This window comes from Cryptotermes secundus, unplaced genomic scaffold, assembly GCF_002891405.2.
Source record: "Cryptotermes secundus unplaced genomic scaffold, Csec_1.0 scaffold685, whole genome shotgun sequence".
Taxonomy (NCBI): domain Eukaryota; kingdom Metazoa; phylum Arthropoda; class Insecta; order Blattodea; family Kalotermitidae; genus Cryptotermes; species Cryptotermes secundus.
In genome coordinates, this window is record NW_019734365.1 from 727,934 (window position 1) to 781,879 (window position 53,946).

Genomic DNA, 53,946 nt, shown 5'->3' on the forward strand with positions numbered 1-53,946 from the left:
TTATCACCACAACGTTTGTATGATTAAGAGAGCTAACAAACTCTTTTAACGCACGAATTCCCAATTTTGTCTCATTTCGGCCAACGTCCATTGAACCTCCCCACACAACACATACATCACTCACTGTTAAATTCTTCATGTCCGTATCAGAAATATTTACTAATTGTTCTAATGAAGATCCAGGTTTCACTACTCCCTGAGAGTTAAATTCAAGAGTAAGGTTATACTTTAACTCATTAGCCAAACCTCTTGCATGGCTGTCTCCTACTATTCTAATTTTATGTTTTACCTTATCCACAGTATTACTAGTACGGTTGTCTTTTGTAGTCTTCTTCATCTTCGAAAACCGTACATCATCTGGTTTCCTATTAGTTGCATTTGAAAGGTTCACTTGGTTTTTGAGGTTATTCTGTTCTACTCTTTCATCATGCAAGATCCTAATTATTTGTTGAGCAGATTTCAGTTCCGTGAGTGCAACTTTCAAATAATCGGTCAACATTTGGCATTTCACACAGCTAATTTCCTTACTATCACAAAAATCTTGTTCAGAAAGGCGTGAGGCAAAATCGAGAACTACATCAACCGCTGCCATCTTCCAAGTTCACCTTCACGAATTACTTCATATATTTACTGACTTTTTATTGGATTTCACATTTTAAGTATTTAAGCCAAGTGATGATTCTTGTAACAGCTGTTTACTAATTTCATTTAGTTTCTTTCAAACCTACATCTTCTTGTCTTATTTCCAAAACAAACTGAATATCAAAATATGTAAAATTAATATTTCTGCAAGTATTCATGGTCACCATGTTTCTTCTCTTTTAATCAAATTTACCTCAACAAAAGCTACAGTACAGCACTGATTATAAGAATCCTGATTATCTGAACTGCCAATTAACTGAATCACCAGAACCAAGAAATGTGTCTGCTAAACAAACATCACTGTTGGACTTTTTCAAATGTAAGTGTTTGAAAATGTTAATTTATAATTACATTTATTCATTTTCCACGTTTCACCTGTTTTAAAAGTTTTTTTTTTTTCGTTTTTATTATTATAATAGTAAATACATTATTACAGTGTTATAATACTGCTTTTCCAAATATAACAATTTAAACCAATTACCCAAATTTTTGATTATCCAAACCACCTTTGTCACTAATTCAGATAATCGGCTTTCTACTGTACTTATTTTTTTTAAATATCTAATAAACTTATTTTCATTGTCATACATTAAAGCACTGTGTACCCACATCAAAAGATCACATAACCAAATTGCTGGAATTTCTGAAGGAAGAAATTTAAAAACATGACACTTGGGGGCTCTCCAGTCGCACACTGGAACCAAGTATATACATTAGCACATAAGCTTGATTTTTCTTTTGGAAACAGGCTAAAAACCTATAAAACAGAGATTGACATTCTTGAATATGATGTTAACATTCCAGTGTTGAAACTGATGCTTTGTTGTGCCATTTAAATTCACTATAATCCCAGGACTCTCACACTATTTACATTAAATATCTTTTATATTCACCAAGTTTTATTACATTAAGTAAACATGACAAGGGAAAACTAATTTTACTTTTTTCTAATATGTAAGATGCAGCACAGGTTTAAGCCACATATATCCACTTATATGGTCATCGTCATGACTTCTGATGCTACATAATCTGCAGTTGATACAGCAATTTTAAACAGAATAAATAAATAACACCTACCTGGTGTCACAGCTACTAGTTTAGTGAGATTATCCTCTGCCTTCATTCCAAGAGGCATACAGGAATCTGGCAGTGATGGGGCACCTATCTTGTAGATTTTTGCATCAGAAAAACGGACATCAAATGAATGAGGATATAATGGTGTACGCAAACCATAGAAATATTCACGTACCCTAGCATCTCTTGCTTCTGCCCGTGCACTCTGACTGCGTACAACAACCTATAAAATATACAGGAAGGCTTAATATTATTCAGTTGACACAATACCATGAGTTTAGTTATCATGTTGGTAGAACCCATGGGTATGAAAAGTGGAAATTAGATAGTGCTTCTTTTACTTAAATTTTGAGTCTGCAAAGGGCATTAGCAGTGCTGAACCTCTCCCAACAGGGTTTTCAGTTATATACTTCATACAAAGAAGACTGAGATACTTACACCTCCATTTTTTGGTAGGTAAACAACCTTCACAAATGTTGGCATATCACGCACAAGCTCATTGTACAGTCGTTCCTGATCCAAGACTAGGATGATGTCCACCTCAAATGCTTGAGCAACATGGGTGAGTTGCTTGTATCCGTCACCCTTCACCCACCCACAGGTATTGATAATCACACCTGAAGCATTTGCTAGAATAAAAATGGTAAGAATGTTAATGGCAGAAAATATAAAACATTTAATTTATTTAGTCAACATATCCCAGGGCAATATTCAGAAATTCTTCAATAATCAATTCATTTTTACAAAATGTTATCCTTTTGTCTTTATAGGTATTCATTACCGACATAAAGACCATTGAAATTTAAACACATAATTGTTAAAAATAAACTTCATCAAAAATACCCAGCCTCAACAACTTACAAATTCTGAAAAGACAGCTATGTTTAAACTAACATACTAAACAATGCAGAATAACAACATGCATTATGTGGTGCTGCTATCTAGAGGATTTTTAACAAAGGTCAACACTGTACTACCAACTACAGCATATCTTCAACTGCTACCATCTTCTGTCCTCATTGTAACTATTTACTAACATAAGAAGCAATAGAGAAACAAGCTTTAGCGATATATATATATATNTTTCGGCATCAATGTGCCATCTTCAGGTGCTGATCCAATCCACGACAAACTAATTCATTGCATGCCTTGTCTTTACATACTAAAATAACTAAAATATATATTTATCATATATACTGACAAATGTCAAGTGTTAAAATACTAAAATTGTACAGCATATTTCTTTCCTACGTCGTGTTTCATTACGCGAGTCACGTCTATCATCCTCTGTTGGAGCACTCTCTCTTTCACTATTGTGTATTGTGCTCTGTGTTGCGTCTCACTCCTGTGACTGCGTGTGTTATACACATGCAGTCACAGGAGCGAGACAAGGCATGCAATGAATTAGTTTGTCGTGGATTGGATCAGCACCTGAAGATGGCACATTGATGCCGAAACATGTAGTGAGCGTGAAAAGAGGGGATAAATAAATGTATGCACTAGAAGACGGATAAAATAAATCATGGACTTAAATCAGTGCAACAGGACGCTAAAATATAACATTATATATCTATATATTAAGTTTAATATGTATCTCTGTATTTATGATGTAATTAACAATAATGTCAGTAGCTTGAACAGCGTATTATTCAACGGTAATATGATCAGTGAATGAAAAACTGGAAAGGATGTGGCAAAAAGTGACACAACCTATTTCAAAGCACAACCCTGGCATTCATATGGAGAGGCTGAGGAAAACCACAAACAACCAGTCATGACAGTCAACGTACACAGCAAGATTTGAACTGGGCACATCACAAATACAATTCAAAGGCACTGCTTCTCAATCCAACTTCCTCAGTAAAATTGTCATGTTTTAGTGACTAGACACAAGGTTTTGATTCATAATTGGATTTACTGAACACCTGTACCTCACAATTACAAATAATTCTATATACTACTCTGTCCAAAAAGTATCCGACCTTGGGCCAGGAAAAAAAAGTTCTGTATCTGGGTGGTTACAATACCTAATCGCCTTCAAAGTAGGCCCCTTGTGACTCCACACACTTAGCCCAGTGGTCCTTCGATCACTGGAAGCAATTCTGGAAGGCTTCTTTTGCAATGGCGCGCAGCTGCTCCGTCGCTTTCTGTATAATGTCCTCACAGCTGTCAAAATGGCAGCCTTCTAGCGGTGTCTTCAATCTCAGGAACAGCCACAAATCACAAGGAGCCATGTCAGGAGAGTAGGGAGCCTGGCAAACCTGCAGAATGCCATGCTTGGCCAGGAAACCCTGGATCAGGTGCGATGAATGAGCTGGGGCATTGTCATGATGCAGCTGCCAGTTGCGTACATCCCACAGCTCCGGTCTCTTGCACCAAACTACACCACGAAGATGTGGGAGGACTTCTTGGTAGTATTCCTTATTGAGAGTGGCCTAGTGGTGCGTACTCATGATGCACAACACCCGGTAATCGAAAAAAACAGTCAGTATCACCTTCAGAGTTCCAAACCTGTCGTGCTCTTTTGGGCCTCGGGGAGGTTGGATGCTTCCATTGTGACGCCTGGACCTTGGTTTCCAGGTCATATCCATACAACCATGACTCTGTCACCAGTGATCACAGTTTTCAGGAACTCAGGATCCCTGTTGGCGCACTCCAGCATCAGCATGTCCTGCGCGACCTCAAGGTGGAGATGTTGCTGCTCCGGCGAAAGCAGCTTGGGCACAAATTCTGCCACCACTCTTCGCATACCCAAATCCTCAGATAAAATTGTGTCTGCGGAACCTCTGCTGATCCCAACCTCATCAGCAACTTCACGGATGGCCAAACAACGGACCTCCATGATCAGTGTCTACACTTTTTCAATAACATCAGCATTTCAGCTCGTTGGCAGTCTCCCAGAACGCTGCTCACTGTCCGCCGACATACAGCCATGTTTAAAGCAGCTGACCCACTCTTTTAATTTGAGGGACCGCCATTGCATCATCATCGAAAGCCTGCTGAATTTTGCGAATTCTTTCCGCTTGGGTATCGCCTAGTTTCTGACAAAACTTAATGCAGTATCACTGCTCCAAGCATTCTGTCATCTTGAGCGAAACGAGAATGCGTCGAACACGTATTACACCACTTCGCAATCTGGCAGCCAAAGATGCATCCGGCAGTGTTGCGAATCAGCAAAAAATCATACATGCGCATGAAAGTCCCTTCTACCACTAAGCTCAGTTTCCCCACCTCTTTGGCCAATTTACAGCGGAAAAAAATAAAGTTGGATACTTTTTGAACATATGGTATATATATATATATATACACACACACACANCTACTGCACTTCTCTGGGTTTAGGCAGGAACACTATAGGGTAAGTAGACAATGTGAGGTCCTGTTAGACGAGATTCTAGGAAAGGAATGCAGTTAACAACCTGCCGCGTCCTCTTGCACTATTCACGCAGTCCCACCCCACACCCTTGTTTTCGCATAAAACCCACGCTCCTCTTGCAGCCCGCGGTCGTATTCTTCCAGGACAGTCACGTCAGCAAGTAGAGAAAGTGAGGGTGGGCAGACACATCAAACTTTCCCACGATATCAGAGAAATTCAGGAATGAAAAGGACGTTACATACGAGGTTGATGCATTTGTGCATGTCGTACTAAGCAAGGTATAAAAACAGTTGCTTTATGAGGAATTAGTTCGTACCATTGAATATTTGACGCAAAAGACAAGGTGTCGCAGAAACCGATGTTGCTATAACCAAGTTTTACTGTATATATATGTGTGTGTGTGTGTGTGTGTACTCATTGAGCTGAGCCCTTCTTGAGGAACAGCCAATTCTACAGTTACTCAAGAATTTCCCAGCATTTTATGGAACCCATAGGTTCATCACTGTGTACGTAAGAGCCCTCCACTGGACCCAATCCTGAGTCAGATTAATCCAACCCAATCTCATCCTATCTAAGATCCCTTTTAATACTGTCCACACACCGATGCCTTGGTCTTCCCATTGGTCTCTTTCCTTCTGGCATTCCCACCAATATCCTATATGCATTCCTATTCTCCCGCATTCGTACATGCCCTGCCCATCTCATCCTCCTTCACTTGGAGAAGGGTACAAGTTATGAAGCTCCTCATTATGCAATTTTCTCCAACCTCCTGTCACTTCATCTCTCTTCAGTCCAAATATTCTCCTAACACCCCATTCTCAAACACACTCAGTCTATGTTCCTCCCTTAATGTACGAGTACAAAACCTAGTACAAAGCTGTAAATATATTGAATAAGCAGTCATGGACAGCCGACAAGCGGTGGTCCTTCAGCTTGGGGGTTTGACATGGGGCTAACAACTCCTCACCATAAAAAATAAGCTTGTTATGAAAATGTACACAAAGCCTCCAACTTGGATGAATCCTCTAGATAAATAATTAATTATATTAATTATAACACTGTCAATAATCTACACACTTAACAAATCACTAATGCAAACACTAAGTCTTCTCCGTCTTCCATGTCTTCACTAGTCACTGCTTGGCAGTGGCTCTCAACAATGTCCTTTTCAACTTCTGTGCTCACTTTGCTGCCAGCTGTGTACCATCTCATAGCTGTCAGATGATCCTAGTTATACAGGACATGGACTGCACAGAAAATATAATTTCCATGGTTTCTCTGTTGTGTTTACTCTTCAGCAATTTGTCTATTGTGTGTGTATCCATTGTCATGATGCATGTTTACTGAGCAATTACCTAGCAGTAGATGGCTTCTCTTGTTGAACTATTCTGTCATCATGTCACATTCATCCCTCCTTAAAGCTCCTAGTCTCAAGTAGCCTCTAGATGTACGTGTATTTGCCATTTCTTCATTTCTTAGGAAAAATGCTTGTAATGTCTGTGATCAGTCTCACAAATATAATTATATAAGTAAGTATATATTTACAAATGGCACCTTCCGCCATGCTGCTTCATACACGTTTGGTGTTACCATAGCCATAGCGTCCCTTATCCTTTAAGAGACGGCCCTTTAAATTCCGGTAATGGCTACGGGACTGATTTAATTTAAATGCCCGCGATTATAAAGCGATAAAAATTGTAATCATTTACTAAAATTGCTGTGATTTCTACAATTTTTGTGATAAACGAACCAAATAAACGCTGCTTTTTTCTAGAAAGAATATAGAATCAGATATTGTAATTTACAGACTTTATAAAATGTGTAAAAATTTTTAGACTGATTTCAACAAAAAAAAATCCCCAATTTGTCGTCTCTCTATAAGAATTCATACAGTTCTTGCAAGTATGAATGCAGCAGATGTGGCAACACAGCAGACCCTAATGTAGAAGTTGTTTAGTCTTGCATTTCCTTGTCTGGTCACGTACGGTCTTTCAGCATGGAGAGATGTGAGCGAGTATCTATTCGTATATAAGAACCCTGATTGTTTATTATCGCTTGTAACTACACAACAAGCTCTCTGTTCTCACTCTGCTGGAAGTAGATTATAAGAACTTCAAGGTTAGCATACCACAGCCAAGCAGTGTCAAAGTTAGCATTCTGCGAAGTTGTGAACCAACCATTGCGCCGTCTCGTTTGGTAGACTCGGACATATTTCAGCTCATAAATGACTCCGAATCAGATTGTTGTACCGACAATTCTGAGAGTGGCGTTGAGGAAAGTGAATCAGAAATTGATTTCAACGAAGAACCATCATCTTGGTCGGCAACCTGGGGACCACCACACCAGCATGGCAAGAGGAGTGTGAATAATTATTCAGGTGGAGCTGTGGGCAAACTGTGGCAAACAGTTATAGCATCTGTCGTTGAACCTGGAAATGGACAAATAAACTATTTTCCCATCTCCTGGATCTGAACAGTTACATCCTGTTGTCACACAGAGAATTTCGTCTTGCTCTTGTGCGGAACATGCTGGAAGGGGTCCACTTCGCCCTCAACGGCCCAGGGGTCGAACCCCTGCCGTTTCATTGGAGATATTTCGATTAGAGGAGGCCAAACCACATCACTGGTGGTTGATTTCGACGAAGAACCATCATCTTGGTCGGCAACCTGGGGACCACCACACCAGCATGGCAAGAGAAGTGTGAATAATTATTCAGGTGGAGCTGTGGGCAAACTGTGGCAAACAGTTATAGCATCTGTCGTCAAACCTGGAAATGGACAAATAGACTATTTTTCCATCTCCTGGATCTGAACAGTTACATCCTGTTGTCACACAGAGAATTTCATCTCGCTCTTGTGCGGAACATGCTGGAAGGGGTCCACCTCGCCATCAACAGCCCAGGGGTCGAACCCCTGCCGTTTCATCGGAGATATCTCAATTAGAGGAGGCCAAACCACATCACTGGCCGACTTCCTCTACTTCGCAATTGAGGTGTCGTGTGTGCTTTTCGCGTGGGAAATGAAGAACCGTCCGGACAAAGTGCGTGAAGTGCGACGTCGGACTCTGCATTTCCGGATGTTTCCAAGATTTCCACACGAAGCCAACATTCTGTTAGATGACGCAGTTGGGAAGAGAGACAACTTATAAAGCTCGTGTCCAAAAATCATGTAAGTAGAAAAAGAATTTATAACTTAAAATTAGATTTTATAAAGCCGGCCACACGCATGGACTGCGCGATGACATATGGAGTCATTCGTCCCCTTGACTTTATTTTTGTGACTCCATATGTCGCCTTTAGGCTTTAAAAGGTTAAGCTGGTATTCAGGTGTCGAAGGTTGTTGATCTTAACCTGGTAGACAATGTTCTTCACATAACCCCAGAAGAGAAACTCCAGTAGGGTTAAATCTGGCGACCTAGAAGGCCCAACTACTGGTCCACCTCTGCTGATCCATCTCCCAGCCATATCTCTATCCTGGTGTTTCCTAACATAGTGGTAGGAATGTGGCAGTGCCACATCTTGTTGTAGGATAGTTTGAGTTGGTAACTGGTGCAGCACATACAGCTCCAGCATGTCCAAATACGAACATCCAGTCACAGACTTTTCAGAAGAGAAAAACGGTCCAATCAATTTGTCGTGCATTAAGCCTGCCCACACGTTCACTTCGGGGTGGCCTCTCTCAAACTCACATGTAACACGTAGATTTTCAATTACCCAAATCCTGCAGTAGTACCTGTTTACAACTCCACTGACATGGTACGCTGCCTCATCCGAAATGCACATTTGGTGGAAGAAATTGGGTGACACATCAATTCTTTCTAGCATGTCCACAGCAAAGTTTGTGTGTGCTACTTGGTCACTCAGTTTTGCTGCATGAATCATTTGCATCTTGTATGCTCTTAGGAAAGCCTTTCGTGTAGCACATCGTGCACTGCTGAATGTGGAATTTCTAAGTGCAAGAAACGATTTGCGCAGACTTTGCTGGAATGCCTCTCTAATGACACTGACATTTTCTTCAGAGATCCATGACTTGCCAGGAGATTTTACACACAACAGACTACCTGCAGTCCTCAGTTTGTTGTCCTAGAACTGAATGCCTTGCCATGTAGGAGGTTGACATCCACATTGCATTCTAAAGCGACACTGAACAGCCGTAAGTGATTGCAAATCTGCTAGCCACATGCATTGAACCTGTTCCTGTGGTTTCGACATCATTACTGAGCTCACTGAAGGTCACCAGCTGACACATGTGCATAAGTCAGGCATGGAAAAGAAAACTTTCAGAGTTTTCCTTTCCAATGACAAAACTGGATACGTGTAAAACAATTCATTTCCAAGATATAATTTTTTTTTTATTTTTGACACCTTTCATCCAGTCCCATGTACTTAAGAAAATATATGAGTTTTCAGAGAAGTATAGACATATATTTTTGAAATTAAAACATTACTAAATGCAACACATGAACAAAAATGCTTACAAATTGCATGCATGACTTCAGAAAAAATAAAACTCACTGCACTTCAGTGACAAGAAAACTGCTACAAAGAACTGCAAGAGCTGTATCACAGAGTCACTTCTTTCTTTAAGTAGGTTATTTCTTTCAATTCATAGGTAATGTGTGACCAAGTCCATCTGGTATCAAGACCACTATTGGGCATAATTGTATCACCTCCAGATGGTGATGCTAAGTGAGTGCAAAGCAGCTTGTGGAATGAGAAATGGCAGGGCGAAAAGGAGTACAGGGAGTAAACACACACACAGAGCTCACCCAATTATGAACACATAAACAGCCACAGAGATAACTAGGCAACAGGTCATGCCAAAGAAGGGGTTTTTGTTTGTATTGTCACTTGTTGCCTATGTAACATGACAAATAAATTCAAGCAGGTCTTGGATTTGAGTGAATATTTATTTGACTCACTCTTTTCCACTAGTGAGTACAATTATTATCATTTATAACCTCTGCAGACATTTCTTCTTTACTGTTATAATGACTTGCACTGCTATCCTCAGTCAACTGTCTTGGTCCCTTGTCGTGGAACACTTTTTGCTGAAGTCGAATACAAGTTCAATACAATCTGTCAACTCAATTCACCTCAACTCTACTCAAATGTCAAAAACTGTCTGGACTTATGACCTGGTCTTGGATGGAATAGAGGGCACCTTCTCCCAGGGTTCGATTTCACATGTTCTATGCTGGTTACTGTGGGAATTCATTAATCCCGCTGTTTCAAACAATTTATTGCGTTCCCATTACAGCCGTTACACAGCAATAGACGTCATATAGCACATCACAGTATTCTGACGCATTAAAAGAATTCTGGAATTTTGACAACTTTGATACTACGGAGGACAGGAGGCAAAAAAAATGCACAAACAAAACATGATTTGCAGAATTACAGCCGAGAACATGCACGCAACTGTTAATGGTCTTGACGTACACATGGTTATAAAGTCTAGTGTTTACAAAGCTAATCAACAGCAGACAATACAATGTACAGAGCAATTATTGTTTATCTAATTTCAATACATATAAATCACAGTGAAAAAAATATTTCACATAAATATTATAGATCTTAATGAGATCTATAGGTATTTATTCTGTGCACCATTTATTTGTGTGATGAGAGAGTTTTGAGAATTCTGATAACTTCTAGCTCTACTTCAAGTAAGATTACAGCTATGAGGTGAAAAATGAATCACAATAAAATCTGACCAATGCTGACTTTGTTTTAGAGATGGAACATGTGAATCAACAGTACCTACCCATTGTGCTTTACTTCATGCACTCTGCACAAGGAATACATGATTTATGCAGAATACCAAACTATACTGTCATGAGTGTGCCTGCTATGCACACAGAAGCAGCAGTATCAGGACAACCGGCAATTCTGCCTTCTTTCATTAGCTTACCTCTCCTATTAGCCTGCATTCTTTCTGAAATTACTTCAGCTAGTCGTGACACCAACATGTTATAAAGAGCCAGGTTGGTGCTTGCTGCCTTATGTCCATAATGATAAACTAGTGGAGCTTGCTGAGAGAAACCTTCTTCAACGGCAGCAGGTCTCTCTACCAGAAGTGCACCTGTTGAAGAAAAGGAAACCTAAATGAATTCAAACCAACCCCAGCCATCAATTTCACTAATCTACTATTCATCATAAGAGCATATCAATTCACCTTCCACATGTGTCTACTAAAAACCCAACCTTCAAAAATTAATTGAAGGATATTAACCCTAACTCTCGAGAGCTTGGGTAACATAAATTTCTTGATTTAGAGCATCTGTTACATGGTGAACCCTCCAAAAGGGTGATTTTGGCAATTACTTCAATCACAGGCTTCTAGGATATCAGGTGTAATATTGCACTGTTGCAAGCTACAGGCCATAACATACTGCAAACTGGAATATACAATCTGCAATATAATGAACCTGAACTTCAAGTCATAAAACTAGGCATGTTCAAGAACGTTTTCAGTTCAAGGTGGTACTAAGACAAGAATTTATAAAATGTAATTAATTTAGTAAAGAATAAAGATTTTCACCACAAACCCAATTTTTTTTCGTTACAATTAAAATTCATAAGACCAATAACTTTTTCACAATACACTGAAGTGTACTCTTTTATCTTTTAAAATCACATTTCTTTGCAATGAAAAATGTTCATGTACCATTCAATTAAAAAATGGTCATCCTCTTTTTCACCATGAACAGAAACAGATATTGTCAACAAGTTCATATATTGCAGTGCTGCCAACCATCATGATGCTAACTATTCAGTTACTTTGAAAACTACTGTTCAAAGTAAAAGCACTTATATGCAAATTATCAAATTTCACAACAAAAAATCAGTGTTCAAATCAAGATAGTTTTCTTTCTTGAGCCATCTCGAAAATTCAAGACATGCATAAAATATTTTATTTTAATAGTTTAAATACTAGACTGAAAACTGTATGGGTGGCTCCCACATCATGCCCTACAGGGGATTTTTCAAATAATTTGCTGTATGTAGCTGGACAGCACAAGTGCACAGATACAGTAGTTACATAACGGTTTCAAGTTGGACAGCTCTGTTTTATATCATTAATAATGCCTGTGAGTGCCCTTTTAATATAAAACAATTACAACATGAAGAGCTGAAAGATATTCTTTCATTTTTATAACTAGAATACTTCAGTAGTTAAATTCTGTTAAGGCTGCATTTCTATATTCAGTGATATGTTCCTCACTACATAAACATTTCACACTGATTATTTTTACAGCATGAAGCTGCACACATGTAAATAATAAAATCTTATCCTTACCAATTGTGCCAGGGATTGAAATTTGACCCTGTCCAACATCCAGATCAACAAATATTGGCCTTCGGCTCATTCGAACTGCATAATTCAGAAGCAACCTACATAATGTTGATTTCCCAACATCCACTGGGCCCACAATCATTGTTACAGGCCCTCGACCGTTGGCTTGTTCTGCCTTTCTTCTTAACAGTTCCAATGCTGCATGTGAATTGAGATACATAACCTGGGAAGACAAATGGGTGAAAATAGAAGAAACAGAATTACAGCAACAAATGTTTGTGTATGTATAGCTTGTGTCACTTACCATGGGTGTTTCTTTCGCAACGTAACTAACATCCGTCTTCCCTCTCAATTCTATAACACATCCTTGCCATGTAAACACGGCTATCTTTGCTCCCGTTGTGAACACATAAGTTTTTCCTTTCACAAGTTCTGTACCAAACACCTCTGCCATTCCGCTCTTTAACTGAAAGAAAAGTGTTAACAGCAATTACATACAGTGAAAAATGGTCAAGACTATGGGTGGTAAATAAATATATCTCCAAACACTAAGGTTAGGCAAACATAATACAACTCACTTCTAATATCACTTTTTCATTTTTACTTTCAACTTCGAATCTCAATTCACAGTCAGGTTCAAGCTTAAATTCTTGAACCTTTGGAACCTTTTCTTCTATCATTATTAGTTGTATTCGATTACGACAAACCAGTCAGATCCGCCTACAACTCCAACAATACTCAAAACACTCAAAACCGTCAAAACGGTCTTTGTAACTAGGTTCGGTTGTTAACGTTTCATCGTCATTGTTGTTGTTTGGCAAAATAGCGTCGTGACCGGTCACGAGCGCCAACGGTCGTTACGCGTACGAGTGCAATACTGTTGTCCTCCTGTCGCTCCTGTCTTCCTACACTAAATACACAATGGCCACCACCTCCGAGAGCACGATCGGTAAAACGGCATACTATCATACCACCATCCTTTGCATCCTGCCCGACTGAACGTGAACATATATTCTCAACAATAATAATACATAATTTTGCAATTCTGACCGTTTCTGCTCCGAAAGTGAAGTGATATTGAACCCGGTTCCGAAAAAAAGAAAACTATGGAATAAGAGACTCTGGAGTACAAAAGGTCAGAGTTGCAAAATTTATTTATTTGGAGAAAGTTTCTTACCAGTCTGTGTAAAGTCATAACATTTCATTTACATCAATCCAACACCGCCTTACCCAAATGAACTGGACACTGTGTGAACTATAACATACATAGAATACTTGTGTCTAGGAAAGCTAAATGTGGGGAAACTTGAAAGAAAATTCTGTTTCCATCAGAGATACTTGTATTTAACCACATAAGTTTGGTCATAAATTACACTTGAAAGCCAGACAGAACAGAGTTTTCCGGTTATATTAATGTACTATAAATCATGTAAAGCAAGCAATAATACTGATGAATCCAGTTATTATTAATTTCATTAGAATGACTGAACTCCAGAATTTGAAATTTGAAATTTGCCACTCTTGTCAACAAGTATGCATTTAATGATATATAAAAAGCTGATATATTCATCTTCACTAGTTCAGTACTGGACAGGATTATATGGCAAAAATAACAACATATCTTACAGAATTATTATGAAATCTATATGACAATATTAATAATATATCTCACAGAATAGTCAAAATCTGATATTCATCTTCAACTACAGTTCTGAACAAGACTAAATGACAAATATAACAACATACCTTACAAAATACTGGAAATCTGATATTCAACTTCCAAAACAGCAAAAAAGAATACCCAAAGTCAGTTACAGAGCTTTTAAAGCTAGAAGAAAAAACATTTCTGCAAGGCTTCTGTTACTTCATAAACAACATTCTTATATTTATATAAAATAGATAAGTAAGAAAATTAAAACAGTAAGTGTACAGATTAGTAACAGTATATTCTCAGATTTAAGCTAAGATCTATATTCAGAATCGCAGGGAGACCACTGTAATAGAATATAATGTTTATAAGAATGTGCTACAGAAGGCCAGATGGGCATTTCCTAGGCCTTTTGTGTATTTACAAAGATTTTTTCCCACAACAATAAAAAAACCTTCCCCCATGATACTTTTCACCCCCTGGTTGTTATCATTGTAATCATTATAATGTTCAAATGCTGGTGGAATTGGCACACAGATTTAATTGGTTGAATATTATTCCACTAGATGGCAATGGGTTGCAATTAGACATCGATTTGTACAGGCAGATCATAATTTAATGATCTGTCCTATCAGCACTCAGTTTTGTCCATCATGTTGTGTATGCGCGGTGACAATTGTGTGGTTTATATGTGATCTCTGCTTTGTTGCTGTTGTCATGTTCTTCAGTGTATTTGCATGTGTAGGCAATTAGAGTTAGAGGTAAAAGGAAGAGCGTAGAACAGTATTTCATCCTTTGCCATGGAACTGAAGATCGCTATGTGAGACTCAGATGGGGTCAGGATCATTAAGATCGTTAAATCACTGCTCTTGTACAGCGGTTAGGTTACAGATTGTGTATTTTGGCTGCCCATCCACCAGATGCTCAGAACTCCGAAGATTCCAGATTTTCTCTTATTACTTTATTGCATGATCATAGGTAATACCAGAAATACTTCTATTTATTCTAGCCGTAAAGCAGTTAAAGAATTCCAGACTTTTCATTGACAAGCAAAGATAAATGCATAGCTGAAAATATTAAACAAGCCAATGAGTCAACGTCAATGTGACTAACTCCAACCAGCAAAATCCTTGAAATTTTGAGAATGTAGCCCACTCTGACCACTAGACTACAGAGGCAGTCCAGATGTTACTATTTCTGGTGCAAATCAGACCGTCCGCTTTTCACTGCTTCGGATATCACAAGAATAATTTTTTACATATAAAATTCGTCAGCTTTGCATACAATCCCAAACCTAGAAGACCAGGTCATTGTATTTATGTTTTCCAATAACAGGGTGGCTCAGTTATAGCCCCAGCCACTGGTTTACCTTTTTGTTGCCTTCTATGATTCTGTACAGTGGATACATTCTAAACCACCTCTCATACAAGAAACAAGTATCTAATACCTGAACTATTATATGAAAAATTCATATTTCTTTCCATGCGCATGATTCAACCACAAACCAATTGAAGGATTGTGGGTCTATTTAGTATTGCAGATATACATGGAAGGACCACCTCTGTGGTCTAGTGGTCAGAGTTCCTGGCTACAGATCTAGATCTCCGGGTTCGATTCCTGGCGCTACCAAAATTTGTGAGAAGTAGAGGGTCTGGAACGAGGTGCACTCAGCCTCGTGAGGATAAACGAGGAGCTATTTCAAGGAAATAGCTGCTCCAGTCTAGAAAACCGAGATTAACGGCAGTGCGCTGACCATGCGACACCCTCTATCCGCAAAAATTGGCACTAAATTCATCGAGAAGCGGCGGTCTGTTGGTCAGTACAGTTTGCTTGCGGACTACAGGCCGCGGAGTTTGTTTTTTGTCATTTGTTTAATATACACGGAATATTGTTTTTTCTCCCCCTTTCCCCAAAAGAATTTCATTATTAAAGTTAAGACTTTTCACATGGGAATAAGTGAACATTTTCTTGATACCGTAAAGCACACTCTAACAAGGAAGTGTTTGAATTTAAAATTGTCAGTTTTACAGACAGTAACATTTGCATAATTTAGATATTTATCAAGCGGTGAATGATTATTGTTAAACTTTGATTTAGTCAAACAGAGGATCAGTGAACAATGTAAGTGTGAGTTCTTACATACAAGCATGATGTTATGGATATGTATTGAGTCCAACGTAATTTTTCACCCGGATTTTCAGATGTGTTTGCAGTTATAATTTATCTTTCAGAACTAAATATGTATTTATATAACAAACTTGATTATAACAATTGAATTCCTCATCTCACTTAGTTAAGCCTCTAACTAATTATCTCCATGCAGTTGAATCATTCTTGAGAAGCCGTCAGTTGTGCAGCTACTCAACAACTTCACAACATTTTATGGAACTCAACAGTTCATTACCATATTCACAAGAGCCCTCCACTGGTCCCTATCCTAAGTCAGATCAATCCAGTCCATACAACCAAATCCCACCTTTCTATAATCCATTCTAATATTTTCCGTTCATCTATGTCTAGGTCTTCCTAGTGGTTTATTTCTTTCTGCTTTTCCAACCCATCAATGCCAAAGTAGAAGGAAAGACATTTTCAAGGCAACAATTGGGAATGAGAGGTTGCACGAAATTAGTAATGATACTGGAATTAGAGTAATAAATTTTGCCACATCCAAAAATCTGACTGTCAAAAGTACAATGTTCCCACATCTTAACATTCATACATATATTTGCTTGGATTTCTCCTGATGGAAAGACACAACCAAATTTACCATATATTGGTATACAGGAGAAGGCATCCAAGCATACTTGATGTCCGATCTTTCAGGGCAAGAGATTGTGATACTGACCACTATCTGGTGGTGGAAAAATTTAGGGAGAGACTGGTAGCGAGTAAACAAACAATCCACAGAGTTCATATGGAGAGGTTCAATCTCAAAAATTTAAAAAAGATAGAGGATAAAGAGCAGTATTGTGTTTAAATCACAAATAGGTTCGCAGTTTTTGGAAAACTTAGACAATGAGGTGGATATTAATAGAGCAATATGATATCTGTTGTGACAGCTTTGCAACAACTGATTTTTGTGTGGAAAAAATGTGAACCTGCAAAATGTGAATATCAGGACCAATAAATTGTGCAGATTCTCAAGGAATTGAATGGAAAATGTATGGACATCAAATGTGAGGTCACCTTTCTTCTTCCTTGTTACACGGTACAAGATCATGTACCAGTAAGCTCTTCATTTTCTGAAAAAAAAAAAAAAAAAATTTTGCATGAAATGCTTATGAAAANAATGCATTCACACCTGTAGCTTGGTGAACACTGACCTCATTACATAATAAGATGGAATACTGACTTAAAGCTTTATCACAAAGTATTGCATCAATTGAACAGATAGCAAGACTGATTAGCAACTGCTGAATTATTTTGATGGTTGCCTGGCGCTGACACAAGGCAACAACAGACGTCTGCACTAAGAACAGAAGTTGTGAATTTGAGTCAGTAACACTGGGACATTCCCGTTAGACATAGGTGGATGACTTGCCAAATAAAATCAGAGCAAAAAGAAGCTATAGTCTAATTTATGATTATGTCTTTTGCACTATAATTTTTAGTGCAAATTTTCTGTTGTTATCTGAACAGTACCTTTCTTGTTCCTTCGATGCAAGCAAATATTCAGACCATCCTTCAGCTGCGTTGAAGTTGTGAGACATAAAATGTGATAAGGTAGAGTTACCCCTGTACATAATTATATGACTAAGCATAATGCGATGAAGGCATATTTGGGAATGGAGGTATAACTCCACCATTCATAACCTTGCCACTAGATGGGTTTAATTGGCTAGCCTCACTCTCCTACCATTTTATACTCGAGGATAGTACCCCATATCCAATGGATAGGACGCTAGGCTGGACCTTCAAACAATGTGGCTGCTGTGGACAAGAGAAAAAACTTTTCTTCTGCCAGGAATCTAACCCGGGTCATTCAGTCCATAGCCTAGACCCTGTACTGCCGGACTTATCCCTGCTCAGTAAAAAGATATACCACAGAGAGACTTAAGCCTGGAAGTTGATCCTCCAAGTCAAGACCTTCACTCACAACACATGGCCTCTATAAACTCTTTATCATCGTAGGTCCTCCTTTCACATCTGTAATTAAACCAGTAATAGGAACAGAAATTAACAAAGAAGATAGCTAGAAAGACGGATTCAAAAGAAGTAACAAATACAAAATTAAAGAGAGAAGGAAAAATAAGTAAAAGATTATGAAAATATTATGAAAGAACGGACGAAAGAAGAAAAAGAAGGGAAAAAGGAGAAATGAAAGTTTGGATGTGGGAGGTAGAAATATTTCTGTGACATAAAATCTAATTGTTTCTTCTCTTTTTCTAAGAAGTAAATCACATGTATTTATAATACACGACACTTATCAGTCAGTGGTTTAAAAATTAAATGTAATTTCTTATTTCTCTTTTAAAATTTTAATTAATGTTCAAGCCCTTTGAGTAAGTTACTAATAACGCTAGTCTGATTATTGGCACAGAAGTCAAATATGAAGTGACTGTCAGAAACTCTTGAAGAAAGTTTAGAATCGCCATTCCACTTAATGAATGTGGGAAAATATTTCATATTCAAATTGGTCCTTATGAAAAACTGCTGAACCTTATACTGTGGCTATCAGTTAACGGACGTCGTGTAATGGATATTTATATTCATCAAGCATGACGACAGCACTCTGGCATAGGGAAATTAAGCGTATATTTTCTCGCAAATAACGAACCTGGTAATTTTCTTGTGGAAGGGTGTGTTCACTTTCCTCCCTGGTTTTACTGTATTTTCACCAAAACTTCCCTTCAACAATTCCCTGCTTGTCTTGAAACTGATAAGAGACGAGAGTAGTTTCTGTTGTACTGGATATCTCACTCGCAGGCATGGGCCCCGAGGGAGGACAATCTAGTCGTCTGTTCCCCTTGTATTTTTGGAAAGAAATTAAGATTGAAGAAAAAAGGATTTGTACTAAATACTAATAATAAACATTAGAAGTATTTAAGCAACATATTCATCCCCTTGAATGCGCTAGGGCGATCATTAAAAATAGCCTTAATCGGCTTAAATGTGAAAGAAAATTTTCCAGTTGCTTCTCCTTGAAAAATTGGCTTCCGTCGGGGGAAAAAAATATTCTGGCGCCTCCTATGTTCGTGAGATATAAATTCGCGTATTTTTTTTTCAGAGTTCGAACCCTCAATGCTTGTGAAAGGCTTCGACAATCGCTCTTCATATGTATAATGCATGTTTAAGGTGACCTACCCATATTAAGTGGGTTACGCGGTAGCGTAGTAGTTTGAGGCTCTATGCTGCAAATCTGGAAGGTTGCGGGTTCTAGTCCCGATGAGGTGGATTTTCTTTTTTTCAATTTACCTAATCCTTCCACTTGCTCTATGGCCCTGGAGTCGACTCGGCCTTTAACAGAATTGACTACCAGCGAATCTTCCTAGCGGGTAAAATGAGGCCGGCGCGTAATGCTGACAACCTTACCGCCATCTGTGAGCCGATTGTCTAGAAGATGTGGGAACCTCAACCTCTCACAACCCTATGGGCCTTCGCGGGCTCTAATAGGAATAACTTTACCCTTTACCCATATTAAGTACTCTCTCAATCTATTCAGTTTGTGACTGCTGTTTATCTAGACCAGAAGAATATTTATAGACATATCTTATGATAGTATTTTAAGTAGCTATTATAAAAATATCAGTTAGTAGTCTGTTATTTCATATTTACTCCAACTGATGTTAAACGCCGAAAAACATAAGTACTTACGGCTATATGATACATCTTTCTTAAAGAAAGGCGATTGACTTAAATAACTGACTTGCTAATCGGAAGATATTCAATGTTCAACTAGTTCCTCGTTTTTGTGCGTTCTTTGCATGAATAACTTAAAATGAATATATTCTTCGTTACCCCATTTTTCCGGCGAATATTTAACTTTCGGAACAAACGAACAAATGTAAACGACAGTCTATATTGGGAGTCTACGTCAGCATTCGATGAACGAATTCGAGCCCAATCTGGGGCTTATGGCTAGATATTTATTAATGTTTGACAGTTTCTGTCTTGCTTTTGTCGGGCGCCCTCTCTGACGAGAGGACGGATCTGTCTTTTGTCAGAGTCACTGTCTGCAGTATTAAGTCATTTGTCATAATGTAAAGGATATTTACATTTTATATGTTAAATATGTTAATAGATGTATATAATGTGCTTATATACTCGTACCTCAAGGCTCCTTGGAGCAGAGTTCTTCTTAGGAAGCTGATGGTCGAACAGATGATAAAAGAATTTCCACAGCTTTTATGGAACTGAAAGGTCCACGCGGAAATATGTGCCCCCCCCCCCTCTCGCACTCTCTATGACAGCTGAAGTTCACAACTTATGAACCGTCTCGTTACATATTCTCTTCATGCCCCTGTTACTAGTCTACGTATCTCTTTCTGCATGTTTTAAACTTTCGCTTCAGCTATTTTCCTACTCTAGAGTGAGAAGCCAAATTTCACCACCACGTACAAAAGAAGATATATTACCATTATATGATACTGTGATACCTAGGCCATTGGAAGACCTAGACGTAGATTAAATAATAATATTAAAATGGATTTTTAAGATATAGTATGGGAGGGTGTGGACTGGATTCAACTGGCTCAGAGTAGGATCAATGACAATATCTTGTGAATATAGAAATGGACGTTCGATTTCCATAAAATGATGGGAATTTCTTGTCTAACTGATTAACTATTAGCTCTCCAAGAAAGGATCTGTTCCATTTAGTTACTTGGTCAGTCAGTTAACACCCACGTCACGACAGTTTCATAACGCTATATCAGTTCCAAGCAAAAATATGCAATCGTATTCTTGTTTTGTTAAATAAAATCTTATGCTAATTCAGCAAGAGTAAGAAGTTGTAAAGTACAGTGTTCTTTGCTACTTTATATCAATCATTGGTTTTTATCTTGTTTATTTCCTATAAACACAAATTTATTTTAGGCACCTTGGTAACAGCTAATCAACGGCGCAGATGACATACTGCGTAATTATATTCCGTGAATTTTACAAGTATTATATGAAACAAGAAAGTATTATTGCCACGTATAAATTATACATACCAGTGAGTTTCATTATTCCCTCATGTACCTCTGAATTTTTACACATTGGGTTTCTTTTGTTAAAAAATGGAAGAGATTAATCTAAAATACATGAAATATAAGCGATAAATCGGACTGACGTGGACAGAGTTTAAAACCATTACACAACGTTTAGTTTGGGTATCAATGCCAAATTTAATAGAAGTCCGCTGAAGAGTTTTGGAGATGAAACGTACGAATGTTATAACCTCCCAATTGCATGTTTCTTAAATTAATTTTATTTCAAGCACGCAGTGTAAAAGATATACATACGCTATGAAATACTGTAAGTAGTACAAAATTCACCCTACAAACATTGCAAAATATCCATTGTTACACACGAAAGTAAACTGGAAGCAATAAAGATCTATTTGCTTCCGATATTTATCACATAAAAGACAGGGATTATGTTATCATTGATTCTGTTGCTATGTCATTAACAAATCATACTTCTTATCGATTCGAAAGTCCTATATTATCATCGCTAATTGAACAAATTGGTCTGCCTTGTTTAGCGATAAGTAAATCTGATTAATTTGATTTCGTTAAGAAGGCAGAATGAAGTTAATTATACCTATTTCTGTATCAAAGAAAGCAAATGCGGTAAACATATGCGATTAATTAGATTAGGTTGAATGATTAATAATACTAGTATTATGAAAGAAGCTTCCGATAAACTGACGAAGAAGTTTCAATCCCTGTAACAGAATTAGACCAATAATTTAACCTTTAATGTTCTTGATTGTGATGATGTGATGATGATGATGACGAAGACGTTAGGTTATTTTAAAGACTAGTATTATAATGATTCACATTTGGCATGGTACATTTTAGGGTTCCAACTTACTGAACACTATGGGTTTCAAAGGCACTTGTACAAGTAGTTAGCGTAGCCTCTATCTTGATACTTTCCGTTTTCATAAAACGTTTCTTAAATAGATTGGTACCTTTAAAATGTCTTATATCCACAAAAGGCTTGCATATTCTGTGTTCAGTGGGGCTAATGTTGCTACCATCTCAAAATTTCGCACGATGGCCATGTTGATATTATTAGCCACAAAAATTTAAAACCTAATATGAAGATAGGAGGTTTCAGGTGCCATGATGTTCATACAGAGTATAAAGAAAAGTGGTTAATTTGTAGAAAGCAGTCTTCTGGGATTTGGCACCGTGTATATGTGATGTTAATCGACGTTTCGGAGGAACGTATCGCCTCCATCTTCAGGGTANCTGACTGACAGATACACGCAGCACTCAAGCTTGGGCTTATGGAAGTTGGTGTGAGGTAGAGGGTGGTGATGGTTGTAATGGGTGCTAAAGAGTGCATTATTGTAATAAATTGTTACATGCGTAATGCATCTGAGCTGGTGTGTCTACAGAGCAATAACATCGAAAATGAAAATATCTGTCTATAAATGAAAGCCAGTCATCTCAAAACGGGTGTTTATGCAACTCCATAGCCGTTGTGTGTACGAAATGTAGTACTTCACGCAACATAATCTTACTGTAATGAATCGAATATTCTCAGGGTGTTTGAGAACAGGGTGTTGAGGAGAACATTTGGACCGACGAGGGATGAAGTGACAGGAGGTTATAGAAAACTGCATAATGAAGAGCTTCATAACTTGTACGCTTCTCCAAGTATAATTTGAACGATCAAGTCAAAGAGGATGAGATTGGCAGGACATGTAGCACACTTGGGGAGAGGAGAAATACATATAGGATATTGGTGGGAAAGCCGGAAGGAAGGAGACCACTGGAAAGACCAAGACGTAGGTAGGTGGACAATATTAAAATGGATTTCAGGGAGATAGAACGGGATGGTATGGAATGCATTGATCTGGCTCAGGATATGGACTGCTGGAGGGCTCTTGTGAACACAGTAATGAACCTTCGGGTTCCATAAAATCCTGGGAAGTTCTTGAGTAGCTGCACAATTGGCAGCTTCTCAAGAAGGGCTCAGCTCCATGAGTGAGTCAAGAAGCTACAAAGCAATGTTTGCCAACCTATGGTCCGCTAACTGTTTTTGGTTTCCAAATACCTTAGTGTCGGTTCGTGGACATCTATTGTAAGTATGTAGTTTTTTACAGCATCTGGTATATATATATTGTATTTCGGCTTTAGTTCTTTTCATTGTGGGGTTTATTTTAAATGTTTTTCATATTTAAAAAATCTGTCATATGCAGGCATTCACAGTGAATCTAAGAATAAAACTTTTAAAATGTTCAGGTATCTCAGAAAAGACAAAAATCACGTTTAATACATAACATGACTAGACAAAATATGTAACCAAAAATTACTTTTAAACTTAATTTTTGAAAGAATACTGTCACGTATATGGGGGTACGGGTGAAGAAAATAAAGGGTTCTAGTTCGGATGACTGTATTTATTAACACCTCTTTTATTGCTAGTGGGGTGGGATCAAGTCCCTTGTACTGTGGCCACTTCTGGCCTATTGTACCAGCCCCAGATGATAGGTGAGGGTGATTGTGGAGCCATTGGTGGAATGAAGATTGGCAGGGGAAACCGAAGTACTCGGAGAAAACCTATCTCAGCGTCACATTGTCCACCACAAATCACACTTGACCAGACCTGGGATCGAACCCGGGCCGCCGCGGTGGAAAGCCAGCAACTAACCGCTTCAGTTATGGCGTGGCCTATTAACACCCTCCTTTACAAACACTCTAAACTACAGACAATATACAGATATCTCTATCACTGATTTACACAATTTAAAGTTCACCGTAGCATAAGCATTAGGATTCTCAATTTCCACTAGTCGTCTCCTAGCAACGGATCTCAATACAGAAACTATCACTTCAAATCACTTTGAAGTCTTCTTGACTTCAATCACTTAGTACTCCCTCGTCCTAATCTGTACTCAACTAATCTACACAATTCACTAAGGACATGCTCCATTCTTGTCCTTTTACTCTCAAGTGCTCTGCACTCTACAATAATCTAAGCTACAACAGATCTTCGTTACATAGGCTCCTCACGGATAACACAGAAAGCACAGTTCTATTGTTGCGCAGCGCAGGCCACACAGGAAACACAAATCACCTGATAGCTAAGCACTGATGGTTTGTGACGTGTTTACCTAACCGTTGCTTAGAAGCAGGTTGCAAACCCCGTTGTTCCATTGTTGCGTGCGTGTATTACTTTGAAACGGCTGTTTTTGTGACTCAACCATTCTTGCATGGAGCAAATACACCATAATATGCATCAGCGTAATAAATTTGATAGACCATAGGGCCAAGAAGTGTTACTCGAGTGGTCCAGATTTCATAATGTTGGAATACTGCCATAGAGAATAATTAGAGTATCAACACGAATCTTAAGTTATTTCATTGTGCTTGAAGTTTGTATTAACATTAGTGAAAATATTCTACTATTCTTATAATGACCCTAAGGAGAGATTTCGCCGTGAATATTGGGTCAGGTATTCTATCTGCAAGCGGAGATTACTTTCTGCTCAATTTGGGCGTTCACTTGTATTAGTGGCCCAATAACATGTCGCTATAACGACACTATGTAAATTACACGTCCGGTAACATACTAACACTGTTCTCCTGACAATCAGTGCTGTCACTTTCTATGAATTCCTTTCTGCAACCGAGCAGTCAATCAACTCTAGCAATATTACCAGAATATTCACAGCCACTAACACCAATGCCCTCTTTTGAACCCTATCGTGAGTTAGAACCAGGTAATTCCAGTATGTGTTTTCTACTTGTTTATACATATCCTCCTAATATTAACCTTTCATTTCCATTTCGGTCTTCCGCGTGGGTGCCTAAATAGAACGAACAATATATGGACATATTTTGGAGAAAAAATTCTTTGAAAGAAGCCATATTGAAAACCAAGATAGAGATGACGAACAATACTAAAATTGACCTTACATAATGTGATACGAGGTTTGAATTAGGTCTGCTTCTTCAATTCCGTCTCTGATGGCGGGATAGATCAATGTGAAACGACCTAGACATATTGTTAAGAATAAGCTGTCTTCTGTTATGACACCGTGTAGTGTAGTGTGGCTACCGAAATTTCGAAGGAACATACTGCCTCCAACTTCGAGAAATATGGAGTCGGTATGTTCCTCCGAAACGTCTGTATCCATCCAACAGGATAAGCTGTGATATAACACAGAAGTGCACAGTATGAAACTTTTTCGTACCGGGAGCAACAAATCTCATACAAGAATAAAATTAGCTTACGAAAGGGTCCAGTACCCGACTTGGAGTTTTCCATTGTTGATACTTCTGTGTCTATTGCCGAGGAAGATGTCAACTAATTAGTCAACTGACTAATTAATTGCAACTACATTGCCAGACTATCTTGTGCAGGAATTTCTCCTCCCCATTAACATACAGTGACTGGCTCTTAGTTATTTACTGAAACATACACTTCTGTTTCAGTAAATAAGCATGTAAATTCGGCGACTTCTTCGGCAAGAGCCTGTAGAGGATGCCTGTTAGTTCACAGAAATATAAGTCACTTGAACGGTCACGTACCGAAATCTGACCAAAGTGTTTGCATCTACTCAATATCTCTGTCTCCTTTCATGTTAATAATCAACGCTCAACACCGACGCACACTGCTGCTTTATTTCGTCATGTAGAGGCGCTTTCAATTACTACTTCATGCGTTTTACAGAATGGTAGCCGCCGCCTTCCAGGACGACTGCGAAGCATTTTCCGGTGGTCACTGAGATCAATAACAAAGATGCTGATTTAACTTTATCCATGGCAGCGCCATAGCTCAAGCGGTTAGTCGCTGGCTTCCCACCGCGGCGGCCCGGTTTCGATCACGGGTCTGGTCAAGTGGGACTTGTGGTGGACAAAGTGGCGCTGAGGTAGGTTTTCTTCGAGTACTTCGGCTTCCCCTGCCAATCTTTATTCCACCAACTGCTCCACAATCACCCTCACCTATCATCTGGGGATTGTACAATAGGCCAGAAGTGGCCGCAGTACAAGGGACTTAGTCCCACCCCACTAGCAATAAAAAAAACTTTATCCTGAAAGGACGCATTAAAACGCAGACACGTAACATAAATAGTCTTCGTAGTTATAGGTATGGCTCGCTCCTAATTATTTTTTAATTTCTAATCAAGTTTTAAATAATTTTCATAGATTTGGGAGCCTCAAACATTTTTATTCACGACAAGCGAGCTTCATACTAAAATAATTTGCGGGAACCACTAGCTTGGATTTTATGGGTTCCAGTAATAAGATGACCAGGGAAATTAAATCGAAAGAATGGGAAACGAACCAGGTTTCGCCTAACACAAAGCACTGTTCCAACATCTGCTTGGGACTCACTGAAAGCAGGAAAACCATCAGACAGGATAGAAGATCTCCGAATCGAGATTCGAACACGGGACCCTCCAGGTATGAAGTAGGAATGCTAACCACTCCACAGCGACGTTCAGTATAATCCGCTTACGCTAAGTAACAAATGAAAGGGTTACTACGAAAACAGAACAAACTTTGTACAGTCTCTTAGACTTCGTATCAGAAATTCATTATATCAACTATTCATCTGTCACATCTTATGTCTTCAATTAACTTCAGCATTGTTCTTGATTACCCAATACATATAAAACTTCTAATTACAAAAGGTTGACACAGAACAGGATAACGTCAAGTGCCTTGATGTCCTCTAACTACAAGCCTATCTGCCACAGAGAACGTTTGCTGATAACATTCAATTTCAATTATCTGCGTATCAGATTGCGCCCGCAGTTCTACAAGTGCACCTCAAATTTATTTCGAAATATCTCATTTTGGACACTTGTAAATTCCCTTAAGTGGCATATACGTGGACTTTTAGACTTGCGTAATGGTGACAGCTTGATAAAAATTGCAAGGCCAGAAATATTTCGTTCATAAGGTTTTGTATGTGTGGTTGAGCAAGACCTGTCGCTGTAACCAAGACCAGAGGGTGGGAAACTGAAACTAATTAACTTATCACCTACTACTGGTATCCAAAGGTTCAACAATATTGATACAAACGACCACCGATGGGCATGTAGACATATCACTCACTCTCACAACCTCTTTCTTTAGACTGATGTTCTCTCTCTTCCAAAATAGACGCTTAACAAGCAGATTCTTTTGGAAGGTCAGCAGGTAGGCAAGGCATTTCCTGTCCCTCCAATCGGCGCTATATGTGCGGTCTATAGAAACGTCCTTCACTTCACTTCTCTAACAATACTACATGACCCATAGCTGCTGTTCCCCAATATCCTCTTTCGTAAAATCCAACATTGCACACTTAGGACGAAACTTGTTTTCAGACATTTGTGAGTTATGTAAAACTAGACTTTGTTGTTTGATTTGAAGATACCTTTTCATTTCGTACGTTTTTATATCATTACATATGTTAGTATTATTTCGGATATACGCATTGTGTGACTATTTCCGAATGTCATTTCGGGCGTTAAACCGAATTACGGGAAAGACTTCGTAGTTGTTATTCCATCCCGAATTGTGGTGAAGAAGGGACATTCGCCTACAGTTCCTGTGTCAACTTCGAAGATGTCCTTACTTATGCTGCCAAATTATCCTACTTCACTTGTCGGAGGGAGTTGCACGTTAAGGGACTGCTCGAAATTCTCTGTATATGCAAGTATAGTTACAAACCACTAAAGATGTTGGCACTGGAGCTTCGAGTCGAACAGAGGTAGACACTGTCTTTATTTCCGGCTGTATTTATTTTCATGATTTATTTAATCCGTCTTGCAGTGCATACACTCATTTTTCTCCTTCTCTCCCTCGCACTAAAATATAACATTAGTAATGTATTTATTTTATTCATTTATAATAAGATTAGAGAAGCTGTCAGCAATTCACTGTAAGGGTGACCAGCGAAAAATAATCTGGAAAGGATGCAGAAGAAAATTATCGTGGCCCAATTTGAGGACCTATTCCGAAATTTTCTGGAGAAACTGAGAAAACCAAGACAAATCTAACTCAGCACAGCCGGTCTCCAAGTCGAGATTTGAGCTCCGCACCACCCGAATACGAAGCAGAATTGCTAAACACTTGAATGTGATATGTGGTATATGCTGGCAATGTATTTTTTTAAGTTAACAATAAGAATTCTATAACGAGATGAATTTGTGTAACATGGATTTGGGGATCTAACATTAAAAATGACTGCGAAGATAAAGTGATTTATGAAAGGAACAAACAACCAAAAATTAATTGTGAAGGCTGCTGCTCGTAGTTCTAAATCTAACAACGGTATGAAGGAAATTTTGTTAATTTTTGGTATTATCATCTGCGACAATTGACGTACGGCTATATCTTTCTGCGCGTAGTATAATTAATTCTCCGGTAACAATGCATGAAGTGATACTTTCAAATTCGTAGATTCTCAAGAAACTGCAACGTCCGAAAGTGGTCATTTTAGTCCATCGCAAGAATTGGAACTCCTTAAATGGCACTAAACCGATTTTACTCATTGCGTATTGTTGCCAGAATCGATATTCATTATTATTTCACCATCTAACATCACGTTTATCCATCCATCTCATTGTGGGCTGAGCAAGAACCAAATATTATCCGAATAAATGTACAGTTAAATTATGAAATTGTGCTTTATAAAGACTGATACTCAGTAGTTTATAGTAGTACCAAATCGTGAGGCTCCAAAACCATTTTAAGAACACACCAATTCGACTGCTTACAGTTCGGGAACTTGAAAAATTAATAATATCACATTGCCGTGAAAATGACATCTTTAAGATCTGAGGCTCTTACAGAGGCGATTATGAAGAGTTCTTCTTCTCTATGACTTTACGGCCCTTTCGACCTTGGCTGCTTTTTTAGTTTTTTAATCCTATACACAGTCGGTAGGACTCCCTGGACAGGGGATCAGCCCTTCGAAACGCCACTACCTACACACACAAAAACGAAAACAGAATAAACGCACACAGACATGCATGCCTCGAGTGGGATTCGAACACACGAGCCAGTGCTCTAGCGGGAGAAGACATATCGTGCCTTAGACCGCGCTGCCACTATGATCGGCTGAGGAGTTCTATCTTCTGGAAAATAATGCCGCGTAGTTCGTAGGAAGTCAATCAATTTTTCGGAGGAATATGTTGCCTCCATCTTCAGGGCCGAAGAATAAGCCAAGAAAGAAATCAACAAGAAGCAGAGCTATGCTTGCTACCTACTTCAGATTGGTTTCTTATTCGGTTTCTTCTTCTAGCCTGAAGATGGAGGCAACATATATTTCGAAACTTAAATTGACATTCACCGGCCCCCACGGCGCTATGTCCCAGAAGAGGCCATTCTTCTTGTAATAATAATAATAATAATAATCCGTGGGTCTTCGCAATCCATGATGAACCTTGGCCACTGTTTTACACTTTCTTAATCATATAAACAGTCGCTTGGACTCCTGGGGTGGGAGATCAGCCCGCAGCAAGGCCGCTACCTACGCAGGACACCACAAACAGAATACACGCAGCCAAACATCCATGCTTCGAGTGGGTTTCGAATTCACGATCCCACTGTTTGAGCAGACGAAAACAGTTCGTGACTCAAATCGCGCGGCAACTGTGACCGGTTCATGTCGTCATTACTTCACCGATTTTATTCATTAGGACTCTCAGCCCGATATATTTCTCAGCCTCATGTTTCCAAGGGCAGCTAATAATAGCTTTAAAATAATTCTGATCTTGTATTCCCCATACTAAGACAATAATGCTAGACATGCTCTACAGGGAATAGTAATCCGTCCGTGTCTATAAATAGACCTTCACGTCACAGCATTCTCCCCTTGTGAGGATCAGTTTCTAGCACAATTTATTGTTCCATATTCTTGCGCGTTTCTAGCAAGAACAAAAACAAAAAATCCGTGGTTTTAGTCCTCAAGCGAATTATACCGACCGAGCGACCGCCGATTGTCGGCGAAGTTAGTGCCAACTTAGCGGATAAAGAGTGTCGCGTGATCAGTGCAACGAATCCCCACGGCCGTTAATTTCGGTTTTCTAGACCGGAGACGCTATTTCCTTGAAATAGCTCCTCAGTTATCCTCACGAGGCTGAGTGGTCCTCATTCCAGATCCACTACTTCTCAGAAAATCTGATAGCGCCTGGAATCGAACCCGGACCTTTAGATCTGTAACCAGGAGCTCTGACCACTAGACCACAGAGACGGTCGCGAGTTTCTAACATTCACGCAAATATACACTGAAGAAAATATATTACTGTAAAACACGGTAGAATGACGTTCAAAATTCCAAGACAAATACAATGAATTTTACAGTACTGAAGACATTTAACATTAACAAAAGACAATGCGTCAGAGCAGTAACAAAAGAGGAAAGGTGTATTCCTGTCTACAGTGGTATGTAGTTACATAATCTGTTCTGCACTGCACTTCCGTTTCTCTCCGCTCCCCACAGAATGCGCCGTTCTTGCGCAACTCACTTGACACGTTACTTCTGACACCATTTGCCTAACGTTGCACAGTTCGGATATTGCATAAAGCATATGAAGAGTAAGCACAATGGAGAGGTTATGTGCATCATTTCCACCCTCATATTGCATCTCCAGAACAAATCACGGGATGTCCATGAAATCGGACATAAGATCTATACACAGAACGTTATCCGGCAATATTCATTGGCCCACAGTAATCATCCCTCTTAAATGAAGTTAAAAATCATACTTCGCAGAATTTATCAGAAACGTAAAACTAATGGATAGTAGATGCAACATATAGATTTAGTATATTTTAACAATTATCGATGTGATGTACATTCATAGGCCGTTATTCTCTATTCCCTACTTCCGATAAGGCCTGGTTCGACAACCTTGGTTTAAATCAAGAAAGTAACAACACAGTTGATGAGGTACTACAGCAGTCACATAATTATTTTGTAAGACACAATCCTCATTCGTCGGCTCTGTTCAAGACCGCCTGCATTCTTCCATCTTTTAGTTACAATTTTACTGCTGTTCTGCCACTCCCAAACATCCGGGATCTATGGTTAATTATGAATTTTTTCAATACCTAATCATAGCGCACAAGGTTACTGCCTTTGAAAAAACCCCTCCGCTTTACGGCCGTCAAAATTACAATGGAAACAGCAGACACAATGTCTTAATCTTTTAAAACTCATAACCGACAAATGAAACGAAGTGAGAAATCAAAACGCTCGTATAAATAGTGAGCTTTGTTATACACATAGCATCAGTGAATATATTGTCGTGGCCTGAACAGCACGTGTAGACGAGATGGCTTTCCGTTACATTGGTCGAGTTGCGATTGTTTCATTATCACTGTTCATGAACACAGCGTTAGGTTCCGAAGAAAGTCCCCAGCTACCACACATGTATTACCTGCGACAGTCGTGGCCGCAAGTTGATCAAAAAACATCATCAAGTTTTCCAATAGGATATGGGATTGGTGGTGTAGGATTCTTGCCCAAAGGAGGTCTTTTAGGAGTTGGTGGTCTGGGATATTATGGTGGTGGACCTATTGGGAGCTACGGTGGTGATTTTCTAGGAGGCTATGGAGGTGGACTTTATGGTGGCTATGGGGGATTCGGAGGAGGTCTTCAGAAGAGCCAAGGAGGTAGCAGTTACAGCAAAGGGCAGTCCGGCATTGGAGAGCAAAATCAAGCAGCAGGATTTGCAGCTGGAGGAGGCCACAAGGGACAAACTGCAGCCCAGAACTCCCAGGGATATTCAGGGGCTCAAGACGCCCAGAGACAGAATCAACAATCTTCTGGTTTCTTTGGTAACGAGGCTGGAGAAAAGAAGAAATATGAGAAAGGGGGAGCCTACGAAGGTGGTTCGAACTACGGGCAATCTGGTAAGAACAATTCCGGGGTCTAATGTTTGTTAGTGAGACATAAGTGAAAACTTGATCTGTGGCATTGAAGGGAGAACACAGATTGGGAGTATTTGAGAACAGGGTGCTGAGGAGAATATTTGAACCGAAGAGGGATGTAGTAATACGAGGTTGGAGAAAAATGCATAATGAGTAACTTCATAACTTATATTATTCGTCAAATATAATTAGAGTGACCAAGGCAAGGAGGACGAGATGGGCAGGACATGTAGGTTTCATGGGGAGAAGAGGAATGCATACAGGGGTTGGGTAAGAAAGCCAGAAGGAAAAACGTCATTAATAAGACCTAGAAGTAGGTGGGGGTTTAACAGTAAAATTGATGTTAGAGAAATAGAATAGGGTGTTATGAACTGGATTCATATGCACAGGATAGGGACCAGTGGCGGGCTCTTGTGTACACGGTAATCAGCCTTCAGGTTCCATACAAATGTGGGAAATTCTTGAGCAGCTGAGCGACTGACAGTTTCTCAAGAAGAAGAGCTCAACTCATGGAGTTAATTAGTTAGCTAGTTACTTAGAGACATGAGGCCGCGTCATAGCTCAAGAGGATAGTCGTTGACGGCGGCCCGGTTTCGATCCCGAGTCTGGTCAAGTGGGATTTGTGGTGGACAAAGTGGCGCTGGAGCAGGTTTTCTCTGAGTACTTCGGTTTCTCCTGCCAATCCTCATTCCACCAATTGCTCCACAATCACCCTCACCTATCATCTGGGGCTTGTACAATAGGCCAGAAGTGGCCGCAGTACAAGGGACTTAATCCCACCCCACTAGCAATAAGAAAATGCTTAGAGAAATAAGTATGTGTATATACACCGATTTGTGCGTCTTTGTTTTCCTATTAATGTGCCAATGAACACAGTGATGTACACATTAGCATTTCTGCCTCGCATGAGGACTGTAAAATATCCACGGCGACCTGCTATTATGGCTGAAGATTTTAGTTATTTTCCTTAGGCCTTCCAGCCAAATGCCGGGATAAGCCCTCAACACTAATTCCACTATCATTAGATACTGTATAGACTGGACTACTGATAGCGTTGTTAAATAAAACAACTAAATAAAGGATCTATATGTCACCTCGCTATACATGAGTTACTCGTTAATTTCGCGTCTCATTCTGACTCAATTCGGAGGTCGGACTTGTCCGTTTTTAAATAAACAAAAATATCACAATTGCCATGTTATCATTAAACAATGTCTGCCCTGGAATGCAAAACCAGTTTTTCATATTGAGTCAGTGAAAGTATGCTTTTTCGTGTTTCCCACTTAATTCCTGAACTGTCTAGAGGACTGTCTATAATTCAAACATGTTTCACACTAGAACGCCTTTGAGACTCGCTGTTTATGCATATCTGCCTATTTCGGCATCAAATAAACTCAATATACATGCAGAAAATTTTACGAAGTCTTACATTTTGGAGTGCTTTTAAAATTGATAGGGCGATATTACCTTGAACAAAACTGTGTAACAAGAACTATTAATTTACTCGATAATCTAAGGATATCCTAATATTTCACTATAAAAGCTTCAGACAAAGTATAACATACTATATTATATTTCAGCATCCTGTTACACTCACACAATACATATGGATAAATACCGTCTTAAGTGCAACAAATTTTATTGTAGTTTTTTACGCGTGTAGATTAACAAAGATTTTATACAATTAGAAAGACTGGTAATTTTAAATTTTAACAAGCAGTGTAACAGCTACGTGAGTGATACACACCTGATGATGGCCATTTAGGGCCGAAACATGTAGTGTGGAGGAGGAAAAGAAGTAAAAACTTACAATAAAATTTGTTGCACTTAAGACGGTATTTATCCATATATATAACATACTATTTTGATAAATGAATACGAGTAGTAATTATTAAAATGCAGTTCATTAGTAGTGTCTGCATAAAAACCAAATTGAATTATTTGCAATACAGACTATGCACGTTGCAATACTTATTTGTTTTCAAATACAGTTTTCAAACACAACAATTAAATCAACAATTTAATACAAAATCTCATTTCGGGAGGTTGAAGTTTCATACAAAACAACAAGAAATTATAAATCTTAATACAATGAAACGGAGGGAAGCTGCGAATATATTGAACAAGTAGTCGCGAACAGCTAACAAGGAGTGGTCCTCCGGCTTGGGGGTTGGACGTGGGGCTAACAACTCCTCATCGTAAAAAAAATACGAAATTTTACGAAAATGAACACAAAGCATCGGACCTGGAAGGATTCCTTGGACAAACGACCTAAGCGAGATTTGGTACTTGGAATGTTAGAAGTCTATATAGGGTAGGTTCGCTCAGGGCAGTGGCAGAAGAAATCTTAAAATATGTTAGATTTAGCGGGAGTTCAGGAGGTCAGATGGGGCGGAGGGGGCATCGCACCAGCAGGAGACTACACATTTTTCTATGGAAAGGAGAATGAAAATCATGAATTAGGTATAGGATTTTACGTACATAAAAGAATTGTATCAGCAGTTAAGAGGGTAGAGTTCGTTAGTGATACTATATCATATATAATAACAAAAGGTCACTGGTGTGATATCATTGTTATGAATGTTCACGCCCCAACAGAAGATAAAATTGATGACATAAAGGACAGGTACTATGAAGAACTAGAATATGTATTTGATAGATTCCCTTAATACCCTATCAAAATTTTGTTAAGAGATGTCGATGTCAAAGTAGGGAGGGAAGACATTTTCAAACCAACAATTGGGAATGAGAGTTTGCATGAAATTAGAAGTGATAATGGAGTTAGAGTAGTAAACTTTGCCACATCCAAAAACCTTATTGTCAGAAGTACATTGTTACCACATTGTAATATTCATGCATTTACTTGGACATCTCCTGATGGGAAGATACACAATCAAATCGACCATATATTGATAGATATGAGGCGACATTCAATTATACTTGATGTCCGATCATTCAGGGCAGCAGATTGTGATACTGACCACTACCTGGTGGTGGCAAAAGTTAGGGATAGACTGGCAGTGAGTAAAAAAACAGCGCACAGAGTTCTTATGAAGAGGTTCAATCTCAAGAAATTAAATGAGGTAGAGGGTAAAGAGCAGTATCGTGTTGAAATCTCAAATAGGTTTGCGGCTTTGGAAAACTTGGACACTGAGGTGGATGTTAATAAAACTTGGGAAACTATTAGAGAGACTATAAAAATGTCTGCCAAAGAGAGTCTAGGTTATTATGAACCGAAGAAGCATAAGCCATTATTCGATGAAGGATGCTCAGAATTACTAGACCAATGAAAACAAGCCAAATTGCAATGGTTACAGAATCAAAGTGAAATAAATAAGGATAATCTGAACAATAAAAGACTCAAAACCAGGAGGCATTTCAGGAACAAGAAGAGGGAATATCTGAAAGACAAAATTGATGACCTTGCAGTGAACAGTAAGAACAAGAACATTAGAGACCTGTATAGAGGAATTACTTACCTAATCATGGAGCTGAGCCCTTCTTGAGGAGCCGTCAATTCTGCAGCTACTCAAGAATTTCCCAACATTTTACGGAACCCGAAGGTTCATTACCGTGTTCACAAGAGGCCTCAAGCGGTCCCTATCCTGAGCCAGATCAATCCAATCCATCCCATCCTATCTTTCTGAGATCCATTTTAATATTGTCCACCCACCTACGCCTTGGTCTTCGCAGTAGTCTCTTTCCTTCCGGCTTTCCCACCAATATCCTATACGAATTCCTCGTCTCACCCATTCGTGCTACATGACCTGCCCACCTCATCCTCATTGACTTGATCATTCTAATTATACTTGGAGAAGAGTACAAGTCATGAAGCTCCTAATTATGCAGTTTTCTCCAACTTCCTGCTGTATAGAGGAATAAATATCTTTAAGAGGGGTTACCAACCTAGCAAAAACTTAGTGAAGGATAAGAACGGTGATCTGCTTGCAGATTCCCACAACATTTTGAATAGGTGGAGGAACTACTTCTCTCAGTTATTGAATGTACATAGGGTCAGTGATGTTAGGCAGACAGAAATCGATACAGCTGAGCTGTTAGTACCTGATCCTAGCCCTTTTGAAGTTGAAAGTGCTATCACAAAATTGAAACGATATAAATCGCCAGGTAGTGATCAAATTCCGGCAGAACTTATTCAAGCTGGAGGCGAAATATTACGTTCTTAGATCCACAATCTAATTACTTCCATTTGGCATAAGGAAAAATTGCCTGATCAGTGGAAGGAGTCTATTATTGTACCAGTTCACAAGAAGGGTGATAAAATTGATTGTAGTAATTATCGGGGGACATCACTGCTATCAACTTCATATAAAATTTTGTCCAATATTTTTCTTTCAAGGTTAAGTCCATATATAGATGAAATTATTGGGGATCATCAGTATGGGTTTCGATGTAACAGATCAACCACAGATCAGATCTTTTGCATTCGTCAGATACTGGAGAAAAAATGGGAATACGATGAGACAGTACATCAGCTATTCATAGACTTCAAGAAAGCCTACGATTCCGTTAGGAGGGAAGTATTGTACAAAATTCTGATAAGAGTTTGGAATACCCATGAAACTAGTTAGGTTGATTAAAATGTGTTTAAACGAAACGTAGAGTAAAGTCCGTAGAGGTAAATATTTGTCCGATAAATTTCCTATCCAGAATGGTCTAAGACAAGGAGATGCTTTATCGCCACTCCTTTTCAAATTGGCTTTAGAATATGCCATTAGGATGGTCCAGGGAAACCAGATGGGACTGAAATTAACGGGACACATCAGCTGTTGGTCTATGCTGATGGTGTGAATCTACTGGGTGATATGTATATATACTATAAAGAAAAACACATAAACTTTAATTTACGCAAGTAAAGAGGTTGGTCTAGAAGTAAACACAGAGAAAACTAAGTATATGTTTCTGTCCCGTTACAAAAATGCAGGGCAAAATCATGAGGAAACAGATGTTTTGAAAATGTGGCACAGTTCAGATATTTGCGAATGACGATAATAAATCAAAACCTGATTCAGGATGAAATTAAGAGGAGATTGAATTCTAATGCTTGCTACTGTTCAGGTCAGAACCTTTTGTCTTCTCGTCTGCTGTCAAAAAATATAAAAATTAGAATATACAAAATTATAATTTTGCTTGTGGTTTCTGTATGGGTGTGCAACTTGGTCTCTGACATTAAGGGAGGAACATAGACTGAGGGTGTTTGAGAACACGGTGTTGAGGAGAATCTTTGGGCCGAAGAAAGATGAAGTGACAGGAGGTTGGAGAAAACTGCATAATGAAGAGCTTCATAACTTGTACTCAGTTCCACGTATAATTAGAATGATCAAGTCAAGGAGAAAAAGGTGGGCAGGGCATGTAGCACGAATGGGGGAATAAAGGACTGCATATAGGATATTGGTGGGAAAGCCAGAAGTAAAGAGATCACTGGGAAGACCAAGGCGTAGGTGGGTGGACAATATTAGAATGGATCTTAGAGAAATAGGATGGGATGGCATGAATTGGACTGATGTGGCTCAGGATAGGGACCAGTGTAGGACTCTTGTGAACACAGCAATGAACCTTTGGGTTCCATAAAATGCTAGGAAGTTCTGCAGTAGCTGTACAATTGACGGCTTCTCAAGAAGGGCTGAGCTCCATGAGTAAGAATTATGTATAAGGAACTCAGAGCTATATATGGGAATATAAAAGTAAAATGTTTCCTGTCCTAACACATTATCACACCTGCGCTGTTTATTAGTTCTACAGTAGATTTATGCCCGCAATAAATGAATAATAACTTGGCAAAGAGAGTGGTGCAGTATATCACATCGAGCGTTCTTGTTCAATGTTTACAAAGCGCGAAGTATAGCTCGTGTTACTGGCTACACTCTTCCGTTCAATATAAGCAGGCGCAAGGTAGTTCATAATCCTATGTCCTCTGTATGCGTAAAGGTAACATCAGTTACACTCCACATAACAAGGCAGTTCATTCTAAAGGACTCTTCAATGCAATGACGGTGAATCGCTTTGTAGTTATCTAGGACGGAGAGATTATTGGATTTACAGTAGGTTTAGCGGCCGTGGGGATTCGTTGCGCTGACCACGCAACATCCTGTATCCGCTAAAGTTGGCACTAACTTCGTTGATCAGCGGCGGTCGCTTGGTCGTATATTTCGCTTGCGGATTAAGGCCACGGAGTTTGTTTTGTTTTGCAGGTTATTTAATGACGTTGTGTGAATTTGAGGTCTTATGTAGCGTCGAGTGGTAGGAGAGGATGAAAAATTACTTCGGGTGACCTTGAAATAATTTGGTAGCCGCAGTCTTGGTCTATTTAGAAGGAATTCGTCACGAAGGAATGAGAGGAATTGGGAGAAAACTTAGTCAAGGTAGCCGGGGTCACAACCCACATTCGAACCGAACACCTACCTAATACCAGTCATAAGTGTTACAGTCAAATTAGTCGGGTGTAAATATTGAAAGATTTCACCATAAATTTGAGTCAAAATGAATCTGACTTTCCGAATGGGAAGAAAGTCGTTATTTGGCCGTGAAAAATACATATGCCTTGCATGCATGAAGCCAAAAACGTGCATGGCTTGCACTTTAGTTAGAAAGGCTTGTGCACGAAGAAAGAAAATCCACTGCAGGTTTACGAACCAGCGACTTAGCATATTTAAAAGGCAGGGTAATAGTCTGCAAAAATATGCATAAACCCGTCGAAAAATATTATTCGCTTTTTGTACGCAGTGCAGGAAATGAGTCCCATGCTTCTGCTTATCCGCAAGTTATATCTCAGAAATTGCTGAAAGAATTTCTAATAAGGTTTGGTGTTGGAAGTTTGCAGTAATCTTTCTTGGGCAAAATAAATTGTGGCCCATATCGGTAAAATATAAACCCTGCTGTACGCGAACCTGAAATCGACTTTTGTCCATATTTCAACACCATCTCATAGTAGTCTATAAAGTACTGATACTTGAAATAATCATTAAAATCTGCAACATTATACCTATGTTAAATATTTTCCAATTTTTTTATATCTAATAAATAAAATTAAAATAATTAGTGACTCTATCCAGTGTGATATCTGTAATAATGTTAGGGAGATAGATTTTACCTGCAACAAAATAACACCTAGTAAACTGAGGTATGAAATACAGGGAAGCAAACATTTGGGAAGTATCTGCAGTCCATAAGTACAGCCTTCCAATTTTGTTTCGGGTGGTATACTTGAAAATACAGGCCAGCTAGTGAAATGAGGATGATTTGTATACTATATATATATATATGTAGACTGGAGGCTCCAAACAATTACATGGATATGTGAGTACAGCTTAGGCTGTCCACACAGAAGTTAATTCACACTACCCTATTAGCACTGCATTAACAATCTTATCACTGTTCTGTGAACTGCGTTAAATTTCATCTAGACCAACATCTGTGTCTCTAAAGCCACAGGCTGCACCTTAGACGAATCAGCGACGAGATGAATAGGGAAGAATTACAAAGTTGTGATTACTCCAGTAGTGAATTTGGGGCCTCCGTAGAAATTTAACTGCTTTCAATAAATTTATCAGACTATATAAGCACCGAAGAACTTGGATTTATATTTCTTTAGAGAATAATTCTATTTCCTAATTCTGAAGTGGCATTTAACGTATTTATTTATACTAATTTATAAATCTCAGCACGGTGTGCATATAGACTAGGCTACAGGCTGAACGACACATACGTCGTGGTTCCACGCCCAGCGGAAGCAAGGGACGTTTCTCTTATCCATGGCTCCCGACCCGACCTTGGTTCCCATCCAGTATATCACCTAATGGGTGAAGCGGCCGGAAGTGAATCTATCATTACCTCCATTTAATGCCAAGGTCAAGGGCCGCGCCATAGCTCAAGCGGTTAGTCGCCGGCTTCCCACCGCGTCGGCCTGGGTTCGATCCCGTGTCTGGTCAAGTGGGATTTGTGGTGGACAAAGTGGTGCTGGGGCAGGTTTTCTCCGAGTACTTCGGTTTCCCCTGCCAATCTTCATTCCACCAACTGCTCCACAATCACCCTCACCTATCATCTGGGGCTGGTACAATAGGCCAGAAGCGGCCGCAGTACAAGGGACTTAGTCCCACCCCACTAGCAATAAAAAAATAATAGTGCTAAAGTCAAGTATGCGGCGAGCTGTACCTGATTCCTTCACATGTCTTAATGGCGTGTTATTGTGATTATCGTCTATGACACTCACTTTTTGCTGTTTTTAATATTATATTTAGAGAAAACTACAAGAACAAGGCGCTGGAAAAAGGTAAAGAATCACGATTTAGAAACATCTTCTGAATGTATCAACTTTATGTTAATAAAGCACTGTTATATAGCCTAGAATAAACGTTATAACCCTAACAACCTGGGGCACAAAGAAATTTTGTTTGAACAGTCGCATGAAGATCATTATAGAACTCGGTATAATGGAAAGAGAAAACAGACAATTTGCACACTTCTGTAAACAGGTGATTGCCGGTGTCGCACAAGAGCGAGAATTATTTTATGTCCCTCTGTCCATGTGCTATGGTTAATGTTCATTAACACCGATAAAGCAGCTATGTTTTTATTACACAGAAGGTTATTACACTTTGCTAGTAAATTATTAAATGCTTAATTACATAACTAATGAACCATGTAACTATGAAACGGGTCAGCTGACTGTTCAACCAACTTACTTATTTACTCTCAGGCAATAGAACTCAAAAATACAACGGCGTTTGAAGCTACTGAGGTCCAATTTGATTCAGTTCACATCTCAAAATCAATGTTCCTAAAATCAGTCCTAATATAACCCTTCGGCCTCCTCGTCCATATGGTGGTGGTTGGCGTAGCGGTGACACATTCTTCGAAAGGTGGTTATTAAAATTTCGGAAATAATACCTGCTATATTTACGTAGAATTTTCATTAGTCTCTCTAGGCCAGTGGTTCCTAATCTGGGACGCAGGGACATCCTTGGGGTGCGAGATGGCCTTTCTGAGTGTGCAAGGCATGCCAGATTTTAGAAATTAAATAATCGAAAACACAAATTAAGAAACTACTTTGTTTCATCAGTCGTATGTATTTATTAACTTTATACTTTTTAACAATTACCATAATAGGCAAACAAATAAATTTTTCGGGTTTAAAGAACGAGCCTATTTCAGTGATATTTGATGAAGGGTGCGACACCACATTTTGAGAAACAAAGGGCGCAGGTTTTATTAAATTTTAAAAACCTCCGCTCTAAGCAAATGCCAGGACAGCTGTCTTGAAGCAGAATAGCCTCCTTGCAAGTCCTCATTTACCCGCCTTACATTATCATATTCACATCTTATTCGACGCTATGCTTATAACCTCTGTAGATGATACAATGTCGTTAAAAATCCAGAGAATATACCTATCTTTACTGGTCTTCTAACTGGCTAGACGTTTACCCACTGAAATCCTGTACTCGTTTATTCTTTCCTTATCCCACTTTCATGTCCAGCCCATCGTAACTTCCTTAGTTAGGCAACCCTCTCAACACAACGTGAGCTGTAAAATTACGGAATTATGTATTACATAATACATTCCATTCCCCACGTAGTTTATCTTATCTCTTGGGTCCATATATTTTCCTGAATACACTGTTTTCAAACATACGAGTAATTACAATATTCTGTCAACGTACAAGGAGACTGTACAGCTTAGCAAGTACAGGAACTGATTACTGGTTCAATGACCGCAGTCTGATTCTCTGGATGGTCAGGATTTCTTTTGCAACACTTCCAGACCGGCTTTGGAGCCCACCCGGGCCAGTATCAACGGGTACTGGGAGCTGTTTATCTTGAATTAAAACGACCGGAGCGTGAATCTTACTGCTAAATTCCAACAGAAGCCATGGATGCATACAGGCCTATCTCCTCTCCCCATATATCTTCAAGGTCTGGTGCGTAAGCACAAGGGCAAATTTACTCTTTACCGAAGTAAGCGCCACTGTTTCATAACAATACCAAACAACTGATAAAATGGTTATTCTGTATATGGCAACTTAGTATTCTAGCTTCAGAGATTGGATGGAAAGAGAATGTATCCTGCAGTGTAATTGTTTCATTTTATCTCCAGGTAAGAAGCAGGGTGAGGTGAAAAGCAATCAGGACCATAAAAAGGGCCACAGCACCAAGGGATATCAGAACTTCCACCACAAAGACGAGACTTCAAAACAAACGACATTCTTTGACGAATCAAATGACGAAGGAAGCCACTATGATTACCAAGGACAACAGGGAGCATACGGTGATCAGGGTGGATCGTCATACAAAGGAGCCCAGCAAGATGGTAGTTTCGCTAGCGGTGAAAAAGGCAAGAAAGGCCATTACGATTCTGGGTACGCCAATGAGAACCAGCATGGCGCCAAAGGATCACACAGCAATCAAGGATACTACGGAGATAATGCAGACTACGGTCAGAAGAAAGCGTACGATGACTATGGAAAGAAAGCAGCTCTAGGACACCAGCAGCAATATGGGGGCTATCAAGGACAGCAGTTTGGCGGATTTAAGAAAGGTGGTAACTTTGGCGGTTATGGAGGAGGTTTAGGACATATAGGATATCTGGGATATTAATTTATGATGATAACATCTAATTTGAAATCAGTGCTTCCCACTTACAGCATTATTCTCAGAACTTTATACTGTTGATAAAGAACGACTATGTTAAATAAACATAAATCTTACTGTCATGTGTAGGTAAGCGGGCTCAAGAGGCATGAGCTTACTTGATCAATCAATTCAAGATATCACTTGTCGGGTTGGTTTCATTATAAAGTACAAAATTTATATATAACATACACTGCAAATAATGCTTCGGCTTTCATGATTTAGCTACTCTAGTCTGCTCAGTTTCAGATTTCCTTTCTGGAACTGAATATTTTAGACATTTCGACTCTCAGACATCATATCACCGCAAGGCCTCCTCCTTCACAGGAGAACACAACACATAAAGGCATATTACATATCCATACCTTGATCGGATGTGATCACTTAGCTTTTTGCTTGCAAATTGTGACTCGTCACAGACAACTAGAAAAACATACTTCTTTGTGCCAGGATATGATAATGGATGTGACTGTTTGTCCCAAAGTTCTTTCGCTAATATTTTAATTTCTCTAATTTAAGATTTAAAATGGATACAATTTTCCATATATTGAATGCTACTTCGGAAAATGTTCTGGTCGGACTTAAGGACGTGGAACGATCTCTGCATACTTGAAAGGACGAGAGAATTATATGCATTCATTTCAAAGTCCCGTGTTGTTGCAGAAAATATATTCCTTGTTCTCAATGTATTTCTGATGTATTTTTGATTATATAACCGTGTGACTAAGCATATGAATTTCGTGGCTGCCAGAAAATGCGGAATTAAATATAATATTTGTAATAATCGTTGATGAAATAATAAATATTAGTCAAACAAAGTAATGAAGTTTATTCCTGAAATTCAAGTTTATAAATTATTCCACCAAGCTTCGCAATTAGGTATATTATTCTGTAAGTTCACAACAATATTAGTGTCTTCAATTTGTAAAATTTTTCGTCAAGCTTCGCAGCTAAGTATTTTGTAAGTTCACAATAAAATAACTTTTAATATGTGTCAAATAATTTACATTTTCTTACACTGCAAGTCACTCTAAGTACTATGTTCTTCATATTTATGACGGAAGAAATGTCTCTCCTCCAAGGATTTTTAACACCAGTTTATACATCACTTAGCAATTTGTTTAGCACTAAAGAGATGCATTTTCTAGGATATAACGCCATGTAGTCCGGTGAAAGTCAACTGACTTTTCGGAGAGGTATATCGCCTCTATCCTTAGGTAGAAGAGTAATCGAAGCAAGAAACCAGCAAGAAGGGGTCAGAGGCGAGGTGGTTTTCAAAAACTACGGTTAACTTTCACTTGACTACATAGCGTTATGTCCCAGAAGATAGAATTCTTCATAGCGCTGTGAGACCGTCAAATCCGATATGTATGACATTGTTCACTGTCTGAGATAAATCCAATATATTCTACGTTGTACCCCTATCTTCACTTAAAGGCTCATATTGAAAGATATTACTTTTTGCTTCTATTTTCGATATTTCCAATTTCTTATTACTGTTCCCCTTGTATTGTAGTATGTAGATTTCGTGTTCTATCCCGAGTACTCTCTCTTATCGAAAATGAAAGCAATAAAAGAATATACGTCAGTATAGTGAGAACCAATTTTTGAAGACTGGAGTATAACTAATCATTGTAAGTTGTTATAAAATAATGAACTCGCTTATTTTTTCGCTCGTTCATGTAAGAACCTTTTTCTCCTTTACAACAGATGTCCATTCTTCTCTCATCCCGCATCCATCGTTAGGTTTCTCGTATTTTCCGAGACGAGGTTGTTAAGTCTCATGCCCAGCCCTATACATCTAGGCCCAGGGGATGCCTTTTGTCTAGCGCCTATCCTTCGCCCTAACAGCGGTGATCCTAACAGGAGCTGATGCTCTCGCTTGCATCATCTCGCATCATCTCCAGATGATCGGGGAACACCAGTTTTTTCTATCACCTTAAGGTAGTAGCCAAAGGAGGAGAATGAAATAATGAGACTCGAGAGGGGTGTAAGAGGTTGCGATTGTGCTCTTTTGTAAGGCAGAAGCCTACAGACCAGAAACTCACGGCCGCGCCATAGCTCAAGCGGTTAGTCGCTGGCTTCCCACCGCGGCGGCCCGATTTCAAACCCGGGTCTGGTCAAGTGGGATTTGTGGTGGACAAAGTGGCGCTGGGGTTAGTTTCCTCCGAGTACTTCGGTTTCCCCTGCCAATTTTCATTTCACAAAAAAATGTCCATAATCCTAATCACCCGGGGCAAGTACAATAGACTAACCAGTGGCCGCAGTGCCGAGTGGACCCAACTGGACTCCACCCCACACTATGCGAACCAGAAACTTGCGTGGTGAAACGGGAGAAAACAATTAAACAACTCATGTAAAATGGTTAATTCCCGGAAAAGCAGGCGCGTTAACCGCGTAAAGATAAGCAGCGGCACGTACACAGGGAACCTACACAGAATAACACCTGTACAGTGCTGAAAACAAGAAGTAGCCGCTGCAGCACTATAGACGTGGGGCGAGTAACCCTAAGAATTTTAAATTTTAAATTTTAAATTTGGGGAAAAAAATCAAAAGAATTTTTAAAGTTGGAACTGAAGATTTTAAAAGTGTCAGTTCATAAAGGTCAAAATTGACGTGTGTGGGTGGCAAAGATGAGGTACGAATCAGACAAATATCAGCGAAGTAGATCCTGTTAGCAGCGACGAAGGGAATAATTGGGAAGACCTGTATGTTTTTAATTTTAAACTGGGTGCAGTGTAACAGCTACGTGAGTGTATACACCTGATGATGGCCGTTTGCCGCCGAAACATGTAGTGTAGAAGAAAGCAAGACGAAAGACCTACAATAAACTGTTGCACTTCGGACGGAGTTTATATCATATATCGTATAGAGCGCAACAGGATGCTTAAATATAATACTGTAAGCTGAGTTAATATGTTTATTGTAGCAAAACCAATTTCTTTCTTTGTCTGATAGTAATTATTATTATTAGTGGAGGTGAGACTGAGTCCATTTGGTAGTGCTGCCACTACTGGCCTGTTGTACCAGCCTCAGATGACAGACGATGGTGATTGTGGAACAATTGGTGGAATTAAGATTGGCAGGAGAAACCGAAGTACTCGGTGAAAACCTGCCCCATTGCCAATTTGTCCACCACAAATTCCACATGACCAGTCCCGGGCTCGAACCCGTGACGCCGCGGTGGGAAGCCGACGACTAACCACCTGAGCTATGGCGCGGCCTTTGTCTGGTTGTAACTGTCAGTAAACAAGCAATTTTATATGTATAATATAAACTCCGTCGTAAATGTAACACTTTATTGTAGTTCTTGTGCCCCTTCTTTCACACTACATGTTTCGGCCGCAATCGGCCATCATCAGGTGTATTTCACTTCATGTAGCTGTCACACTGCACTCAATATTAACATTTAAATTCCAGATTTCCAATTGTTCATTTTCTGTCGTCAATCAGCACCCGATATTCCAGGACTCCCCTTGTCGGTTTATATTAAAGAAAAGCAACGGCACGCACACAGAGAGCCTGCACAAAATAACAGGCGAGTTGTGCTGAAACAAGAGGTAGCCGCTGCGGCACATATAAGCATAGAGCAGGTATCTCTGTGATTTTGATTTTAAATCTAAATACAAATTTTAAATATTAAAGCTAAATTGAGAATTTAAAATATTAAACCAATCGACGTGTGAATATTCATAAAGCACAATTGACAAAATCGACAAGGGGCGTTTTGGAATATCGGGTGCCGATTGACGACAGAAAATGAACAATTGGAAATCTGGAATTTAAATGTTAATATTGAGTGCAGTGTGACAGCTACGTGAAGTGAAATACATCTGATGATGGCCGATTACGGCCGAAACATGTAGTGTGAAAGAAGGGGGACAAGAACTACAATAAGTGTTACATTTACGACGGAGTTTATATTATACATATAGAAGTGTGGAATGTAACAGGATGCTTAATTATAATATACCAAGCAATTTATTTATGATGCCCGACGTGAGTATCCCACGGGACATAATGGTCTGAAAACTTCAGCCTACTCCACGAATTATTTTTGTTGTTCAACTTTCGTCGCTTCAAGGAAATAAGAAATTACCCTCTTTTTTTTTCGGAAATTATTCGGAAGGGAGAACTGACACTCTGACACTGGACGAGGAAATTGATTTCCATGCCTTCCAAGCTGCTTTGGTTCGTATGCGTCATTCTTCCACCGTCCTTACACCTAAGGGCATACACGTATGGTTAAAAAACAAAGCACAACTTCCCTATACAAACAGAACAAGTGATACTAATTTTACTGAGGGGAATACCAGGACAGACACGTGATCGCCACAGGAATTAATTTGCATACAAAAGACATTCGCTACCGATATACGATTATCTTTATTGCCACAGTCTGCAGCCGAACGCCGCGGTAGGCTGGTTAGCACTATTGTTCCATATTTGAGAGACTAAAGGTTCAAATCTCTGCCCAGAGAATATCTAGCTCGACTGAGATTATCCATGATTTTCACAGTCCTGCCCAGTCAAATGTCAGGTACCCCAAATTAAGCCTCAACTGCTTCCTTCCACGTCCTTCTCAATTCATTCTTTCAATAATCTTCCTATAATTCAAAGTTACGTAATCTGAGCTACTAACAGTGTCGTTAACTAAACAGTGACATAAAAATAAAAATAATTGCTTACAATAATACTAAACGTAATATAACGAAAGAAAGACAAAGACATATGTGGGTGCGTTTCCGTGCTTTATTTTCAAAACTGTATACTCTGTGAATTACGAAGATATAATTTTTTGGGAACTTGTCACCACGCCGAGGCGTGTCCTCAGGTTGCGGATGGAGCAGTCGACCTCCAGATATGGAGGATAGCTGAAAATATATTGGAAAAGCAGCCACGGACAGCGAACAATGGGTGGTCTTCACGGTTTGGGTACTGGGCGTGGGGCTAAAAACTCCTCACCCTAAAAAAATATTTTGTTACGAAATGTTACACAGGACCTCGGACTCGGACGGGTTCTTTTAATAAACGCCCCAAATTAAGCAAACCGGATATGAGACTTAAGGTCACTGGAACTAGAACGTGTATTCGATAAATTCCTAAATTAGCTGTTAGATCAAAGGAAACAAACCAAATTGCAATGGTTACGAGACCCAAGCCAAAGAAATTTGGATAATATTAACAATATACTAAAAGGTGCAAAACATAATCCATTTTGGACTGAGGTGGCTCAATGTTATGGTTACTTTAAATGAAGCTCAAATATTAATTTATCAAAATTCTCAACAACTGCTCATCCTACAGAAAACTGGTCCATGACATAAAATACTGCAGTCACTGAGGATTTCGATTTGTATTTTAAACATTCAAAAACATCCATGCGGTCAGAATTTGAATGCGTGACCATCTAAGGACACCACATACCAATGGCGGCAGCATTAATTGTGATGTGCCTTGGAGAGTTGACGTTTAGAGATTACCACGGACAACAGGTTAGCTTACACTGTTATGGCCCGATTATAATACCTGTTCCAGATAAATCACAACACTTTTCAATGTGAAGAAAGCAGTCTTCTGGGCTTTGGCGCCGTGTATATGTGGTGTTAACCGACGTTTCGGAGGAACGTATCGCCCCCATCTTCAGGGTTGAAGAAAAAGTATAACGCAGTCTGCGTTACCGTGTCTCACGGTGTTGTCGCTTGCAGATTTACCTATACTTTTTCTTCAACCCTGAAGATGGGGGCGATACGTTCCTCCGAAACGTCGGTTAACACCACATATACACGGCGCCAAAGCCCAGAAGACTGCTTTCTTCATAGTCACCGCCGTGAAAGCCTCAAATCTTACTTTTCAATGTGTTAAATTTATGCATAAAACGACTGACACCACTTTTGCAACATCGTCAATCTAAAATTGGAGGCAGATTTTTCTACCGAAAAGTCGAAGTTTCTTATCTCTTTGACATGACACTATAAAGATTTTACAGTGAACCTTCAATGTCAACTGTCAACAATACAACTGGTTATATGCAAGGATTTTATTATTTGTATGAATGTCATGAAAGACGTTCAGGAGTTTTTCCTATTGCAATTTCCTTAGGAAATTCTTAAACATTCTCAGAAAGCCTTCTAACTGTAAGATTTTAAGAACTATCTAATGAAACACTATCATATAAATACTGTACATTTCAGTTTAACTTCTCTCAATGATAATTGTGCAAAGCAGATGGCTTAATTCCATGACGGAACTTAATATTGTATTAGTATTTGTAGTCTTAAGCGTTAAAAACAAAGCGCAGAGAACAAGGAACACCAAGCAGAACACATAAAGCCTGCTTTCATAATCCCTGAGATCCATAATGCTACATACCCACTGCTACTTTTATTCTTATTTTATTTTTGTACAAAACTTATTTAAATACAGATTCCGTCTATGTTCTACTAGGTGTACTATGAGACTGCGCTTATGAAATGTGATCATACACAAATTTTAAGTGCCAAATTACAAATATTCACTAGTTACCATCAGCAAACAAAAACTCTCATTTTCTGGAACTTCTACAGTCGAAGATCGTGACTGAGTAGTTACAGGTCCTACTAATTATCTTGGAAGCCCACTTTTCAGTTTTAACGCTGATGTCTTCTGTCCTGACTCAGGGTTTATTTTTCTCTCTATACATCCAAGAAATTGTTAAAAATAGACCAAGAATGTTTGTGTCTGCATACTTATCAATTCATCATTCAAGATCATTCTTCAGTTATATAATTTATGAAAATGAGAAAACGTAGTTAAGTAAAATAGAAACTTGAGAAGTAACGTTAATAAGTTTACATGTTTTCCGCAAAACATTACGGTCATACAAAGACTGGCCTAGCTCTGTATCCTCCCTGAATTTCATATGACCATGTAGATACGCAGTGCTGTAATGTAAGGTAAAAGGTAAAGTTTCCCCTGTGCTTAACTAATTAAACACTAGGCCATGAAGGTGTATGGGGGAGTGGATGTACAGATCCATATTTTCTTGACCTCGACACTAGTTGGAGGTGAGTGGTCAGCTTCTTACCCCCCACCGCTTAACCTCCGGTGCCCATTGGATAGGAGGTTGGGTGAACCCCATAGCAGGTCTGGGCGAATTGGAGAAGATAAAATTCTTGACCCTCCCGGGACTCGAACTTCGAACTCTCGGTCGTCCAGCCCGTAACCAGTCGCTATATTTACTACGCTTTCCTATGCCAAGTAAAGAGTCTGGAAAGATAGCACGAGGTTCAAACTGGGTTCCACGAAAATCTGTGAGTGTAATATTGATGTCCACATGGAATGAGGGTACGGACCGCCAAAGAGAAAGTTAAGTAATATTTCAAGGAAGAAAATCTGTTACAGCAAAATCCTGAACATGAGTAATATTGTGATTCATTCAAGATATCCTTATCTCATCTGAGAACTCAAGGATGCAATGTTGGTTCTCTGCTCGTGTGTTGCGACATGTAGTATAGCATTTCCATGCGGCCAGCGATTTTGTACACAGCTACTAGATAAGCATTTAGCAGCTGCAAGGAATAATAACCTCAAAGTTTCCAAGGTTGTAAAGAACAGACAGACAAGGACAGCTTCTTGTCTACCTTCATGATGATAAAACGCCGTCCTTGATAATCTGACCCCGAGAATTTCGAAACTTTGATAATATATTATTTACTTCAGCTATAATGATAATGTAATGATATTGAAGAGAGCTATCCATTATAACTGACCGCCCCTGTTGTCTCGTGGTCAGAGTTCCAGGCTACAGTTCCAGAGGTCCGGGTTCGATTCCTGGCGCTACCAGATTTTCTGAGAAGTAGTGGGTCTGGAACGGGGCCCACTCCGACCACGCGATACATTCTATCCGCTAAAGTTGGCACTAAATTCGCCGACAAGCAGCGGTTGCTCGGTCGGTATAGTTCGCTTGCGGACTAAAAACCACGGGGTTTTTTTTATCCATTATACCTAACAGCATTGACATGTTTACTCACTTCTGCAGGAGTCAGAGGTATCTGGCTTCGCTACCATGGCCAGACCTGCTCTGGGACCCACATGGTCTTTACCATGCGTTGGTTCTGTTGAGATAAGGCGACCGAAGCGTGTCCGCTCTACTCCACCTACGAATAGTCCATACAAAGAATAGGTGGATCTTTCCTCTTAATTATTTATATGCCTTTATGGCGCTGTGGGTAGGCACTTTTATGCCTCGCATTTTGTTAATGAGCTTTCTTTGCTTGAAATGAATGAATATTAGTGCCTATGGCGCTTCACATTTTTCCTTGGCACTACAGCCCCAGTGGGCCTAGGCCTACCTCCATGAACTTCTCCGTTCACTTCGGTTTTTCTAGATCTTACACATACGGTAGGACTCCTTGGGCGGGTGATCAGCTCTTCGCAAGGCCTCTACCTGTAGACAAACACAGAAAAACGCACACAAACATCCATGCCCTGAGTGGGATTCGAACCCACGATCCCGGCTTCCGAGCGAGCGAAGACAGTGCACGGTGCTCCACATAGCCTGTTCTATTCCTGCAGATTTGAATACAGTATAGTGTGTCTTGAGAAACAAAGCGTAAAAGAGCTAGGTAAAGATATCCCTGTAACAGGCCGTGAAGGCCCATAGTGTTGTGAGACGTCGAGGCTCCCACATTTTCTCTAGACAGTTCGCTTACAGATGGCGGTAAGATTATTAGACTTACGCGCCGGTCGCCCTGAGGAACGCAGGGAGACGACGAAAAAAATTTCTGAAAGGACAGTAGTTCTCGACGTGGGTTATGAACGGGGCAACTACCTCAAGAATTAGAACCAGGCGCAGATGTCCCGACCTGCTCGGTGTGATATTTTTGCGGCAATTTAATTGAAGTCAGCCAGTCGCACGTTCCTGCAAATCTGTACCGCTACCGCTGGACGTCATGACTCCATAATTAACATCCACCCTCGGTTATCGCGAGCATTATTGAGAATGAACGCTCGTGACCTTTGTCTCTGAGGTTGATGCGTGTTTCTGTGTGACTCACCATCAAAACTCAAAGTCTCTCTTTGCTTTATACGACAAACTGCCCAGACGTTCCTGAATTTCAGAAAATCTGAGTCCAAAGTGAGTGTCCCGGATCCGTCAATGTTCATGATATTTACATTTAGTTGGGGCACGAGGTAGTGTAGCTGGCTGAGGCACTATGCTACAAGGCGGAAGGTCGGGGTTCGGTTCCCGATGAGGTCATTGGATTTTTTCAAGTGACCTAATCCTTGCAGCCGCACTATGGCCCTGGGGTTGACTCAGCCTCTAACAGATATGAGTATCAGGAATCTTCTTGGGGGTTAAGGACGACCGGCCTGTAGGTGGACAACCTCACCGTCATCTCTGTGTGGATTGTCTAGAAAATGTGAAGAGTCAACGTCTCACAACCATATGGGCCTCCACGGCCTGTTACAGGAAAAGCTTCGCCTTCTTTATATATTATCACGTGTATGAGTAATTATAAACAGGATCTGGATCGCTAATTTACACACCCTGCAGTTCATTATAGCACGTACTAAGTCTTCTGTCTTCACCGGCCGTTGTCTGTTAACGGCTTCCAACGCCGTAGAACCCTCAACTTCCGTGTCCACTGCTTCACGTCCTCACTGGCTGTCGTTCACATCACTGCAGCTCCCGAGCTGAACTAACTAGCTTCCAAATACCGAACTCTAAACTCAGCTCCATTCCACTCCATTAACTCACCTCAAGTCTCTCTCGTAATCAAAGTCAAAGTCACATTGCGACTGACGGCCAGTCAGTCAGTCAGTCAGTCAGTCAGTCAGTGAAGGAGTGTGCCGAATTTATTACTATTTGACAATTACGGTCTTGTTTTGTGGAGCGCCCTCTGTGACGAAAGGACGGGTCTGTTTTTTGTATATACTGTTGGTCCTTGGCAGCGCAGTCTTTCTCGGGTCCGAGTCCCTTGGGATTCACGACCTTATTTTACTGTCTCAGATTTGATACTTCCTTTTTCCTCGCCTCCTACAACTCGCAGTATCACGGTGGAGATATTCGACCCCGCCTTCACACGGGTTAGAACCTCTCGTAATCGCAGCTGCACTTCGTTATATAGCTTCAGCATGGGCCGCATAGAAAATGCATCTCCCAACAATTCTCCTATCGACGCGTCACGTAGCTATTGAACTGCACAGAGAACACCACTTCCAAATTACTCCATTGTTGCACGTTACAAATCTGTTGCAGTCATTATGTAGCAACGGTCGTTGTTTACGGATCCATTACCTAGCCACGGCTGTTATATAGCTGTTTATTTTGCAGGTGGTTGCCTGGCAACGGATCTACATGCCACAATATTGAAGACTTTTTCTGCTTGTCATATCAAATACTCAAATTATAATGAGAAGAAAGTTAGCAATTAGTTCTTCCTAGAACTTCTTGTTAACGCTTATAGCCATACATGTTTTAATCCGCGTAATTTAATAAATTTCTTTAATATTTTGAAATCGATCAAAATGTTGTACAATACTTCTCTCCTGAGTTAGGCCTAAATTTATAAATTTACTATGAGTAGTAGATGTAATACTCTACAATATTGTCATTTTTCTTTAACATACATTACATGAAAAGTTTTGATCGACAATTATATATATTACATGTATATATTACAACGGAAACCTCAGTCACCGGTAATTTTAATGGTGGGTGACAGATAAATAACTTTTTCAAATATCTAAGTCCTGAAACATAAACAAATTATTTATTTCTTGAACTTGCGTGTTACCATTTTGTTGTAGATTAACACAGTAATGAAACCGTTGCAGCTCCTTACTTTTACATTTCATTGGGTCTGACGGATAAGACGCTAGGCTCCTATGTTAAAGAATACAAGTTGAAGGGAAATCGGATCGAGTGAGGATTTCGCCTCATGCCAACCTTGACAATTTCAAAACTTTGTGAACCAGCTGAAGTATACAGCAGTAGTCATCCCTACCATACATCGTCTTCATCCACGAAACTATTAACAAAAACGTGAAACAACGGAATCTTCCTTCGGCTGACTAGACTACGAAGGATGTGATAAGGTAAAAGTAAAGTTGACCCTGTGCCGGTCACGGTAGCCGAGCGGTCTAAGGCATGTACTGTCTTCGCTCGCTTGGAAACCGGAATCGTGGCTTCGAATCCCACTCAGGGCATGGATGTTTAGTTTGTATGTGTGCGATTTCTGTGTTTGTGTA

General features: G+C 39.5%; 2 protein-coding genes across 2 annotated transcripts in view; one reads left to right on the forward strand and one right to left on the reverse strand.

Moving 5' to 3' along the window:
• Positions 1–13,249, reverse strand: part of LOC111868893 (protein CLP1 homolog) — a 22,294-nt gene extending 9,045 nt beyond the window's left edge. The window contains exons 1-6 of the mRNA XM_023859967.2: positions 12,969–13,249; positions 12,695–12,856; positions 12,394–12,613; positions 11,005–11,175; positions 2,155–2,345; positions 1,720–1,939 (exon numbers count right to left, since the gene is read on the reverse strand). Coding sequence (XP_023715735.1) covers positions 1,720–1,939; positions 2,155–2,345; positions 11,005–11,175; positions 12,394–12,613; positions 12,695–12,856; positions 12,969–13,070 — 1,066 coding nt within the window. The 5' untranslated portion in view covers positions 13,071–13,249. The remainder of the gene's footprint in view (positions 1–1,719; positions 1,940–2,154; positions 2,346–11,004; positions 11,176–12,393; positions 12,614–12,694; positions 12,857–12,968) is intronic.
• Positions 13,250–31,445: 18,196 nt separating this feature from the next.
• LOC111868911 (keratin, type I cytoskeletal 9) lies at positions 31,446–43,656 on the forward strand. The gene is made up of 2 exons (XM_023860004.2): positions 31,446–32,052; positions 42,179–43,656. Exons 1-2 carry the CDS (start codon positions 31,473–31,475, stop codon positions 42,676–42,678), a joined length of 1,080 nt encoding a protein of 359 aa, XP_023715772.1. The 5' UTR covers positions 31,446–31,472; the 3' UTR covers positions 42,679–43,656.
• The last annotated feature ends 10,290 nt before the right edge of the window (positions 43,657–53,946 follow it).

Bases quoted from the DNA above. Each gene is read 5' to 3' on its own strand.
- LOC111868911 (XM_023860004.2), top strand. From the start codon at position 31,473: ATGGCTTTCCGTTACATTGGTCGAGTTGCGATTGTTTCATTATCACTG. The intron at 32,053-42,178 runs GTAAGAACAATT...TTTTATCTCCAG, and splicing joins TTCGAACTACGGGCAATCTG to GTAAGAAGCAGGGTGAGGTG.